At 36.5% G+C, this 72,089-nt stretch overlaps 1 protein-coding gene across 1 annotated transcript; it reads right to left on the minus strand.

Annotated features, from left to right (window-relative positions):
• Positions 1-15,142: 15,142 nt before the first annotated feature.
• LOC149538726 (gamma carbonic anhydrase-like 1, mitochondrial) lies at positions 15,143-59,153 on the minus strand. Its single transcript, XM_089800059.1, has 2 exons — positions 58,565-59,153; positions 15,143-15,749 (listed from the first exon to the last, which is right to left on the minus strand). The coding sequence occupies exons 1-2, from the start codon at positions 58,953-58,955 to the stop codon at positions 15,373-15,375; spliced, it is 768 nt and encodes a 255-aa protein (XP_089656185.1). The 5' UTR covers positions 58,956-59,153; the 3' UTR covers positions 15,143-15,372.
• Positions 59,154-72,089: the final 12,936 nt, after the last annotated feature.

Consider the following 72,089-nt stretch of genomic DNA (forward strand, 5'->3'; position numbering starts at 1 on the left):
AGGTTACAATACACACTCTTAGGTGTGACCTTGTTAGAGGATTTAATCACCCTGTTAGGAGTGGCCTAGTTAGAGGTCTTTAGAAAAATTCAACTGAACTGTCACCTTGTTAGAGGATTTACAAAATGGTTGTTAAACCAACTCTGTAAAGAGATTCTGGATTCATTGTTACAATGATTAGAAAGCAACAATGAAGTGACCTGAATGATATGCAACTTATCTTTTGCTGATTAAAGATCTCTGTTCTACTTTACTGGATCCTTACTAATCGAATACAACTTTGCAGCTCCTCCAAGATATCTAATCCTTCATCAGAATTTGCTCAATATTTGCTTATTCCATCCTCATCCATATATTTACACACATTCTCACTTCAATTCACAACTTGAATCATCTATATATATACCTTTCATATTATCAAGTCGGCTCAAATATAAGTTACAACAACTGAAAAAATCAGTTGGCTATACTTATTGCATGAAACAATTGAACTTAATATCAAAACAATAAAATCCTTCACTGGCCGACCCAACTCGGTAACCACTGCTCCAGAATGGCTTTCTAGTGTTAACCAAGTGAAGCTTGGTAAACACTGCAAACCCTGCAAAAATTCTTTGGATACTGAGTGAACTTGGTTAGCACTGACCTTCCTTTGCTGACCTTGTGAGCTCGGTAGAAGCTAACTTTTTGCCACATTATCTTTGATGACCGAGTGATCTCGGTAGACATTGACTTTTCTTTGTTAACCTTGGGAGCTCGGTTAACACTAATTTTTTTCTACAAAATCCTTTGATGCTCGAGTGAGCTCGGTAGACATTGACTTTTCTTTGTTAACCTTGGGAGCTCGGTTAACACTAACTTTCTACTAAAAAACCCTTTGATGCCCAAGTGAGCTCGATAGACATTGACTTTTCTTTGTTAACCTTGGGAGCTCGGTTAACACTAACTTTCTGCTACAAAATCTTTTGATGCCCAAGTGAGCTCGGTAGACATTGACTTTACTGTGTAATGTTCAGGAACGTTCGATAAACACTGTAAATTGCTTTGCTGATCATCTGAGCTCAGTAGACTCTGTCTGATGACTGATATGACATTTGTGTAACATCAAAGACAATACACAATTAACAATTGTATCCAACACCCGTGTCATTAGTTCCTTAAATACCTTATACAACTAAGGGAGCTTACTTTCAACCATTGCAATCAACTAAAAATCTTTTTTTGCATTCTCAACACCTATTTTCTTCAATTGAGCATTTAAAAAAGTAATTTAATTGAAATAATCAGTCATTTTTTTTCAAAATAAGATGGATCAAAATTCACCAATCTTTCTTCTATACTAAATGTGCTAGCAATAAATGCATCTTTATAATCTTTTTCTAAATTCTCTCACAACTCTATTGGATCATCAAAATCAATAAATCTTCTATTAAGATTGGGGCTTAAAGCTTCACCAATGATACCTTTAGCTTTCTCCAACTTGCACTTCCAAAACTCTTTTTTCTCTATCAATTTGGGTTTCTTTAATCTCCCTACTTACTACCCTCCATAAAGTTTTTTCTCTTAAAGCATTCTTGACTATAATCTTCCAATCTGCAAAACCACTTCCATCAAATATTGGCAATACCTCATTTGTGGAGCTCATGTTAGCCACTCAAAAACTTCAAACAAATATTACTCCAACAATGTAGAAGTCATGTAAGCAAATTACTTCAGCAATCTATTTCTAGTCGAACCTTTGCTCTGATACATTGTTAAAGCAACCCAGAAATAATATAAAATACCATAATAATAGTTGCGACAATATGAGAAAGTATGAAAAAAAATAGAACAAAATAGAGATATGTAATTAATAAATAGGATTATATTAATCTAACTTGCTTACAACCATTAGAACTTTCAAATAGCTTCTAACTATGTAATGCTTGTTTGTGCATAGTACATAATTATAGAGGTAATACAAAGATCTAGAAGTTTCTCTTCTAGAATATTCTACATCCTAGAATGTTCTACTCAAAATCTAGAATGGTCCATTGAAGGCTCTAGAACTCAGAATCGGGAATGTTCCATAGAAGACTAGAAATTTGCTTCCATCTACTCTAGAACATTCTAGACAATCTTAATCTTCCTAACAGAGCCAAACGGGCAACAAAGTTATAGGGCTAACCCAATAGCGATCCCAGTCGCTTAACTATCAATAACCACAGGAGAGGCGTCCACACAAGACAATGTCGCAAATGACCTACTACCAAATAGACCCTCCACAACAGAAGCACAAACCACACAAGCCCTAGTGGCAAAGCCATAACTCCATGCACCAGGCTCAAGCTACGACAAGGCAACAACCTCAACACCAAGAGGTTGTTGAGATGGAGCTTGAAGGCCCATGGAAAGAGAACCCCTAAATGAAAGAGGCATCAACATGAGCAAGAGTTTATATTGCAAAATGATAAGAGTTGCAGAAAAATAAAAATGTTTAAAGTAACATTATCAGTTATTCTTGTTTACATCATGTATTGTCTTTCACTAGCCAGCAGAAGCTTATGTAAAGCTAATGAAAAATATGAAACTTTTAACAAGAAACCAATGTTAAAATTGATACTCTAATTATGTGGAATGAAATTCATAGACTAATTATGAAGGAGTGAGTGTCAAAAATTAATTGTGGAAAAATAGGCTTGAGGAAACTACATAAAAAACCAAATCTAAAAGTGGTCAAAATAATAAGAGGTTAGTATTGGACAGATTCAAATAATTCAAAAAAAAAAAAAGTTTGCTAAATTATTTAAAGGATTCGGCATATGGAATTTCATAATATCTTGAAGAAGTATTATTAGTCCCTGCCTATATATAGGCAGGGAACTGTTATTCCCAGTTGCATTTGTAATTAATTTTTAGCAAAAAAATTAATCAAATTCTAAAGTTTAACACAATTTCATTTTTAAAATGTTTTAGTAACACCAATTTCTTTTTTCTATTAGCTCTTTTTAATTTAGCCTGGGGTTTTATTATTTTTTAAGTCAAAGAAATTACAAAAAAAAAAATTCTATACCTTTTTCTAGAAGCTTCTTGTAATTCCAATGGCAATTTTCCAGAAGCTTCCCAGAGCTCTGTCAATAGAGATAACAGTTTAACAATACGTTTGTGGAGCAGAATGGTTCAATAAACAAAGAGGCTTAAAGTAAGAAGCTCCCTTGCCTACAATAATCAGTGTCTTTTGTACCTGTTGGAGCATCGAAACAACAATCTAGATATCTTGCTCCAAAGCGCACAACTTTGGCACAAATGGAGGGAATTTGAGAGGCTCGTGCGGCCTTTCTTGAAACTTTAACAAAGGGTTGGATGACTTCAAGTTGGTAGAGCTCTTGGAAGTCACCCTTGTCAAAATCATCCTGATCGTACCTGAACCAAAGACCATGACCATGCTCTTTGTCTCTACAATTTGAACCTAAATGGGAAAGAGGATTGAATAATGGTAAATAGAATTTGACAACTCTCTTGCTAAGTTTAGAGATGGTAATGGCAAGATTAACCCAACTGAGATTGAGTATTACAATAATTTTATCAATGCTCTTTTTCATACATAGGGATTTTTTGTACTTGCTAATACGGTTGGAGCATTATAGCATTCCGGCTTTAATGCCCCTATTGATATTGTATTTATCTACAAAAGGTTGGCAAGGGTAGTTTGAATATGGAAGGTATCAAGTTGTTGTAACCTACAATTGTTATCTTATGTTGAACATAATATCTTCAAATTGTTTGGATCCTCTCAATTCCAAATCTCCAAATTGTAAGCACTTGTCAAAGTTAGGGTTGGGAATTCCCTTCACTTGTCTATCATTTTCATACCTTATCTGATTCCCAAAGCCCCATTTGGATCTTATCATGATTGCGCAGGAAGTGTTTGACATAATGTTGAATCTTTATCTGTATTGATTTTGGGTAGATTTAAACATAGAATGGCAGAACTTGGTTTGTCCACTTTGAACTCCCAACCCAACCCAATCACAGTCCAACACCTACTTGACTGCATGAAGAAAATAGAGAGTGACAATGCAGCCCTAAAGGACATTGTTGTTGACGCATCTTCGCTCTCTCTTAAGCTTTGTGATAGAGTGGTCAAGTTAGAAGCCGACAACATCATATTGAGAGATCATATTAGGAACCTAATGGCAGAACTCACAAATCTCAAATAGTCAACTGAATCGAATATCAAACATTTTGCAGATACCTTCATCTCTGAAACAATAATGTTGAAATCCAATATTGAGGCAGTTATAAAACAACTTGTTGGACTGGATAAAATCAAGGATCAGCATACCAAAATGGTTGCAGAAACGGAACAGAAGGTGAAATCATGGGCTTCACTTTGCATCAATACTGATACTACTACTCCAAGACTGAGCATAGACAAGATTGTTCAAGGTAAGATTGATGACGAGAGAGTGCGGCGGGCATGTGAGCTCAACTTGCGTGTTCGGGGTCTTTCACCCACTTCTAACTCCACTTCTGCTAGGCATGCCTTTCTCTCTGAGCAACTTGGCATCGCGGACATCAATTTGGATAGATGCTGGTTTGGTATACGGGACATCCTTTTTATCAGATTCTTCTCTTTTCCAGATAGGCTTCGTGCCCTTAGAGTGAAGAGAAGGTTGTTCTCTCTCCCCTCAAAAATTTATCTGGATGAAGATCTTACTAAGGCACAAGTTGCAGAACTTAAATAGGCTTGGGGTATTGTGGCAGAGGCTAGATGTGCTAGAAAATGGATTGTTATTCAGAATCTTAAGGCAGTGGTTTGTGATTCTCCTCCTACTAGTTGGGTAGAGAGGACAACCTCCAAATCGGCGTGACGGTTCCGACAGCAGTGTGACAAGAAGAGATCTTCTTCTCTTCTTGTCAACTGTTGGAATTGTAATGGCTCTTTATGGTCATTACCTGGTCTTTTTCAGGATGTGGTGGGGTCTTCAGATATTTTGGCCATTACTGAGACTCACGAGAGCCCTATGCGTCCTCTTCCAGGTTATCATGGTTATCAATGGTTGTCAGTGTGTAGGGATGAGGTTCAAACGTTTGGTGGGGTCCGTGGGTCTGGGGGTGTTGCTTGTTTGGTTCAAGATGATATTTTAAGGGTTACGTCGGTTGTTCACTCTGATACCTTTGCCAGATTTATGTGGGTCCGGATTGGTCGCCGAAAATATAGACAAAGAGATATTTTTATTGTTGTTTTTTATTTTCCTCTGACCTCTTCTCCCTATGCTATTCATGACCCGGAGGATGGTGATCCCTATTTTGACCTTCAGGAGAGTATTTCGCAGTTTGAGGCTTTAGGAGATATTGTTATTCTTGGTGATTTCAATGCTCGTACCAAGGATCGTCCGATCCCTTTACATGATCGTGGCTCTGATTCAAACTGCATTTTTGAGTTAGATCCGACCATTATGGGCCTGCAACACACTTCGGAGGATGTTCTTGGGCCGTTCTCTGTTTATGGTTGCCACCTCCTCTAGTTTTGTGAGTCTTCTGGGTTGTTGATCCTAAATGGTTTATCCTTCCTTCCTGGATCGGACCTCTTTACCTGTTGGCCACACTGTGGTGGTGCGAGTGTTGTTGACTATGTCATTTCCTCTCCTTTCATTTCTTCCATTCCAGTTTCACCATTTCGCGTCTTCTGCTAGCCGATCATGCTCTTCTTAGCATTTCTATTTGTGTTTCACTCCATCCTTCCCCACCCTTGCTCTACCTGACTAGTATTGTCTCCCTTCCTACTCGCTTCCATTACCCTGAGAGTGATGGTGAGCTCTTTACTTATCACCTTAGGCATCTTTTGTCACCCGCTAGTTTTGATGATTTGCTGGCTACCTCAGACATGTTTGATTCGCTTGCCTCTGCCGTATGGGATTCTGCTCTCCTTTATATTCCCCAACGTTCCCCTCTCCCTCTCACAGCTAACCGTCGGAATACCTATCCTATGAATAAATGGTTTGATGCTGACTACAAAGCTTTCCATCACTCTGTTCGTGTTGCCTTTGAGGCTCAGTTTCCTGCCTTTACCCATCTGCGTGTTTCTTATTTGTGTTTTCTTTGTCATAAGAAACATTCCTTTGCCTCTTTTCAGTGCAGAAACTTTTGCTCCATGCTTATCCAAAATCCCTAGATTTGCTGGCATACCCTTTTCCCTCGTTGCTCCCCCCCATCCTCTACTCTCGACTATCGTTCTCTGACCTCCCATATCACGACGCTTTATGACATTTCTAGGCAGCCTCCTCTCTACAACACTCCACCTCCCCATTGCCATTTGTTCACCTATTCTAGCATTATGGAGGCCATTAGATCTTTGAGATGCAGCAAAGTAGCTAATGAAGAGGGTTTTCAGGTAGAACTTTTCAAACTTGGTGCTTCAGTTCTTAGATCTTACCTTCCTACACTCTTTAATAGAGTAGTTTGCACTAGGTTTCCTGATTCTTGGTCTAGACATGTTGTTTACCCTATTCACAAGTCTGGTCCTGTTTCTAATCCAGGAAATTACAGAACTATTATGATTGGTCATACTTTTGCCAAACTCTATGCCACTGCTCTGAACACCATGTTATCCAGTGAGCTTGATAGACGGGGATGTAGGGTGAGAGGTCAGGCTAGTTGTTGAGAAAACTACCAGACTATGGATCATGTTTTCACATTGCGGGCTATCATTGAGGAGGCTAGACACCGCTCTCAAAAGGTCTATTGTTGTTTTGTGGACTTCGGTAAGGCTTTTGATTTTGTTCCTAGGTTGGCTTTATTTCAACGGCTTCAAGAGATTGGGATTTCAGTATGTTATAGACTGCTATTTTGAGACTTTATGAGAAAGTTACTGGTAGGCTCAAAACTCCGGAGGGCTTTTCTAATCTGATTCAAAGCACCATTGGCGTGAAGCAGGGTTGTCCTCTTTCCCCTACATTGTTTGGCTTGTATATTGATGAGTTGGAGGATTTCCTTATGAAATCATCTCAACCAGGAGATGGGTGTTATTTACATCAGGTTCCAATCTCCATTCTCCTCTTTGCTGATGATGTCATTCTCTTGGCCTCTTCTCCCGATAATTTATAGAGACTCCTTGATAGTCTTGCTTCTTTCTGTACTCAGCGACAGCTTGTGGTCAATTTATCTAAGACACGAGTTATGGTCTTTAACTGTTTAAAGACCTCTCATCTCCATTTCTTCTTCCAAGGGAAGGAGGTTGAGATTACTCCCTCTTACATGTATCTTGGTGTGAAGTTCTCAGGACCACATTTCAATTTGAGACCTACTATTCAGTCCAGAGTTAGTAAGGGTATGGGCTCCCTAGCTTTGCTGGAGAGACAATGCTTCAAGCATCATTTTCAGGATATTTCGTCCAAGTTGTCCCTTTTTGACTCCTTGGTTCGTCCGACAGTCCTCTATGGTTCTGTGGTTTGGGGACCTTCTCTTATTGCTTCTGATTGGGCTTCTATTGAGCGGGTCCAGACATTGTTGTTGCGTCATATCATTAGGTGTCATAGATTCACCCCTCACAGCATTGTTTTAGCGGAGTTTGCTGCTCATCCTCTCAAACTTGCCATTATTTTTTACTTGATTTGGTTTCTTCGTCGACTTCATGGTTTTATGGAGACAAGTGCTGACCGACATAGATACTCTTTTTTGGCATATTGTTCTTCGGTGGAGATTATGAGATCTGACACTTTTGCTAGATCAAGATGTTGGTATTCTCAGGCCACCTCTTTGTTGGGTTCGATCGAGATTGAGATTGATCGTCTTCCTCCCTATCAATTTTCACTGGATGCCCCGGCTCATCTTCTTCCCTCTCATCAGGAGTTGAATGAGCATGTCAGACAGGATATCTATAGGCAGTATATTACCACTACTTGCTGTCATCCCTTGGGCGGTTTGTGACCTACGATGGTCTTCTATGCTGAGCATTTTCTTGTTATTCAAGATGGTATTGTTGTTCACCCTACCTATCTTTACCGACATTGGAATCATGCATTACGATTCTCTTTGGGCTCTTTTAGGGTTGGTTCTCATTGTCTCAAGGCTCGGACTGATCACCATATGGATCAGGCTGATCGATTATGCCAATTATGCACTCTAATGGAGGTTGAGACCGAGTCTCACTTCATATTTCATTGTCCTCATTACTATGAGATCAGAGGGAGATTCTATTGCCTTTTCAAAGACTGCTCTTCTCTCTCCATGTTCTTCAGTTATATTGATCAACGGTGTTTAGCACTTTATCTTCAGGAGGCCACCCATCTTCGAGAGAATACCTTGCAGTCCTTTCATCAGAGACGAATTTCTGATCAGCTCATTACCACCTTTTTCTCTCCCTTGTCTCCTCCGCGAGGTTTGAAAAAGCCTTCCACTACTTCACATTCCAGATCTGTCAAACATTGTACCAGTCTCTACAGGCAGCATCAGTCCTATAGGGGTTCTTCACGGCATTCGAAGACTATGGATTGTCCATTGATGTACCTCTCTATTACGGATTTCTTTGTGACAATGAAGGACCCTTACTCCTTACCTTGTCTTTCTTTCTTCTTGTTGCTTTGTTCCTTTTCAGTCACCATTTCGTGCCTTTGCTTGGCTGGCTCTTCTGTTTGTATGCTCAGTCCCATAAACCGTTTTGGTTTTTCGTGGACATTAATAATTTTATCTTATCTTTATCTTATCTTATCTTCAAAATGGTATTCAACCATTTGTTATGTTATTGTACTTTGACCTTCCAAATACACTTGAAATCTCATACAATGGATGGATCAGTCCACAGATAGTGTATGCAATCTCTAACATTTCTATTCCATCTTTTTTCAACATTTAAATTGGTAAAACAAGTTCATTCAAAGTTGTAATTCGCATACATATAATGACTTGTTTTTTTCTGCAGAACAAACTTCGAAGCCTACGTGGATATTTGTTTCAAAGCCTTTGGTGACCTGGTAAAGTACTGGACTACAATGAATTGACCAATTTTTTTGTTCCATTAGGATATACCGTTGGTATATATCATCCCGCAAATTGCTCTGTGACTTTCAAAAATTGTCTCTAGGAATTCCTTATCTCAACCATATGGTGTTGCACACAATGTCATGTTGGCCCATGCAGCTACAACGAACCAGCATTGTTAAGGCCCGCGAGGCCATGTAAACAAGTTGGACCAAAGGTTGTGAGCATAATGTTGGGCTTACCCACTTGATCACAAGATTGAGTTACAATTGTTTGTTGTAAATTCATTCTAAAGCACACATCAGATTTGCAAAGAGTTATAGTTGTGCATATATATAACCTCTAATAAGACTCTTCAATGCTTCAAAAATATCCTTGCACTCCAGACAAAAAGTTTATGAAATGGAATATCGAGCAACATAATTATTTAGGGAAATCAAAGTGGGCGCAAAGAATGATTGTTATAGATTATAGGAACTGGATTTAAAGTTGAAAACCTTAGTTTATGGTTAAAAAACAAGTGTTTGATTTTTGTTCGTATATTCAAGGGAATATCACACCCTAGCTTTATAATAGAATTTATATATCTTGATTATTGTTCAAAACTATCCTCGCAGTTTACGAAATGGAATATCGAGTAACGTAATTATTTAGGGAAATCAAAGTAGGCACAAGGAATGATTGTTATAAATTGTAGGAATTGGAGTTAAAGTTGAGAATCTTAGTTTATGGTTAAATAACAAGTGTTTGATTTTGTTCATATATTCAAGGGAATATCAACCCTAGTTTTATAATAGAATTCATATATCATGATCATATAATATATTTTTTATTTTCATCTTTTAAAAATAATATGATTATTTTTATAAGAATTTTTTAGATATATAGTTTTGTAAGGTTATAACAATTTTATTAATAAAATTTTTAATTTTTTGATATCTTATAAACTTATTAGTTTATTTTGTGTGAGGATATAATATTGTTTCTAAGTTACAATGTGTCTATTCTTATTAGTTCATGCCTTTTCTCGTAGACTCTCTTAATTAATTAGTAAGAAAAAAAAAAGTCAAAATGCTTAAGTTTCAATTGTAATATTTTTAAAATGAATTTTTGAAACATTTTTTTTTCTTATTGGTCATTGATATGTTTTGCAAGGAATAATTATAACTTTTTGAACACAAAAATAGTGGGGGTGGAGAGTACAACAATAACAACATATTTATTGCATTATCAATTTGTCACATCAATATTACAATTGTACACGTGCAAGATTAGTTATATTTTCGGCTAACATATAAATACCAATGATGCATTTACATATGCATTGAAGACATGACAGTTGGGGCTTCCAATATACTTTTTAGGAGACAGTGTTTAGAGCCCAATGAATGGATATAAAATGTTTCAAATTATTACATCTATTAAAAGACAAATACATCTTATTTAAATTTTATTTTATTTTATTTTATTATAAATTTGATAATTTTATTTCATATGAAAGATTTAAGTATAGAATTTGATTTTTTTTAATTATAAAATTAGTTATTTTTTAAAATATTTAATTGTGTAATCTTTCAAAAAAATTGCAAGATTTTAATCCTATACATTTTAACTAATAATCTTCTAAAATTATGGTTCTTTTCAATTATATTTATGAATTTCTATTTTTTAATTTAATATTTTTCATTTATTATAGATTTAGTTTCTTGATAGAAATCACAATTAAATTTTATTGTACCTTTCTATAAAATTTAATGTTTTATATCGACGACGATCGCATGCACAAGATGATCAACCACATCCATTGATCATTTCTTACTATTTCCCTTTTTTTTCCTCTAAATGTGTGGTGCATTTACAACTACCACCTTCCAACCCTTACACAAGGTAAGGACTCAAGCTCTCTAAGAGATCTTGTTACAAACTAGATCTCATGGCTAAAGAGGGAAAAAGCCTTGTTTCAGAAGGATTCTTCCGGAGGGTATCTAGCAATTGTGAATTTGATGGATACAAGTAGGATTAAGGAAAAATGTGAGTGTGAGGATAATATGTTAGAACTTATGTTATAACGGATCAAGATAATTATTTGAGTGAGTATTGGAAAACTTTTGAAGATTTGCATTGGTCGAGCATTTATTGCAACTAAAAAGGATTTTGGAGAATGGGATTTTCTCATTTAGAGAAGATGAAGATGACATAATTTGGAATTTGGCCAATTGAGGTAATAAATTCGAAAGGTGAGTATAGAATCATGGTTGAAAAACAAGGATTTCAAAAGACTAATATTCCAACCTTCCTTTTTTGGAATAAGATATTTCTCCCCAAAGTTGGAATCTTTTCTTGAGCAACTCTTCAAGGAAAGATCTTAATACCAGAGTAGTCTTGAAAAATAAGGATTTCAAAAGACTGATATTCCAACCTACCTTTTTTGGAATAAGATCTTTCTCCCCAAAGTTGGGATCTTTTCTTGAGCAACTCTTCAAGGAAAGATCTTAAAGCGGAATGGTCTAGAAAAATAGATTTTCAAGGCCCATCAATTATTAATCATATTCTTTTTGGATGCCCATTTGCTCAAAAAATTATGTGGCTAGCATATTGCTAGGCTAGGTTGGTATTCAACCTTTACCGAGTATATCATAACCTTTTTGAAAGAATGACCAAAATTATATTCAAATAGTTTGTTTGGTAGTTTGTTCACAATATCCCATTCTTTGTTGATTTGGGAGTTATGGAAAGAGAACACATTATATTCCAAGGACATATACTTGAGTGGGATCAATGGGCCAATAAACTAGAAATGACTATTAGTTGAAACTGAGAATTCAAGAACAAGAGTCCAAATCAGAAAGGAAAAAATAATTCCAATTGAGATGATTAAATGAAAAAAGATTGGCTTGATCGTTTGATCTTTTGACACCTCATTTTTAAGGAAAATGAAACAATAGTAGTAAGAACATCATATGCTAATGTGTTTGGACACTTCCTAAGCAAGGTTGGATAAAGCTTAATTTTGATGAGGCTTCAAGAGGTAATATAGATAGAAGTCTTGGGCATTGGTTATGTTATTCAATCAAGAAATGGAAACGTCATAGTAGAATATGCTAGACCTTTGGAGATTGACACAAATAATGTTGCAAAATTCAAAGTGGTATTGGAGGTTTTAGAATTGTGTAAAGAGTTAACTTGTAATAATGTGAAAATTAAAGTTGATTTTGCTATAACCATATGCCCTTAAAATTGAACATACCTTAATTGACAATTGAGATCCCTTTTACATAAGACTTTAAAATTATTAAATTTCTTTACATATATATACATGTGTATGTATACATATACATATGTGTATGTATACCTATACATATATATACATGTGTATGTATACATATACATATGTATATGTATACCTATACACATATATACATATGTATACTCATACATATGTATACATATACATACACGTGTGAGTGTGTGCGTGCATGTGTGCACGCATGTGCGTGTGTGGGTGTGCGTGTGTGTGCGTGTGCGCGCGCGTGTGGGTGGGAATATGTGTGGGAGGAAGTGGTTTTTAGAAGGTGACATGAAGATGGTCTGCTTAATAATTGAAGTTTGAAAATTGACTAGTTTACAATGTTTTAAACTTAAATCTGAAAATTTGTGGATTTAGATCATGAAAGGACTAACTCAAGATACCTTTCAATGGGTTAATAGAGCTTCTTAAAGATGTATTTCTATTGTTTTATCAGATTAAATTGGCGCTCAATGGAGTGATGGTGTATCAAGCAAGAAGCTTGTTAGCAAAGTTTTAGCAGATAGCTTGGAAGACAATTGCTAGGAGCCTTCTTTATTCTTCGAAATTATACAAGTAGTTTTACTCTTTAATTTTTACAAGAGATGGAAATCCAATTTTGGAAGCATCTAATGCATGAAATGAAATTATACATGAAGTAGTTTTACTCGTTAATTTTTACAAAATATGGAAATCTGATTTTGGAAGCATCTAATGCATGAAATGATATCGTGAGTATTGGAAGAATTGGAGTAAGAAATAAGTGTCCTAGAAGCTATCCCAAAGGACACTTATTTTTTATGATTGTCATCAAAATAGATAGAGTCGTATTTTGCATTAACTAAAACCAAACTAAATTTAGTGTGAAAAGACGTAAGCAAAATGCGAGAGGCCCAATTCAAACTTAGTTGAAAAATAGAGGAGAAAGTCGCATAACTGAAGGCTGTCAGGAGTAATTTTGATTATCTTTTATGTGAATCTCAACATCCCTTCTTTTATTCCATATTTTCATTTTGGTTCAAATTTTCTGCAGAGGGTTTGTTTATTTAGAGATACAGCCACTCTTATAAATCAGCCATTCTCCATGTGCGGGCATCAAGTAGCAGAAAGGCAACTGACGTAGGATTTTGGAGGCACTAAAGCAGTGAAAAGGTGGAGTTTCGAGCAAACATCTTGTCCTCATCAACTTCTACGGCTTTGTTTATGGGATTAGAGCTGATTAAATACACTCAAAACTAATAATATGGAGTCCCCCATTCTATTCAAGGTTGAGAAACCTATAAGATAAGTAGCTTTTTTCTAGAGGTTGTGACTACTAAAAGGATGCAAGAAATTCTTGAAGATATGCATATCGTGTTCATTAAAATTATTATGGGTATTCTAGGGAGGGCATTTCATCATAACTAAACACAAATATAGGGTCAACACTGAGATTCCAATTATGTTGCTAGCCATTCATTTGGATGTAGGTTTGAATAAAATAACTGCGGATAAACTATGTGGAATATAAAGACTTCTTGGAGGATACGACCAGAATTCTCACGAACATTGATAAGAACCTCATGATTTTGAGACAAAAAGATTACATAGCAATCATAAACTGTCAGTCTCCCAAGAGAATATCAAAGATCACAGAGTACTTAAAAGCAGGAGATTTGGTATTAAAAAGAAGATTGATTTTTTCATGAAGCTTTATATGCTCAAACATAATGAAGGGCCAACTTAGGTTAGAGATTCCCACGAGGAAGAGGACTTTGTGATTGAGAATGAAGAGGAGCCAAGACTTCACAATACGGAAGTTGGGCTTTAAATAGCTTTGATTCACAAGAACCTCAACCTCAAGACATAGAAGACAAGGATCTAGACTGGGTGGTTGAAGAAGCTGCATTGAGAAGTCGGGTGGAATTGAGAAGAATTGTAGAACAGAGAGGCCAATCTAGTCTTCATGCACAGGATAACAGATGCTGCTGTTGGGGGCAAATTGGGAAGAGGTCGTGGTAGTGGTGGCCAAAGCTATGCAGCTATATCTTCTTCTAGGAATGCAAGATTAGGGAATTTAGGGATCATAATGTTTATTCTTTAGTTGAACGATAGTTGCAACTCTTTTCTGTTGTTTAGAGACTGATTTTATTAGCTTGGATCTTCTGTGTTTTGGACTCTCTGATCACTCATTTCAAAATGGGAGGGATTAGATATAATAGTTGCTTCTAGGTTTTAGTTTTCAGCGGACTTTTTGTCTTTGGATCTTTTCTTTTCTCCAGGTCAGGTTATAATTCTCAGACTTGTTTTGTTGTTGTTTTTTTAGCTCGTTTGTGTATATTCTGAACTATTTATTTAATATAATTCTGACAATAGCCTTTTATCAATCAAAAAAGAACAGACAAGATGTGCAATAATATATTTATCTTATAATGGAAATTCAAACTACATCCAGCAAGTAGGCTATAGTTCCAATATCCCACAAACTATAGTCTACAATGAACTCCAAATCAGGGCTTTGACATTAGTTGATTGTCAAAATAACATCCAGCATAGCTGTTGTAAAACAATTAATATTCGGTGAAGAAAACCACATGGAATAACCAATGAATGATAAGTAATACAAGTTCACATCCTTTTATGTAATTTTACTTGTGAAGAAAGCATATTTTTAAAATGTAATAAAGTATTGAAGAGATCATCAGCTATATTACATCAAATGCATTAGAGTTGTTTAGCGACATTATTAATTTTGTCAGCATCAATGGCCTATAATTAATATACCTTGACAGGGCTACTACAGTTTTTCATAAAAGCATTCAGCAGGCTATTGGTCAAAAACCCATAACTTGTGTTCACGTACTGAGCGACTAGGCTTAGTCATGGAATAGAGATGTTTGCAGTGTCCCCAGGTCATATCAACAAGATGTTTCACTCTATTTCCATAAAGATAAGTTGAACTCATACAGAATACCAAACGGGTCTCATTATTTATTGTGGTTTACAAAAACTTCCATGGAAAGATAAATTTTTGACATGTCTACTGAAAGTTCTGCGACTGAAGAAAAACAGAGATGTATTTAAAATAAATTCAATGAGCATATGAGCTACCCATCAATTATCAACATATGAAACCAAGCAATTACTCATAGAGGCATGGAAAGGGATTTTTTCAACTTTTCCACCTCCACATATACTGTGGAGTAGGGCAAAAATTCAGAGGCGTGATCTTGTGCAATATAACTAACAGCTTTTGCAATCTTAGGGATTTCTGTGACTTCATCAGGTGTTAGCATCCTTACAAACCTTGCAGGATTTCCAGCCCAAAGTTCACCCGAAGGAATACGGCGTCCTGGAGGAAGAACTGATCCAGCTTCCAAGATTGCATGTGTTTCTACCAAGGAACCTTCCATAAGAACACAACGTTGCCCTATAATGCTTTCAAATTCAATATGGCATGATCGCAACAGACTGTACGCCCCAATAGTAACAAACCTATCAATGAATGTCTCCGCAGGAAGGCCTGAATTTTCCTCCAGAAAACAAAACACAGTTTCTGTCAAATCAGGATACCATATGAATCCAAAATGAAGCAAATGAACAGTTAAAAAGATCTAAGAACTACATCCCACTTATTGTTATACCAAGAATCCTTAACAAGTATATGAGTCACCTGGTTCCAGGGAAACTTGCAAGAATACGAGTGTTCTAGTGAATAGACCTTCTATGTGAGCACATTCTCAAATAACAAATGTCTTTCATGTGTTTCAAACTGAATATGACACAATTGCAGAAAACAGTATGCCCTCATTGTAACAACCTACCCATAAATGTCTCTATAGGAAAGACACTATTGTTATTAAATTTGAAGGTAATCTATCTCAGGTGTGTCATTTGCATGGGTTGTTGAACTATTTTTTCGTCTTCTATTTTCTTTGAGCTAGGAATTTTTTAAGCTTTTGATTGGGAAGCAATATGTAGACCTTTTGTTCTGATTTGGAATCCATATTTTATTTATATGGTTCACTTCGATGCTGTGTATTCCCTGAACTATTTTACAGCTGTGGTTAGTTTTCTTTCCTATTTCAAGATCCCCAATACTAATTAACATAGATTAGTTCTTTCATGAATTTTCTCCTTTTCCAGGAGACAACAAAAATATATATTTTTGTTGTACAGTTCACCGAGCTAATAGCAGTTTCAAAGTTACGCTTGAGTTATTCCAGTAACTGCCAACACAAAATGCAACAGCAGGGGAACACACGTGATTACACATATCATGTAACAGATAGATATGTTTTCCTCTCTATTTATATATTATAGTAATATGGTAGAGAATAGCAACACAAGAAAAGCTATAAAACCTGACCAAGAAATTATACATATATAGTAGTTTCACCAATGGGGTATGTACAACACAACCATCTTATAGACTTATACCAGACAACACTAACCAATTACATCATTGCATACAATACTCAATCAACTAAAGAATAAAACAAAAGCATAAAGCAAAGATGACAAGGAAGAGCTCCTTACAAAGGAAGGGGCCAGTGCAAGAGAAGTGATTGGCATGATTCGTACGTAGATTGCTCAAGTTCTGATCCATAACTTTTGGATCACCACTTCTTCTCCTAGTCTTGATCAGTTTGTAATTGCGTAATGAATGGATATGCTGCTTATCCTTGCTCTATCTGCTGCTGTTATATAAAGTAGTTTTTATGTTGTAATTATTCAATTTTATGTGGAATAAGAGACGGATTTTTATTCTTCAGCAGCTCCATGGAATAAAACAAATGACTGCGGCAATAGGGATAGGGATAGGGAAAGGTCCATGGAAAAGGAGGCATTGATGCAAAAGAAGTGGTTCTGTAGAGTAGTTGTATTGCTCCAACTGAAACAGACCCATTGTTCCAACTCCAAACCACTCTCACCTCAATATACTTCACCGCACCTGCGCGCATGCACATGCTCAATCACCACTATTAGTTCCTTCTCCCTTGAGTGTACTAGACCCTCTGCATGACCTCATTAATATTTCCTTGTAGCTTTTGCTGGTTACTGTAAACCCGGTCTCATGCATCTGTCATTTCCTCAAACTGAGTTTGCAGAGTTACCACCTTCTCTAACACTACCACTTTCCTATCTTCTGCCCAGTGGGTTGAATTTATCACCAGAGCTGCTCCTTAAATATCTAATTTAAAAAAATTCTTTCTCTAGTTTGCTGTGCATCTCATCCAAAGTTCCGAGAATCGCCATGAAATCGCCTAAATTGCCGGTTCCGTGATTCGATTCAACCTAGGTGATTTTTCATGAGTCATGAATCGGATCAGCCAATTTTTTCTCATGAATCGCCAATTCATGCGATTCATGGAAAAAATCAGCCGAATCAGCTCCATGAATCAGCCGCACGGCAAGGCATAAAGTGGACTTATTTTTTAATCAAAACAAACATTTCTTTTGTTTTCTTTTTGGCCTTTCCTCTTTGTTTTAACCCTAAAGGGCCTTCTAATTGTTAAGCATGAGTAGAAAAGAGAAAAAGTGAGAGAGAAGAAGAGGAAAAAAAAACCATAAGTTTCCAACCAGCAAGAAGGAAGAGCACCAAAGAGATCAGAAATCCATCTAGGGAGGCCATAAGATTGCATTGGGAGCATTAAAGAGTCAATAACAGCTCCTTTTCCTATTGGTCCAGACGGAACGCGTGCTTGGATTGAAAAGATTTGTCCTGTATTTGGTGTTGAACCCCAAGGTTTGGAGGAAAGGGAGGAACGAATATGGGAAAGTTTAAAAGATTATCTTGATTTGGTAGACAGTAAATCTATCTTTTTCAACACTCCTCAACTCATTTGCAAGAGGTAAGTGTTGATTTTTTTTTTCGCACATTAATGTATTATGCATTTTTTGTTAAATTTTTTTAATTTTCATTTGCAAATCTTGAATGCTTTTTAGTTTTACTAAATTGCAAACTAAGGTTTTTTGTTTTATAGCTTTTGTTTATTAGTTTCAAACTTTGAGGTTTTACTTGAATTTTCTTATTGCAGTAGCCCTTTGCTTTCATTTTCCGCAATAGGTAAAAAAGATGAATGTTGGAAATATACTGAAAAGTTTCCTCAAAGAAATAAATTTCAAACGAAATGTATGTTTTGTAAAGAAATAAATTCTAGTGGTATTTATAGATTCAAATACCACATTGCTGCTATACCCAGACATGATATTACAATTTGCACTCAACAAACTATTGAGGCAAAACGCACTTGTTTAGTGGCATTAGAAAGATATGAACAAGAGAAATTGAATAAGAAAAGCCAGCTTGAAGGGTTAAGGGCTATTGGCTCCTATACTCCCATAGCTGCATCTGCTTTTGCTTTCGTAGGTTGTGCTAGAGAGGGTTCTTCCAAGCCTCCTTTTCATCCTAGTTCTAGTGCTCATGCTAGTGCTAGTCGGTCTTATACTGAAATTGAGTCCAACTCCAACCTATTGCGGCCTAGAGTGTGGAAAAACAAATTGGATAGTTACTTTGTGCCCCGCACTACGCTTGAGGGCATAGGTTTGAACAAAGACATTCATGATGCTACTAGAAAAGAGATTTGCAAATTTTGGTACTTTTGCAACATTCCATTTGTTGCAACCAGGTAATTGATTCTTTTTTCTTTGTTTTCTTTAAGGTTAAAGTAAAACTTTAATTATATCTACTTGTTTTATGATTCATTGATTAATCATAAATTCACTTTACAAGCTTACATAATGATTTGACATCTAAATTTCTAATCATAATCTATTTGTGATAGGGCTCCTTACTAGAAAAACATGATAGATGCAGTTGTTATTTGTGGTCCGGGGTTTAAAGCCCCAACTGAGGCTGAGTTGAGTGGATACCTCTTGGATGAAATGGTAGAAGATATGAAGGTTGAGCTTGAGGACCACCAAATTGAGTGAATCGAAAAGGGTTGCACCATCATGACTAATGGTTGGACAAATAGGAGGAATAGAACACTCCTTGATTTTCTTGTTTCCTATGCAGATGATTGATTATTCTACCTTCCTACATACATAGTGAATTGTAAATCGTGATTGAATATTTCAAATTTTGATTTGTTGATGATCCATGATAATTCATTGTTTTGTAGGATATACCATAGTCCTCAAATCCATTGATGATTCTGCTCATATAAAAAATGCCGCATACTTATATGAGGTTATTGAGGAAGTCATAGCAGAGGTGGGGGAACAACATGTGGTGCAAGTGGTGACGAATAATGCAGCAAGTTATTTTGTTGCAAGTAAACTTTTAACTTTTCAAGTTTTGAAAATAAATTTATTTCAATTTTGAACTTTTTCTAATTCTAAGTTTCCTAAGTTCTAACATGTTTGAATTTCTAATTAATTTAAAATTGTTGTATGTAAACTTTCGATGGAGAGGCACCCCACCATATTTTGGTCTCCTTGTGCAGCACACTGCCTTGACCTCATGTTGGAGGAGATTGGCAAGCTTGAGTAAGTCAAATCATGTGTCAAAAAGGCAAAAAATATATGCAAGTTTACCTATAATCATTCATTCGTCCATAGCACAATGAGGGACTACACTGGAGGCAAGGAGTTAGCTCGTCCAGGCATCACGAGCTTTGTCTCGAATTTCATCACACTGCAGTCCTTGTTGACATCAAGGGACGATTTGAGGAGCATGTTTGTTGGGCGAGAGTGGATTACATCTTCCTGTGTTACGACCACTACAAGGGTAGATGTGGTGAATTGCATCTTTGATGATGATGGTTTTTGGAAACCTGATAAAGAAATCCTTAAGGTAAATTTATTGCAATTTAACATTTAGTATTTAATATTTATTATTTAATATTTAATTGTTTAATGATTTAGTTTTACTTTTAGTTATATTATTTTATATTTAAGTTTTGACTCAAATGTTTTTCTTACATTATATGCAAGTCACTGAGCCCCTTGATGGTCTCCTACGAACTGCTGATGGGGAAAAGCCCTCTATGGGCTACATATATGAGAGCATGGATAGGGCCAAGGAGACCATTAGAGCCCAATATGCAGGAGTGCAGGAGAAGAATGCCCCTATTTGGATATCATTGATAGGAGATGGCAGAATCAGCTCCACCGACCCATCCATGCAACAGTTTACTTTTTGAATCCAACATTTCTTTCCCGTCCTGACTTCAAGGCGGATGAGGAGGTTCTCACTGGCTTATATACAGTGATCCAGAGGTTGAGTAGTGATGAGGATAGCGCAGCTGCAACCACTGAGCTCATCAAGTTCAATAATAAAGAAAGGCCACTTTTCTCTAGCAGGATGGCCATAGATGCTCGAACAACAATACAACTAGGTAAAAATTAAATAATATTCATGAATCTAAAGTTTGACTTTTAAGTCATGCATTTTAATTTTTGATTATGTAATTTTAAAATTGTAAATGAGACTAACTGTTTTTGTTTTCCCTTATTTCAGATAGATGGTAGCAAATGTTTGGGCCCACAACCCCAAAACTTCAAAAAATTGCCATCTATATTTTGAGTCAGCCAAGTAGCACTTTTGGATATGAGCGCAGTTGGTCCATGTCCGAAGACATCGACTCGAAGAGGAGAAATAGGTTGACTGTGCAGAGGTTGAATGATCTTGTCTTTGTTCATTACAACCTTCGTCTTACGATCAGACAGATTTTGAGCACTGACTCCTCTCCGATCATTTTGGAGGAGATTGATCTAGAATTAGAGCGCTCACTGAGGCTGTGGATCCAATCTTCACTGAGGAAGACCATGAGTGGGTTGACCAAATGAATAGAGAGGCTGAGGTTGAAGCCATGGCAGAGGAGGCAGCTAGAGCATGTTCAAGCACTGGTAAACGCACACGCACGCACAGACACAGGCCGTAGTGATGTTGTTTGCAAGCCCATCTTACATGCGGGGGCTATGGCTCGGCAATACTCTAAGACCTACCTTAGACGCCTTTCTAGTAGGCAAGCTAGATACTCAAAGCCTGAGGCTGAGGCTACGACCGAACTTGAGGATGATGATGAGGCTTGAGCCGGAGCCTTGTTTTTTCATTTTGTTTACAGATATTGATAGACATACGTTTCATGGATCTTCATCTTAGATTCTTACATACATTTATGATTTGATGTCTTATGAATCTTCATCTTACATACATTCTATGATTTGAATCATTATATTTCTATTTACTTTAGCTACAGCCCACAATTTACATTTTACATGTAACATAGTTACGTATGTGATGGATTTATCGTTTATATTCCATGTTTATGTATGTTAACTTCTATTTGATGATGTTATAGTGTGTTTAAGTTATATTCAATAAAGGGTGCATGAAATAAGTTTTAAATTTTTTAAATCTCTAAATTTAAAGAGTTTTGTAATGACCCTTACTATTAAGGCCACTAAAACCCTCAAACTGAACTGAGACAATTTGTCAAACACTTGGCATGTAACTGAATAGAGCTGCGAATAGGGCTAATTGTTGTGCAACGAAACCACAAAGTACAATGCCAATATCGAAATGTAATGTAATGAACAATAACAGTACCAATAACAATATTCAGAATATGGAAACTCTCAGATTTGATACTTTCAGAATATAAGGACTGTGGTGTCTAATACATATGCATATGAATATAGATTGATGTCAACATATAAACCTTCATATTCAATCCTATTAATGCATGCAACTCTGATTACAACTGATTATAATGGACTGAGCTGTGCATCTACATTAATGACTGATTTTACAATATCAGATTTAGGGGACTGTCACAACTATGCACTTCTAATACATCAAACCCTTGACAATGCAATGCTATGACATGACAATAACCCAGTTCAGATTATATGATAGATGACTGGTTTACAACAGCAACTAATAACTGGAGATAACCAACAATGCAATGACAGTGCTGACTGTTCAACTATTTGTATGCAACACCTTTGACAATCAAAAACCTCAATATGTGCACCTGGTATTGCTGCTGGAGATGTCTGATGTAAACCGCTGCCAAAAACACTAAATCCTCCACAAACGAACCCCCAAATTGCTGCTGCTGATTCTACCGGCAAGGCCGTACCCAGGCCAGCATGTACGGCCCCTATATAAAAATAATGCTGGGGTTTTGGGACCCCCAAATGCAAGGAATATGGGCGCCTAGGGTTAGGTAGTAACCCTACCAAACCATAAAAAATAACTCCAAGGGGTTGAGAAGATATGAGCAATTATGTGGTTCCAAACCCTGATTTGACAATTCTGAAAATGCACAAATTTTGTCTTCAAACCCCTGCCAAACGCTTCACCAATGCTAGGGTAAATCTGAAACCCTTATTCCAACCAAAATAAACCCTTCAAACAATTTCTCAATGAAGTTCCAATGAGATGGCCGAATACCAACTCCAATTATGCAACCCTTCAGTAGATATTTCACTACCTTAGTTATGCCAATCTAGGGGAGTGATTCGTTCCCAAAGATCGAATAGTATTTGCAGACCCAAGAGACTACAAATTGCTCCACAATGGAAGAAGTAGAAGAAATCTCAAATCCAAGCATGTGCAAATGAGAGGCCCAGCCCTCTATTTATTCACTTTTTCTAAGAAGTTGCTAGAACTTCTAGAAACATCCTTTATAAAACCTCATTATGATGCACTTTTTATAATAAAGTAATTTTATAAAATAAAAAGTGCAACTCAACTTAAAATTATAACATGTAGGCCCCGAATAACACATAATAATGAAATATAACCTCTTAACACTTCTTCAAGAGCAAAATATGACCATCTGATCCGCAGAATTGACTCTCTCTCCACACCATTTGCCTACGAGAGTCGAGGATAGGCAAAACCGGCACGCTACACGAGGTCAGCCAAAAATGGGGACATTACAAGTTTTTTTAAATTTGCCGATTCACGATTTGATTCGACCTTGCCAATTCCGATCCGATTCTGATTCTCATTACTTTGATCTCATCTCTTTCCTTCAAAGCCTTGTCCATTTATTGTGCTAGTTGTTCAACTTCAGACATGTACCTTCTTCGCTGCAAAATATTAGTAGTCCAAATTTCAACTCATCGCGTATAATTATTTAAGTCTTTCATAGGAATAGATGTAGAGGAGTGTTAAACATAGCCATAAGCCATTCCTCAAACATCACTATACGGTGTGTCAGCCAACCTTAACTTTCATAGGTGTGAAAATTCTGTAGTGCAATCCTTGCTTATAAATTTCCAAACCCTCAACACCCTCATGGAAGCATGGGTGTTAAATCAACTTCCTGGAGATGAGTCCAGTTGATGGACCTTAAGTGTCAGAAGCTAATAAAACTACGAGTTGCTCCCAGAAGATTGTAAATCACAACTTAATTTGTTACAGATAATACACTTTTAAATATAATAATGAGGTGTTTGTTTATTTTGCTAGACTTCCCCAATATCTACCTCTGCCTTAAATGTCAGTGTAATGTTCTTCACGAGACAGTGAAGTGTGTCATACTTATCCCTGTTCTTAATCATAGCAAATACATGTTTGCATATAATAAATCAACCCCTATTGACTCTTGGGACCTTCTGCACTGTATATGCATATGAAGAATCATCATCCAAAATATTTTTAGCTTTTGCTCATGCAGTCAACCATCCTCTTCAATATCACTCTGGTGCTCCTCCACATATCACAGCATCATCCAAAATATTTTTAGCTTTTGCTCATGCAGTCAACCATCCTCTTCAATATCACTCTAGTGCTCCTCCACATATCACAGTCAAATCATCCTTCACTAGTGATTCTTCTACAAGGTCGCCTGACTGCTGAATTAAATTTTGATTTGGATACATCCCTCTCTTTGAAGAATATGATCTTTAAATAGGAGCCTGATTTGGACCAGCCCCAAATTAGTTAACCAATCACCAATGTACTTATCAACTGTAATAGTGCTATCAGGATTCAACGGTGTAGCGTCACCCCTGTGAACATCACCTAGTTGCAATGAGTGCTAAGTGTTCCATTCATTCTCATGAGAGATGGGTCCATATGAACCACTATTCGTGAAACATGGGTAAATGAGTTTGACTGAAAAATTGCACGGTTGAATCCTGACAGCAATATCACAAAATAACTTGCTGTGGCAACTCCTACTTATTAACATTTGACACCTGTTATGCTCAGTGAATCCTCTGCTAAAGGGGGCAATGTAAGAGGAACTAAGTTTTAAGTTATGGAACAGAGTTCAAACCATACCTTGTAGGTGTCCGCACTCTAGCTGCTATAAGGGCCTCACTGCACACATCATCTGACAGCACCATATCCTTGGCTGTAGCCTTTGTTTTATTATTAATTATCTTTTTCTCTTCGACCACTTTAGACTTCTTGAACAAGATACACAAGTCCATTCACAGATATATTGTAGTTAATCACTCAATGATAGCAGTCATCCTTCTCCAACTCAACATCCTGTGAAAAGATAACATTGAGAAACAAGTCAAATGTAGATTGTCTCATATAGAACCCATTGTATTCCAATAACAAGATATCATGTATTTTGCTTGTCAACTCTCCCCTAATATAGATTTTATGATCCCACTACTCACACTTATCTAGTTGGTCATCCAGGTGGTATGTCATGTGACAATCTCACTCCTGCAAGCTGACAACTGATCATGTCAAGTATGCTTCAGCACGCTTCATTAATGAAGAGTTCCATAATTATAACTTTATTTCCCTTGCCACGCATGCTAGCTGTAATGTCCCCTTTCTGAAATGGGAACTAATAATAATAATAATAAAATTAAAATATAAAAAAATTAATACATAAATAAGGAATAATAAAACATAATATAATATAAATCAAGAGATACGCAATGAAGAGCTGTGACTGCCTCAAAATACGATATAAAGGGGAGGAGAATCATTTTTAAGCAGATAGGGAAGAAAATACAAGTGACTTGAAGAAATGTAAATAAGTAATTATATTTAAAAGATAGGAATTAAGGATGAACAGTTGTGACTCACTCAAAGGGCAAATAATTAAAAGACATGATTCCTTCCTCATACGGAAAGATATGTAAGGGGCAAGGATTCATTTGAAATGGACATCCAAAGAGGATCAAAGCAATAAAAAGGAAACAAGTGTCTGCTCTGTAATCAGAAGAACAGATCTAATTGTAAAATGATGTGTCCCTTTCAAAGGGTAGGAATAATAAAGAGCTGGCTTCTTTCAAGGGTCCTAATGGTGAAAGGTTCTTGGCGAAGTGCATTTAAGATAAAAGGGTGTGACCTTTGCCTCACAACGAGGATATAAAGTGAAAAGGGCCATTTGAAGAAAGGTCAATAGGAAACGGAATTGGAAACTTAATCTCTTTTTTCAATCCATAAGGATCAATATTTAATAAGAAAAGAACAAGACATTCAATCAATCAGAATAAGAGATACATATCTGAATAGAAACAGCAGATCACAGTGCTATAGGACTAACAGCAGACTTATTACTGATATAATGCATAATTTTTGGATGACTATGAATGGTCTCTCATTTGTTAGGAAGAAGAATATCACACATTATAGCCACTTAAGAGGATAGATTGGTGTTGTGTAGGGAAAGGCAAATCCTCACAATGTAGGTGAATCCCAAGATGTGGTATGGACAGAATCCGAAGCCTTGAGAAAACCTACTTATACGAGTAAATTCCCATCCTCCTAACGGTTAATGTTTAGGAGAGAAGTAAGGAATTGGGACTTAAGTATGTTACTGGTCAGATGTACTGTGAATCATTTATTGTTTCTTAATTCAATTCGATTTAAATGCACAGTGATGTATGTTAATCATTGGGAATTAGCAGATTTGTAGTGGGAACATTTTAAATTGCCACTTCCAAGCAAAATCAAAACCCTAGTTGGGCATTTTAAGGGAAATCAAGTAAAGTCTCAATTGGGGAATTACAAATCATAATTCACATTCAAGTTAAGCTTTGCCAAGTTTCCACTATCAAATCATAATTCACATTCATAATAAGGCACAAGACATGTAATGATGTCAAAGTAATGCAGCAGAAGCTAAATTATGGATTGGTCTCTATGTTCATTCTATCATTGCTTGAGGACAGGCAATTTTGGGGAGGGAAGGACTGGCATGCCCTCCTACACTGCACCACAATACAATTGCCTACGTGACCAATTCCAAATGGAAAGATGAACAACTCTTATTCGTTGATCCCAACAAATCCTGAAGAGGAGTTTCCTGTGAATATTGGTAGCTTATTACATTTCTGCTATGCATAATGATTGCAAAAATCCAGGGAGCCAAAATATACACCAGTATTTGAATGTCAGGCACAAACACTACCACACCATCGTGGAATGTAATTATCTGTTCAAAAAAAAAGCCTCTTGGGAATGTATCACAGTTAATACATTTTCCATATGACAAGGTTAGAGATTAACATGTGGAGGAATAAATGGCGGTTAATTAAGTATTAGAAGGTGCGGTGATTGAAGAACAATCCAATGGAGAGAGGAGAGATGCAATCATATGAAGTCTGGAATTAATTTGTTAGAGATAATGGCAAGATGCAATTCAGGAAATTAGTATAATGAACAATGCTCAAGGCTTACAGCATACTGTATATATAATACTGGCTGATTTTTTAATAAACAGCAATGAACTGATTATAGAAAAGAATTGTTCTGTTCAGATAACAAGCAGCGATCATAATAATCATCCTTAAGAATAAGGATTAAGGGGACAATGATTAATTAAGTCTAATTGGTGATAGTGGGATTACTGGCCAATTATATGTCAAGCGGTGTGTTTAGTGTAATGTAAGGAGACAATTAGGAATGGTCATTGCGTGTCTTTTGGGTTGTAACCTATCATTCCAATTGATATGATATAAGAAGTCAGTCAATCCTGCTTCAGCGATCGTCATTGGAGGAACAAGGTTTTCACAAAATGCTTGGTATTCATCAAACCAGGAAAGAAATTGCCAATATTTATCCGCCGGCAATTGTAACAACAAATTGGAAAGCCAGAACACATATAAATCGAAAACAGATTTATAGAATAATACAACTGAATGCTATTGAATAAGGGACTGATGTATGGTCTCGTATATGTACTATAGCTTTAAATCAGTTCATACCAGCATTCCCCTGCCTGTCAGGGACGGGGATGTCGAGACGGGTTTTTGAGACGGGCTGACAAAAGGCCTAAGTTTGGGGAAGGTGGCAAGGGGTTGAGTCATTGACGGTGGAGTGGGTATAAAAACATCAACTTGATTTGATGCAATTTCCCCATCAATTTCTTCTTTTTTTTTTAATTCAAAACTGAAAGTCTGGGGGTGGCAGCCCTGAGTGGGTCAAGTCACGACACACCTTGCAGCGTCCTGGGGTCACGCCGAGCTGCAGCATATTGGCCCTCGTGTGGCCTATGGATTTTTCATTTTCAAAGCATTTTTCTCCCAAAATTGATGTGTTCGAACTCCCTTGGAAATACGACATTTACTGTTTTTGCATGCAAATTTGAGCTTGTTGAACTGCAAATCTGAGCTTGCTGACCTCTCCTGAGGGACATCGTGTTGTTTTGTCTTCCCCAGACAGTGAGGTGGCAGTTGAGCAGCGGTGGGAACATGTGTTGTCCCCATCCCCATGTACTTATTCCTGAAACATGGTCCAAGGGCCGGAATGTCCCCATGTTTCATTGGCTTATACTTTATAGTAGAAAAATCAGATATTTCAAATATATGCATACATACATTTGTATGTGTGTACTGTTGAAGTTTGTTGCTGCAATAGAGATCTTCATCTGTGATTTTTATGCAATAGAAATATGTTTGTTATGACCGTTATGGTCATCTGCAGCTAAAAGAGATATTTGTGATCATATTTAAGTTGATATTATCAAAAGACGTGTCATACGTCATGTAAAAAGGCATGCGTATGTAAATGTCAAGTGTTGAATATGTGGAGATATGAAGGTTCTTATTTTTGGGAGCCAGAGAGACCTTCATGTGAAATATGAAGAGTCATATGCAATCTAAATATGTGATTGCTTGGTATATTGTAAACAAGTCAAGTGAAAGCCTTGTACTATGAAAATTTCTTGATCAATAAAAGAAATGTTTTACTAGTGTGGCTGGGTTTTTTCCCTTCAAGTTGAAGGGTTTTCCTAGGCTAAATGTATTGAGTCTTTTTTGTTTTATTTATGCTCTTTTATAGCTATTTTTCTCTATTTCTAAGCCACAACAATATATATATATATATATATATATATATATATATATAATCTATTTGAAGTTAATACACTCCTAGCCTATTCCTCAATCACTCGTTACCACCCCTTAGGAGGATAGGTTGGTGTTGTGAAGGGAGAGGCAGAATAAACCCTCACAAGGTAGGTGACTACCAAGATAGAAATGGATGAGGTCCTAAAGACTTAAGGGAGCCTACATACAGATTGGTGTCAAGCACTATACCACAACTCCCCATCCTCCTTATGGTTGATGATTAGGAGAGAAGTAAGAAATTGGAGCTTAAAATTGTTATATATATATGAAGTCAATACACTCTTGGTCTATTCCTCAATCACTCCTAGCCTATTCCTTAATCACTTGCTATTGCCCCTCAAGAGGATGGGTTAGTGTTGTGTAGAGAAAGGCCGAGAAAATTCTCACAAGGTAGTTGACTCCCAAGATGGGATATGAATGGAGTCTTGAACTCTTGAGGAAACTTAATTGTAGATTGGTATACAATGCCCTACCACAAGTAAATCCTTATTCTCCTCAAAGTTGATGCATGGAGAGAGTAAGGAATGGGAGATAAGTTTGTGACATGTCAAATGTGTTATGAATCCTTATTGTTTATTAGTTTAATCCATAGTTACACCGCCCTAGGGGACAAGGGGACAAATGGGCCTCAATTTGGGGACGGCAGGGGAACAGCGATGGGGGACCGGGGGATTGTATATACCATACATATGGTATTTAAAATTGCTAGTGATGAAAAGATGTATTGCAATATAAGATATAAAGATGTAAAAGAGTAAATACTTGAACATTGCATTGAATTGGAACATTGAACATGGAACATAAATAGTAAAATCAGCAAATAGTTAACACCAGGACGTCCCCCCCATCCTCAACGAAGGTAGTGGAATATGGTGGTGCCACTAGGGACAAGGGAACAGAGTCCCCAGGTCCTCGGTGCGTTGGGCAGGGTGGGGGGGGGGGGGGCGTCTCCGTATTACTATGGTTTAATCCTATGTTTGTTGGGGACACATCCTCCCCCCCCCCCAAAACACCAAGTTTCAAAAAAGAGGACGTCCCAGGGATAAGGAGATAGGTATGGGACGTCGCCCTGCTGTACCCACTTTGCCAAAATGTCGAGGAGATGTCTTGAAAACTCGGGGATGGCAAAAACAATAAAGGGGGGTCGTACGGTTGTCCTCGAGAGAGTTGGGCATGCCATAGACGTTCCTTAATTGTCCCCCTTGGTTTGCACAACAAAAACAAAAACAAAAAATAGTTTTAAAAGCGTCTTTTTTTGGCATTGACTTGGATAAGATGACCACATTATGCTATTGTTGACATTTGTTTTGGATCGCATGTGAAGCTTGAGCTTATAGAAGCAGCTGAGGTTTTCATTTTGCAAGAAGAGGAGGTGATTTGCTTGATTCCAAGAGCTTGTGCAACGGTTTGAGCTTACTCTATTATGCACCAAGTAAGTGTGAAAATCTTTAAGCTTCCATTTTCCATTTTTTAAATAAATTTGCAGTTTGAAAGAGTCTAATTGTTTTTTTTCCATTGTTTCAGCATTGCATATTAAAATCTCAATACAAAGCACAATGAGCACCAATGGAAGGCACTAGTAGTAGTGGTGGTGATTAGTTAAATGTGGATGGGGATGATATTGTTAGTAGTGGGACTCGGAAAGAAGCTGATCCTAAAACTGATTTGTTTAAACGTCATTCCACCATCATGAAGAATTATGCAAAGGGTCCTTTCAATAAGAAAAAACCTCTTCTCCAATTTGTCAAAGCTAGGCTACAAGATAAAAAGAATGCAGGAGGGACTAGGGTATGGGATTGTCATGTTTGTCATGATGATTTTTGGGGCAGGTATACAAGGGTGAAGACACACCTTTTAGGTGTGTCATGCCATGGAGTCAAAACTTGTCCTGACTTGACTAATGAGGAGAGATTAGAGTGCCAAAGATTGCACTTAGAGGCTGAAATGGCAGGGGGCGAGGGTGCAAAATTTGACAGTGACATCACCCCCTATTCACTCGCAATCATCTAGGCATATAACATCCGCCATTGGTACTAGTGGCGGCCCTACTAAGACTAGAGGAGAAAGGAAGATGGGTAGTGTTGAGAAGAGCTCAATGGAAAGTTTGTTCAAAGCACAAGCTAAGGAAGCTTGTGAGGCATCCATTGGTAGAATTTTTGTTGGTAATGGTATGTCATTTAATGTAGCTCGTTCCACTTTTTTTTTTTAAATGGTAAAAGATATATTGAATATGAATCCCTCATTTGTACCCCCTAGTGAACATAAGGTACGAACCACCATCCTAGATAGTGAGTACTCTAAGGTTGTTTTGTTGTTTGAGGATATGAAATGTACTTGGGTTAAGACAGGTTGCTCTATTGTGATGGATGGGTAGATCGATGTTAGACATCAGCCACTCATCAATATCATTGTCACATCCCCTACATGGTGTCATTATGGTAGGGAGGAAACTAGCACAGTTTTTTTGGTTTGGTTGCTTCTTTGCTTGTGCTTTCCTTTTGAGATGTTACTTATGTGCATGTATCCTATGAGGATGTTACTCTACTTCATTACAATGTTATTTATCATGGTTTAGAGTAGCGTTGTTTATGGGAGCTATCTAGATCTTCTTTATGCTTCTGATGCTCTCAAGCATTTGTTCCTTGAGTTTGGTGGTCCGGTACTCCCTGGTGTGGAGGTTCTAACCTTATTTGCTTCCTAGTTTAGCCTTTTAACCTTGCTTTTGGTCTTGGGTGACAGTAGAACAGCATATCATACGATATTGGTAAAGTATCACATAACAATTATGCGAAATATCATATATACTGGGGAAGTATCGTATTGCAGTTATATGTAATATCGTACGATACTGGAAAAGTATCACACCATAATTATGAGAAGTATTGCACTACAATTGTAAGAAGTGTATTGCTTCTTTAAGAGCTTGGGTCATATATAAAATAAATCTTAAGTATAAGAAAGAAGAGGAAGAAGAGTATGCCACATGATATATTTTATATATACAATGATTCATTTGAGATGAGTTTTAGCTCTGTAAGAGTTGAGATTAAAAATTCCAGGATTTTGAAGTTGGCAAGATTTCAAACTTGTCTTATTTCAGGAGTTCAGGATTCAAACTTAGCCTAATTTCAAGATGGCTATTCACGAATTCGTTCATGCTCTATGCATTTGGTAAATCAACTTGTTTGGTTTAACCATTTAGGAATCTGCGTTTTGGATTTAAAATGAACATTGTAACCTTGTTAGTGTATTGATGCAATGAACCTTGTATGTTTAACTCATGTAGATGGAATTGAATGCGTTGTTAGTGATGAACGCTTGGGGATCTTTGGTTGTTGGTTTTAGTCTTCTGTAGCAATTTTTGTGATCTTATGTTTGTAGATGTTTATACCTATGCTTTATCTTTAAAAATATATATATGTTCATCTTTGTTTATCCTTGTTTCCAAGGATCTCCACACGAGGCATTACATTGCTAGTTCCTCAATTGCAGAGAGGAAGTGGTCCACATATTCATTATCCACTCTGCTAAGAGGAATAGACTTACCTCTAAACGAGCGAAGAAGCTAGTGGCAGTGCATCATACTCTTCAACGTGCGGATCGTCAAACTCCAAAGTAGAGGCAGACTCCAACTTTGCGGTGGGATGTTGATAAGGATGTGACTCAGATAGATAAGGATGAGATAGCACCAAGATTGATTGGGGTTCCATTGGATGAGACTACGCTCCCTATGGAGCATGCTAGTGAGGATATTATTAGAATATTATAATGGTTCTTTAATGGTCATCTTAGTTAGTCTTTAGTGTATTGCGTATCTTCTATTTTCATCTTTAGTTCACGATTGTTTCTTTTAGAGACATCGTCTTTGTAAATCTATATAAGGAGCTTTCATCTCCTTTGTTTAATACAACGATAACATTGATTTACCATAACATGGTATCAAAGTAGGTCAATGGGATTTCATATAATTTGGCTTTAGCCTCTTTTGATCTGGAATTTGTTCAACCCATAGGTGAACAGGAAAGAAACATGTAATTAATGCAAAATACTATTCATTTATCAAATGTTTTCTGTACACAACAATGATATTCCATACAATGATAATGATGTCAAAATACATAAGTGTTCACGACATTTATAATGTCCAAAACGGTGCTAATGAAATGACACAACTGTGTCTGCACCGGTAACTGTCTAACTACCCATTTTGCCGAACATCATCCCCCCCTCCCCCCAAAAAAGAAAAGTCATCTCTTGGCGACTCAAAAAGTAACAAAATTAGGAGATAACATACAAACATAGAAACAAGATGGACTAGGGAGGAGGTTGCATCCCTAAAGTGTTTTGTTGCCGGCGCAACTCATAAACTTGATTAGTGTGGATGTGTAAATCCTTCTGCATCCGTGTGTTAACTTCCATTGCGTCCTTCAGGAGAAGTGCTACCTCCATGCCCTAGGCCTAGGCTGTCTGCAGTCCTTAGTCGGTCACTTGCAATCTTTGTTTAGCCTTCTCCTTATCTTGCAAAAGTGCTCCTCGCTCAGCTACCCATGTTGCCTGCTGGCTATCCAATTCAGCAACTAACTTCTCTCGAGTTTCTATCTCGACTGCTATAGACCTCACTGTTGCAATCCTCTTTGCTTCCCTATCCGCCTCAGCATGCTTATAAGCATAATAGACGCCTTTATATGCCCCCACTATCTCGTGTGTCAACTTCTCCATAGTAGTATTCCACGGTCCCAACTTAGGCTTTGTAGCACAATCAGCCAGCACCCCCAGTGTTTCCACTGTTGGCCATCCCCTAGCCTCAAAGCAGTAGCGAAAACGCTTAGGACAGACCCCTCGAATATAGGCTCGGGTCAAATGTAACTCCTTACAAGTCAAATCCTGATATCCAATGATTCGTCCTCTCTCCATCACAACCTCCATGGCTCTGATGTATGCCTTGCATCTATCCTCATCCGACCCATAATCCTCTTTTCCCACATCGTCGATAACCCACTCCATATCGGTATCCATCTCTGCCTCTCCCACAGTAGCCACGTCCACATTCGGTGCCGCCTCCTCTCCGGGCGCATCCTCAAAGTGGGTACTCCCACCTCCTATGGCTCTAATATGGCAGCTACTCCTGGGGATACTTTTCCATGCCTCGGGGACTGAATGGAGGGACTGACCTCTGCAGGAAAGAATCAAAACTGTTGTCGCAGGAATGCACTGGCTTTGTCCATCACCTCAACCTTCGCCGATTGTGCTGCTTGTGGTTGTGTTGCTTGTGGTTGTGTTGTCGAGGTCACTTCCATACTCTCAATCTCTGGTTGAGTTGGCTATGAGGTGTGAACTGGCGGAGTCAATAAAAACGAAGAAATGGTGACAACAACGTCAAATTTGATCACATCTAGTCAAACCTGAGGTTCGGGCTCCGGCATGTGCATCTCTACTAACTCTGTTGTTGGCGCTACTGGTGCAACTGAGTCTAGTGAAACATTTTGTGGAGTCATAACATCTGTTGTGGCCATTGGTGGAGTCATGATAACTGGCGCATGCCTCTGGCCAAACAAAGGAATAAGTGAGGTAGTGGCTGTCAAGTGTGCCGAAGTTGGCAACTGGGGAGGGGGGAAAAATGTGGACCCTCCGACTACCACATCCCTCCCAACTTCTATCGAGGTACTCTCTTCCTCAGGTCGGCCCCACTACTCTCTATGGTTTCCTCCCTTCCACTGTCTGTGTCCCCGTATGCCTCCAACCCCTGCAATACCCTCTTCTAACCGGTCATGGTTCCACCCGTATCTAAATGCCTCTAGTAGAATACTAGAGGTTCTCTTGGCACCAATTTCCCCTTTGGTGGAACTTCAAAGTCATCTATTGGAACCTGATGAAGGGTTGCTTCCAAAAACAAGTCGATGGCATGATGTGGCATAAAAAATGTTCGATGCTGTAATGTCATAAACTCCTCCATCTTGTTTGCGAGGACCGTGGCCCAATCATACACACTATCATTCATGATGTCGTTCACGAATGTAATCTGAGGCAAGGTGATATCTAAGGCCCTACTTGCCCTCGTCAACCTGCTTCTAATTACATCCATAATACATCTCCAATGGCCCTCTCGAATGAAATCTCTCTGTAGTCCTCGACTCTTGGCACCTTTCACCAAAGACTCCATTTCCTCTAGTGTGAAATCGCGGCCCACCAATTTTACCCAATATTCCTTGCATTCCTGCGGCAACTTGTGATTCTTGGTCCCCACTTTGCGACCTCCTTGGCCAAGAATGCCAAAAATCCTACTGAAATATCACGGTTTGAAAGAGTTTGTCATACGCTACTTCTTTTACAAAAATGTAGTGGTTCTACTATTCTTGTTGTAAGTTTCTATCATAGTTCTTAGGATCAACTCAAACAATTGAATAGAGAATACCGAGAGTTATATTGCCCAATGTACTTGCACCCGTATCAGAATTTGTTTGATTAAATCTATATCTATAATCCCTTACCACCATCTCTGGCACTCACTGTCATTCAACCCTTCAAACTGAACTGTGAGGTGTGACAGATCGGCCTTCACCTTTTATTTCTTGTTGCTGGATGCTATCGGTCCTGCAACTCAGACTCCAAAAGCCAACACTCGCATTCTTTTCCATACCATTTCCCTTCAACTGGTCTTTCTACTGCCTTCTCTTCCCTGCTGAATGCATACTAACTGACTAACTATCCCTTGCTTTGTCTTTATAATACAAAACAAAAATGGTAAGTTTATTGCCAATTTTTGCAGAATGCTTCCGTCTTCCTGGCAGCTGAGTTTCCTTCTCTTTCCTTGTGCAATGTTTCTCTACCCGTCTCCACAAATACCATCTTGTTTGCTCTTCTCCGCCAATTATGAACCCTTCTCTTCTTCACGCGAAATGGCTCATTATATATCCTTGAGTACTTCTCCGCAGTCGCTCCTCAAGTTCCTATCTAGCCTTGTAGTCTCCGCAAAAGTTGTGACTTTGCCCTTTCCTGCTTTGCTTCACTCCCCCGCTTTACTTCTTTCCTTTGCTAGTCCATAGAATTTCCTTGCTCTTTGCCTTTGACCCTGGAGGACGATTTATAACGGCAATTGTCAGTGGGATGTTGTTTATGTTTCATCCTCTGTCAACCTCCGCAGGGGTTTCTTTCTATTGTGAGCGACACCAATGGCCCGCAGCTACATATGCCCGTGGGACACTTAGTGTCTGCAGCCATATGTGTCCGTGGGACACAAGTGTCCACAAGACACTTAGTGTCCACGGCCACATGTTTCCGCGGGACTCCTAGTACCCACGGGACAATGCAATTTTTTTTTAATTGTTTTTTTTTTTCCTCTTTTTTTTTTAATCACCTAAGTCTGATTTGCAATGATCCCTTACTTCGCCTTTCTGTTGTTCCTGGTAAATTTTTAACTTCGATCCATTGATGGCGTCAGGAATTTCGCCCCCGTCTAAGGTCCATAGTTTTATGAATCCAATGTCATCGACTTCTCTCACTTTATACGGTCCGAGCCATTTAACCTTGAATTTCCCTAGTTTTATCTCTTTGCGGCCATTATACCGAAGCACAAGTTGGCCTGGCTAAAACCTTGTTCTTTTCAAATGTTTGTCGTGCCATGCCTTTCGACGGGTTTGTGCCACCTCTGTTGCCCATTGTGTTGTTAATCTGCATTCATCCAATTTGTTCAATTGATATAGGCATTCACGTAACCTCTCCATATCTCTGAATCTATTGTCAATTGCAATTCACAGACTTGGGACCATAAATTCGGCTAGTACCATGGCTTCTTGGCCAAACATCAACTGGAATGGTGTCTGTCCAGTTGTGACTTTTAATGTGGTATGGTAGGCCCACAGCGCCAAAGGCAACTTTTCCTCCCAGTTTGCCTGTTCAACACAATGGCCACCAGAATTTTATTTGTGGCTTGCGTCTGGCCATTGGCTCGTGGGTAGTAGGGACTTGACAATGAATGAAAAATCTTGAATTCTGTTGTCAATAATCTAATGACGTGATTGACAAAGTGACCCCCTTTGTCACTTGTCAACTGAATAGGTATGTCATACCGTGTGATAATTTGTTCATACAAGAACTTAGCCATACTGATTGCAGAGTTATCGGGTAGTGCCCTTGCTTCTACCCATTTTGTTAAATACTTCGTAGCCACCACTATATATCAGCAACATCGGGCCCTACTCGCCCTCAATGGACCCACGAAGTCTAGTCCCCAACATTCAAACAACTCTTGGGCATGAGACGGATTTAATGGCATGAAGTCCCTCTTAAGTGGTTTCCCGGCACTCTGACATGTATCACAACTCAACACCCATTCTCATGCATCGTTGTAAAGTGTGGGCCACCATAACCCAACAAGCAGAACCTGTTGTGCTGTTGTGTCAAGTCTCGTGTGGCCGCCTGCCAGACCTTTGTGCGCTTCCCTTAGAACACTATGCACTTCTTCCATTACACATCGCCGTAGCACTTGATCATGACCATCTTGTACAGGAGACCATTTATTAGTTGTAAAGTTGGAAAGTCTGGCTCCTTAAAACTAGCTTCAGTCATTCGCCTAGCGGCATCTCCCTCGAAAATTGAGATGTCAATAGATATTCCCCGATAAACTTGTACCATCCTGAAAGAACGGCGATTCTAAATAAGTGTACATCCGAAAAATCATCATTGGCCCCTTCCAATGGCTCTTTGGACCTGATTCGGGAAAGCTGGTCTGCAATGACATGACTCTTCCCAAGTCACACAATGATGGTGAAGGTGAATTCCTGAAGTAGCAACAACCATCTACTAATCCTGCCTTGGTTAATTGGTTTGTTCACCAAGTACATCAATGCCTGGTGGTCCACGTAGAAAGTAAATGGTGTAGCCAATAGGTAATGTCTAAACTTTTGTACCGAGTACACCATCCTGAGAGCCACCCTTTCAATGATGATGTAATTCTTCTCGGATTTTGACAGTAGCCGACTTGCGAAATACACTGGGTGATCCAAGCCATGGTTGCCAATTTGCGCCAAACGTTGCACCAATGGCGAAGTTTGAAGCATCCACATGGACGTGGAACTCCTTGTCCCAATTTGGATACGCCAATATGGGCGCCCCCCCAATAATCTGTTCTTCAGTTCTGTGAAGGCGGTCTCTTGGTTGGAAGTCCAGAGGTATGGTTCTCCTTTCCGTGTCAACTTGTCCAAGGGCAGAGCAATTCAGGCATAGTTCTTTATAAACCGTCTATAGTACTCAATATGCCCGATAAAAGACTTGACTCTAGATACCTTTGTTGGGGCTTCTATTTCCACTATCACCCTCACTATATTGAGGTCAGTCTTCAATCCCAACTTGCAAACAATGTGCCCAAGTAGTTTTCCTTGAGGAACCATGAACCGACTTTTTTTTGGATTCAATGTCAGCCTTGCCCGCCGACACCTCTCCATACATTCCTGGAGTGCCTTGAAGTGGTTGTCCTGTCAACTGAAAATGGACCTATCATCCAAAAATGCTCGGAAGTTGCCTACTGACATTTTGTCAAATATGTGCAAAATGATCCTCTGAAACATGGCAGGTGTATTACACAATCCGAAGGGCATTCGGTTGTATGCATACACTCCATCCTCCACCATAAAAGTAGTTTTCAATTTGTCTTCTTCAGCAATAAAGATTTGGTTATAGCCAAAGAATCCATCCATGAAGGAATACATCTCGTGTCTGGCCACTTCTTCTAGAATTGTGTCGGTGAATAGAATTGGGAAGGGATCTTTTATTGTGACCGCGTTGAGGCACCAGAAGTCCACACATATCTGGATTTGGATCCCATCCTTCATGGATATCACAGTTGGTGACACCCACTCACTTGTTTGAACTTTGAAAATTATGTTGGCTTCAAGCATTCGTTGTATTTCCTCATCTACACAAGCTGTGTAGTTCTTATTCATTCTGTACAAGTGCTTTTGCACAAGTATGGCTCTGGGTACCAACTATATGCGGTGGACACAAATCTCTGGTGGGACCCTTTTAAATCCTTGTAAGTCCATGCAAATACATCTTTGTACTCCATAAAGATTTTGAATGTCGCAACCTTCAAGACTGGGTTCCAATCGTCTCTGACAAGTATGTTCCTCAGATTCTTTGCGTCACCAAGATTAGTAGCCTCTACTGACGGCTCTTCGTATTTTATCTCTTTTCCTTCAAAGTAATGGGCGAGACTCTCATTGATCTCCGCGTTTCCTTCTATGTATTCTATGAACTCTAGTGGAAATACCTCCTCATCTTTTGGCTCCTCGATGCCAAGCATGTACGTGTGGAAGAGTTCATAGTCTTCCATCTGCCTATGGAAAAATCCATTCAATGAACTGGTCTTGTCTCCTCAACACTCCACCAATTTTAAAACACCTTTGTCATTCGGATCCATTCTTCCCTCATCTATCTGATGCTCTCTATCTAACTCGGACTCTGACGACAATGCCATTTCTTCACGTACCATTTGAGTTCGGAGATCAATAGCAAACTTCCGCCATCCACTTTCCATTGACAAGATATTCTTCTTCTAGTTGTGATTTACTTTCGCCGCCACCAGCCATCCTCTTCCAAAAATGGCGTTATAACCCTTTTTCTTCAAGGAAATCACTACGAAATCCAGCACAAATGGCTGCGTCCCAATAGTTACTTGTTGAGCCACCAAGGTCCCTACAGGCTTTATCCCCTATTGGTCAACACCGAGCAAGTTGAATGTGGGCAAGCACAGGATAGGCTTGCCCAATTTCTTCCACGTCTCTTTGGGAAGAACATTCACCCCGGACCCACCATCCATGATAGTGTCCATCAAGATGGTTCCGAGGATTCCCATCTCGACCATCGTCGGATGACGGTCGTTGCTTATTGTCAGCAACATGGGATCTGTGGCCGACCCTCCTAGTACCATTGGTTGTTCCTTCGTCTCCAACGAGTTTGCGCATTCAATAATGTCATCATTACTTGCGATACTATTTGTAATAGGTCTTGAAGTCTAATGGGCACCTCCTTTTATAGCATTTGATTGAGCAAGTTGTTCTCTCCCTCTAATCGTCCATAAATAGTATCTTTCCTATCTGTCGTAGCCTTCATTGCCCTTTCTATGTCTTCCCGTGCCTCCCACAGTCTTTGCTTCTCCGTGCGAGGGTCAGGATCTGTGGCCTACTTAGCTTGGTTGCGGGTGACAACAAAAACTTTTTCCTCGTCAATTTTAATGGGGTTTACTTGTTTCGAGCAATTCGCATCTTCGTGGTCCCCTAGACCACACCATTGGCATAATTTTTGAGGAGTGTCATTCTTCGAATACTCTCTAGCGAAGTGGCCCCATTGGTTACATGCCCAGCATTGAATTATGGACCTTCCCTTGGAATCATATTGTATTTGAAACCTGTTGTCATTCTCACTCCATCCTCCTCGGTGTTTCTTCCGATAGCCGCCAGATGTGGCATTATTGTTGCCCTAGGTCTCATTGTTAGTGCCAAAAGTGGATGGTTGTTCCTATGTGAATAATATCTATTAGCTTCTAGTCTTCATGTTGAACGTACATTCCTTTATAGAATGGCCCAAGACCTAACAGATATTGCACATTGCCTTTTTAGGGCACACTCCGTTTAAATGACCTTTCTCTTTGTAATCTGTACACCAAATTTCTCCTTCCTCCATGCGGCCAATTCCCTTCATGGACTTGAATTCTTTCCTCATTCGCTCCAAGTCTTTTTGGAGGGCTTGTACTTTATTTCTAGGCTCCTCCTCACTGTCTGTACTACTTCCCTTGTCAAAGGATTCATCACTCTCGGAGGAGGATGAGGATTTACTTCTCTTCTTCTTTTTCTTTGTTGTTTTGCTCTCACTTTCTAGATTCAAGGCATGGTCGTAGGCATCTATGTATGATGTGAGCAGAACTATCTTCATTTTCCTTCTCAATGCCCCACGGAGACCTTCTACAAACCAACGTTTCTTAAGTTCATCCACGGGTTGAGTACCCATTCGGCTAAGATGATTGTAGGCTCCAACAATGTCCTTCCCTTGTTTATAGTTGTAGATTTCTGCCACAACCTCGTCGTCGTCCCATAACAATCGAAATTCTGCTTGGAATTTTTTCTTTAGATCATCCCATGTAGAGATTTTTGCCTTGTCCATGTCGGAGAACCAATCCACCGCCACTCCCTGTAGGCTAGCTAGAAACTAGTTCAACCATTCATCTGCATCTGTGACCCAGTTGGCAGTCCATATCGTTTCACATGTACAGCAATGTCGTACAAGGTCTTCCTTCCCGTCACCTGTGAACTATGATAGTTTTTGCTTTTGAGACATTGTGCTTCTTGCCCTTTGATTACCACTAGATCGTGTCATTGAACTATTAGAAGTTGGTTCCAGCGAGTTACTCTAACCATCGTGCAGTGTCGCTCCAACACTTCCTTGTGCCCTAGTGTCTTCTATTGGCCTCACCTCCTCTCCTACTTCTTCACAAATTCCCTCTCGTAGTGGTGTACAAGATGAATGTAAAAATTGCTCCTTTGTCTCCTCAATCACTATTAATCTGTCGTGTTTCCTCGAACAACTCTTCATTGCTTCGTCCCCACTGTTCCAGCGAACTATGGCACCCTTTGTTGGTTCCTGTGAACCTCGTTACGATCACCACACTAAGTGATTCCTCCGGCTGCCCCTCAGTCCGTTCCCCAGCAAATTGTCTTATTCTCCATCGACATTCAACTTCCCCACGCACAGTTTGTAATTCGTCAATTTCTTCCCTCAAATTCCTATTCTTATTTAAAAGATTGGGCATTTGACATATATCATTATAAAACAAAACAAAACAAAACAAAACACTCTTTTATTTATTTAATCTATACACATCATGTGTCAACTCAAGTGACAGTTAAAGACTCAAGTGCTCTTGGTTCCACGGCTCAAAAGCTCATGGTTCCGTTTTGCGACGTCGTGCATCTCTTTCATAGAAATTCTTGAGGGTCTCCTGATGGCATTCCTCACATTCTACTTCCTCCCTGCGTCTCTTTTGTGCCACATAGGCTTGTGCGATCAAACAAGGGAGTTGGTCTAAACATTTGTTCATGGTTGGGCTTGCATGCATAGCATCCCACACATTGTCTGGCATAACCCTGTTCTCTGCAGCTTCTCTCCATACGAAAGTTTCAAGGCCTACGCGGTACAGAATGTGAAACTTCTGTGCTGCCTTGTGCTCTCTAAAATTTTTGTTTCACCGTCCTCATTCATCTTCCAATTGTCTTGTACTATTATTCCCATTTATCTTCGTCCTTCCATACTACTCTGAATTCGAACTGGCAACGGCGCGAAATGTTTAGCCCGTAGGTGAACAGGAAAGAAACATATAATCAACGCAAAATACTATTCATTTATCAAATGCTTTCCATACACAACAATGATATTCCATACAATGATAATGATGCCAAAACACATTTTTCACAACATTTATAATGTCTGAAATGGTGCTAATGAAACGACACAACCGTGTCTGCACTGGTAACTATCTAACCACCCATTTTGCCGGACAATAGAATGTTTTCCAAAAATTTGCTTTTCAATTTTTAGAAATAAAAATCATTAGAGGTATTTTATGAAACTTTTGTGGTTCATCTTTGAGAATGTTTGCTGGAAATCACAAGCTTGGTTAATGGTTATGATCTCGCAATTTCTTGGTTGTAGCAAAAGTCTCTGACTTTTTAGGTTTCAATGTACTTGCATGTTTGTTGCATGCACTTGCATGTGCTTGCATTTTGCTTGCATGTATTGGTTTACCATGCAAAGTCTTGCGCTTTGTCGCCCTTAAAAACTCTAATGGGTTTTCATAACTTTTTCGCTTTAAAAATTTTTGATGGGTTTAAATTTTTCCCTTAGAAAAATTCTTATGGGTTTCTATAGTTTTTCTCTCGAAAAATTTTTGATCCTGTAATTCGTAAAGTATTTAATAAAAAAAGCAAGTTTTGAAAGGCCCTTGAAACCCTTTACAGTGCAAGAGATAAAAACATTAAAAGACCAAGCTAATGAAAAATAGAGCAGAAAAAGGACAGCGACCAAAAAGTCTAGCGAGAAAGGCCATCAACAAAAGGATTCCTTTGTGGGTTTATAATTTTTTCCTCAAATTTTATTCGGTGGGTTTTACCGTTTTCCTAAAAAAAAATGAAGCTTTGTATTGTTTGGTTTTGATTGATTTTTCACCTTAAAAATTGTGTTCGGTTTTCCTGATTTTTCTCCTAAAAAATCATGTCTTTTTGCAGTTTGTTTTGAGGCATCATGTTCATCTACAAAGTTTGGAGGGTTTGCTTGCTTTTCCCCAAAATCGTGCTAGCTGTTCTCAGAGTTTGTCTCTATCTCAAGGGAAGAGGAGCTTTGTTATCCAACATCAAGTTGGAGTTTTGTGATGATTTCTAGTTAGATGTTTTGTTGATTCTAGGAGGGTTAGTGGCAGAGTCAGTGACCAGCAATTGTCTCTTGTTGCAAAGCATTCTGAAGAAGGGGCCACCCTCTTCTATTCTTTTATGGCTGAATTTTGGCTTCTTGATCATTTAAGTTTCGCAGATCTAGGGAGGATCTCAACAACAGCAAAATGTTTTGAAGAATTTGTGATCAGAAGATAATAGTTAGACAATGACCATTAAGGGAGGGTATTAGAATATTATAATGTTTCTTTAATGGTCATCTTAGCTGATCTTTAGTTTATTAGGTAGTTTCTATTTTCGTCTATAGTTCCCGATTGTTTCTTTTAGAGACATCCTCTTTGTAAACCTATATAAGGAGCTTTCATTTCCTTTGTTTAATACAACGACAACATTGATTTACCATAACAATTTTGATGTTATGGTGGTAGAAGAAGAACAGGAGCAGTAGTTTGCTTCATTTTTCTTAGTTTCTATATTTTGTTTTTTATGTTAACTTGAACATGATGATGAAACTTTCTAGCAGCCCTCTAGCCTTTGGGCGTATTTAGATTTCCATATTTCTGTGATATTGTTCACTGCTAAACTTATATTTTTATTCACATATTGGTATGCATATTGACAATCAGGTACTGAACCAGTTATTATTTCCCAGATGCCATTCAATGGTGTATGTTAAGGTTCTATAATGTTTAAATGGCATGCTTTGTCCTTAGTTTCATATGGATGACTTGCATATTTGCAAATTTCAGTGTATATTTTAAATTTTCCAAAGAAATCATTAAAAATTGGCCTTGCAGTTTGAGCAGGGATGCCTTAACCAGAGGATTTAGTGTAAATTTATTCTTGCCAGCTAAGGTTATTGCTGCGAAATCTAGCGGCTAGCTTGATTCCTTCTCTGAATCCAAAGAACCCATCCAATAGTGAACAGATTTAACCACAAAGTTTGGGTCCTCCATTGGCCACCAGTGATTGAAACAGCTGTGAGAAGTGACTCAATTTCTCACCTTTGTTGCTATCTGGATCAATTCAACAAAACACTGTTCCTGAGACTTTACCACTTCTATATGGAATCCTTGAATCTAATTTGTCTTGAATTAATCACAGAATTAATTTTCTCAATTGCTGCTAAATTTTATTCTTTTTCAACCCCAATTGCCAATTAATAAAAATATTCAATTCAATATTGCTAATACACTTGTTCTGTGCTTAGCAATTTATACAAAATTGTTTCAATAACTGTAATAGCTGTTTCTTTGCTGAGAACATATTTGAAAGGGTTCACTCCGCTCACAAGCCTCCTATATAAGCACAGTTAAAAATATAGTTTTATGAAAACAATTGGAATAATTGTATTGTCAGATTAAGAAATTTTAGAAGCAAGAAATACATGATATATATTTCTTCGAACATTATTAGGCATCATATAATCTCTATCACAAGACCATTGTAAAAAGGTGAACTGGACATTATGGGAGAAAAATAACCAGCCATCAGACTCATATTGTAGAGCTCTGCTTATGAGCAGCGCATAGAAATCCCAAACAAATGGCAAAGACCTTGAGTGCAGTTCACCAACTACGTACATAGAGTGAATATATGTTGCATTTACATATTCTAATAAATAAAATTGAACATATAATCTGATAAGTAAGAAAGCCTGATTCAATGACAGGTTATTTATATGCAGATAAATTGGGACATGTGATACAATCAAGGTTGCACCGTGAAAGGTGTACTTGGAGAGTCTGGAGACTGGTACAGGTACCCGTATGGCTTTTTTTTCTAAAAAAGGAGACAGGTACTTTGAGATGCCATTTATATAATGTAATAATTTATAAAAATTCTAAAAATATATTAACATTGACATTGAAGTTTAAGTACACATGACAAATGTCATGCAGCATTGTGCCAAAGTTTCAAACTGATTACATATTGAAATTAGCTTGATAAGCAGCAAGCTGGTACACAAACAAAAAACAAAAATCTTATATCTATTGTCTACACTTCTACCCCGTGATCATCCATGGAAAGCTCCTCGGCTAGCATTCCTTCAAAAATTCAGAATCTGATACTTATGGAAGTACAATAATCATTGTGTCAAATTTTCCTACGGTCAAACTTCTTGCTTTTTGTTTTATTTGTGTGGGAGATGGTGCCTTCTGCATGGGAGATGACGAGAGCTTCAGGAGACCATGGTTGAAAATCTCCTACAATTGGAGAGGTTTCCGGCATAGATGTACTACTGGCAGAGTACTCACCAAGTTGCAAATACTCTCCAAGATTTCTGGCCCAGCAAGTTTATATGACTTTTACTAACACAAAAAACTTGTCGAATTTTTGGCAAAAACTTGTTGAATACTTACTGAGTTTTTGCCAGAAACTTGGTTGCAGTTTCTAACGGCACTTAAAGTATAAAAAATGGCCCAAATTAATTTCATTTCTCATTTCTTCACTTGTATTTTGCTGAGAGAGGAAAAATAATCTTCCAAGCACTTGTATTCCAAACACTTGCAAACTGATTTCCATTGATTTGAAATGGATTTGAAGCGCATTTGAGGTGGTTTTTGAAGAGGACGACATCAAAGATTTGGAGAGGCAAGCTATGGAGGACGGGCTGAATTTGATTTCACATTGTATGACATTGATTTGAATGAGGAGTCATTGCTCATGCCAGGAGAAATTAGAGGCAGAGCTACATCCAGGATAGAGAACAAGCCACAAACTGAGTCAGAAACACCAGGTGAGGAGGCACAATCATGCAGAATGCAGACTTCTAGGACTATACCCTCTAGTTCTAATTCTCCCTTAATTTTTACTAGAACTGAGAAGAGGAAGATGTAATGATGTATTTACTTTTAGTTTGCCATAAAGTATGTACTATTTTTCTTCCAGCCATGCATTCCTCACGAGAATGCAATTTTGTACCCACTTTGTGTTTAAATATATCTATAGACTAAATTTGTTTCCTTTGTGTTCTCATTTATTAACTCATTGGATGTATCTTCTCATTGAATTTCGCAAAAGAAAAATGCATTTCTAATTAGATTCGAGCAATTTTTTAAGTTCCAAAATTTTTGTCATGTTTTGCTGAAAACTGGCCAAGTTTTTCCTGCTTTTTTTTCAGGCCTTGGCAAGTTTTTTGGCTTTGGCGAGTTTTCCAATTATGGTCTCTGGTACTGGAGACGCATCTCAGGGGGTTGGAGATTAGTTTCCATGCAAATTAGGATATGATGTATCCTTTCAAGTTGATATAATTATGTCTATATAGTTTACTGGATCTGTAATTCGGCAATAAAGCTGCTACTAGATGCCACATGGAAGCATAGAATGGCACATTAGCCATGGCAGTCCTGAAGGATGTCAAATCAGCAGAACATGTTGTCTAATGATTGAACAGAGCGGAATAGAAATTGAATGCTGCCTGTAAGCAATCATACAAAGTCTAGATGGGTGTTGTATAAGAGAGCTTGGGAGCATAGAATCATACATTTCTCCTTGAATAAGAATTTTAAAAACCTTTAATTCATTTTTACTTATTTTTTGATAATATAATTTGTTGAGTTTATGAAAGTATTTTGTTAGTTCTTTCCACTCGCATTTTTCCACTTGAAAGACTCTTCTCATGGACAAGACAAAGTTTCAGTGAATATATTATTGCAACAAAAAACAATACAGACCAGAATAGGACTCAAGCATCTTAGAAAGTGGAACTGAAAGGCCAAAAAGTGAACCAGTCTTCCCCCACTTCGTGTTTCATTAAGCTTCTGTGGGACCAAAGGCCTCAATAAGAAGGAAGATGTGATTCATAAGGCTCCAGAAGAATCAATCCTTGAATTTTAAATTTTCAGAAAAATGACAAACACAGCAGGGACATTTCTACACCTTTCAGGTCGCACCTGGAAAAACGAGATCTGACTCGTAGATTTGACTTCTGACAGGTGGAAACTCGAAAATTAAAATAAAACAATGTCCTTTCCACTTTCAACTTCTTGAGGATTCTTCTACAGCTGCAAAAATGCTCAAATTTTACCAAATTACCAAAAACTACAAATAGAGATTGAGAATCTGTGATTAAGTATGAGTTGAATTGAGTATTTTATTCAGGAGAACTAGAAATCTCGGTTATTCATAAACTGTAGAAGCATAACAGGGCAGTAAAGGAATAGTTATTGTTGCATCCACTTTTTCTACTTGTTCCTTCAATTAGTTGCATCCAGTATAGATGAGCAATTGTTTTTCCCCTCAAGGTTTGCAGTGTAAGATTCTAAGATATTTTTAATGAATCATTTGTTTCTAGCATGTTTATATCTAATTTTCCAAACACATTCATGCCTCTAATTCTATCAATTTTTGAAGCAAGTATATTTAATATTTCTGGTTCTTTGGTTGAACTGTTTTGGGAGTATACAAATCAATTTATTTCAAAAATCCAAGAATAATGTGTTGCATTTTAATTATTTTCATGGTATGTCAAAACACCAAACCAAATCTTCAAAACAGTAAAGTTTTTTAAATAAGTCTTTTTTTATTTTTAGTATAAAGAAATTCTCGTAACAGTTTAAGAGAACTTTGCACATTGTTTGTTTTTGGCTTTGTCTTTAAAATCCAAATCAAAATGCTAAAAAACACCTCTCATCTCTTGCACTGCCAATAGCATCAAAAGGTTGGCTCAAGTCCATAGGTTACTTTTACAAAATACAAGTGAAAAAAATGGAATGGAAGCCTTCAACGTCAATTTGTGAAAGTTGAGCTTCAAAATAGCACCTCACGATAATCCAGATCCGACTGGTGTTGCGTATGTTACCCATGATTCTTTAGGAACCTTCACTGAGGGTGAATCTCTCCTACAAGCTCACAAAACAAAACAACAAAGTTGAATGGGAAGCAGTTATTGCAAAATTATCGATGGCTTCTCCAAAAAGATGTATATAACAGTAGTAAAGACGTCAGTTAATGTGATAAATGGTCTGTAAAGATTCAATGCCTTATTGAAAAATCAGTTCCATTCTAGAGGACATTTTTTAATTATGCCAAAGCTTTGATGGGTAGCATTTTCCCATTGTTTCAGTGAACAAAATAAAAATGAAAAACCTCTTGCCAATGGCAGGGTAAAGCAATAACATTTTACATTGTTGGAAAATGCCAATATTACAGATTCAGAAACCCTTAATGAGACTCTAGATTATGATAGGCCTTCAAAATTAAGTACTCTCTGGTGGCATCTCCTTCATGGTGGTTGCAATTGTTTAGCAATATGTGGCTCATTGGGATAGGGTTGTTGAAAGTGTCAAATGGCTTCGCTATAATTTGAATGGCTCAAGGTTCCTGCAAGTTGTAAGCGGATTTGATACCCCAGGTAGAGCTTAGGTCTAGTAGAGGCATGTTAAACAATGTGTCTGATCAATGAAGAGAATGCCTTGTGGCTCTGACTAGGCTCATTGTGGATTTCACCCTTCCTTAAACAATGTGTTAATACTAGTCCTTTGTGTGTTTGCAATCTTCTTTTTCTGCTTTGTTTTCCTGCTGCCTTTCAGCAGTTGCTCGGGTAGACATTTAAAAATTTGTTTTGAATGTATATTTGATTTTAGTTTGTATATAGGTGCCCAATTATAGGCTCCCATTAACTAGTCTAAATGACATACAAGTCTTCACAAAAAAAAATTATCATGTTAGCTTTCTAATCAACAAATTAAACAGTTTAGCCCTGCACTAATTCAATTGGCATCCACACTAATTGCTCAATTAATTAAACAAATTAAACAGTTCAACCCTGCATTGAATTAAATTGGGCATCCACACTAATTGCTCAATTAATTGAACAAATTTAACAGTTGTGCGCTGAATTGAATTCAATTGGGCATCCATACTTCACTCAATTAACTTACTGGTTAACCAATCAAACAACGAATTCAGTAGAAGGGAATAAATTTCCACAATCCAAAAAATTCAAATTTATGGAATGCTTTTATATGAATTGAAACTTCAATTAATTACTCAGTATACCAATCAATTCATTAGTTAATTTGATGAATTAATATGACTAATTATAGCCACTAGCCTCAGTTTAAAAACATTGCTTGGACAAGTTGACTTGGAAAAGACATCATGCCAGGAAGCTATATCGACACAACTTTCATGGCAGAGACTACATTAGACTACTATGATGATGTTATTCTTTGGCCTTAAAAAAAATCATTGGACTAAGTTTAAGCACTATTATCACAAAATGTTTAATTGGACCATCATCTTGAATAGAAACTGTGTACTTTAAAAGTTACCAAATCAGGATTTTCATGGTAGATGGATACCAGTATACAGGTGTTAGTTAACTTATTATTGTGTCAAAAAAAACCTTGGATTGCCTATCCTTATTGTATAAATTAGGCAAATGGCCACATGATGGCTAAGCATACAATCACTCATTACCTGCCAAGTTAAATGATTGAAATGCCGTCATTGCATCACTGGAGGGGTAAAAGTCAACGTGCCAATTTTCAATCTAACAAACTGCTTCAACTACTGTTCGGTTTTCAGTTTGTGGTGGTAAATAACAGCTGAATCATTGGAATTCATTCCTACAACAAGGACTGAACTTGAGAGTGACCAAGCTGTGTCCTCGTGCCCCAGCTTTTATTTTACATGTTCTAAGAAATTCTCTGCTCTCTGGTCAAACATCAGTTAAATACTTTGAAAATTTTATGTTCAAACTTCAGTTTCATGAATAAGTTTTGGTTGCTTCAGAATGTAATTGAAGGAATCGTTACTGAACTTTTCCTGTCAAATGATTTATGGTATGTTATGCATCCATTCAGAGATAGTGGATAAAATATCCTCATTGCAGATCCATAGCTATAATTAGTAAATGATGAATGACTTAAATTGAACTGTGAGAGGGAACCTACACTGGGGATATATTTGACCATGAGATGCTTGTGGCATAATGCTCCAACGTCTTTTCTTTAAGGAAACCAGACTCCAATTATATTGTGTTTTTCTTCATGGAGCACACACTGGAAAGATGGCTGAACATGTTGATGTAATGTACCCTTTTATTAAATACTAATTTTTTTTAAATATATATAAAACAAATAAATAATGAAATATAATTACAAGTTAGTTAAGTTAATGAAAGGTCAAGGGGCATGTAGTGAAGAGTTGTGACTTCCTCAACATAAGATATAAAAGAGAGAAGATTTCATTTGAAAGCAGGTGTAAATGGAGGAAGGGAAAATGGAAAATGAAATATGGAATAATCAGGTTGGAATTGGAGAAGAATTTAGAAATAAACCTATATTAGAAATTAAGAGCAGCAATTAAGACTAGCTAAGGAGCAACCAGAAAGTGGAAGAGACAAACACTCTTGATAAGATATATCAAGAAGTTGTATAGTGCATTTGAGGGGGGGAACACTATTTGCAAATCTGCAAAGGAAAAAATAAAAGGGAACATCATCAAGGAAAGGTTGAAGGCATAATTGTAAGAAGATTTTATACCAGACTTGTATGGAGATTTGCAGATATAAAGGAGGAGTATATGCAGATATAAAAGAATATATTATGCAAATTAAGAAGGAAAGTCTATGCAGACTTAAATGACAAGTATAAAGAGAAGACATAATTTGATGGTGTGAATCAAGAAACAATTAATAGAGAAGGAAGAATAAGGAAGTGACTCCTTCAAAAGGCAAAGGGTTGTAATGACAAAGGGTTATTACTCTTTCAAAAGGTCTTACTTTGAAAGGTTTTGACTCTTTCAAAGGGCATAAAGGATTAAGGGTTGTGACTCTCCCATCATGAAGATATAAATAGGAGGCAAAGTCATCCAGTGAACGCATGGAATAAGGGATCGCCATAAGGAAGGTAATCATAATTAGTTTTGTTCTCATATATAAGACCATTCTAATCTACATAAAGTGGAACATAGGAATCAAGGAAGGATTAATGGAAGAAGAAGAAGGAGAAGAAAATAAGGAAGTAACTTCCTGTTACTATTTTAGACCAGGAATGAAAATAACCAACAAACATCAGAATAGAAGCAATAATGAACACTAAGACACAACAATTTATCGTAGGAAAACCCTCCAACTTGAGGAGACAAAACCCAGCCACACATAAAATCACTTTTTATTGAATAATCTTTAGTCTGAAATACTATATGCCCAACACAAGGCTCAAAACTGAAGTAATATTCAGAGCCACAAGATGTCAATATCTATCACATATAAATTACTCCTGAAGAATATATAAAATTGTCTCGACCCTTTCATTATCTTGTCATTACAAAGTCAAGACCCCTCATTGTCTTGATCTTTCATTGTCTTGACCCTTCAATAACCATTGTTTTGACCTTTCTCCTCAAATTTCTCCCTCGCAGAGAAAAATGCATTAAAAAAAATCTTTATGACGATGTAACTGCCTCTGAAGCTCCAAGCACTTGCTTCAACACAAATCTTCATACCTTTCCCTACTATCAGCACCAGCAGTAGCAACCAATCCTCTAGAAGCATCACAAGTCATGTCTCCCACGGAACCATTATGCGCCTTCCAATGACTACAGTTTACAAATCCCTTAAGCTCATTTCGGGTACTGTTAGCTCTCATTTCAGTGCTCAGACTGCAGAAATGAATATTCCTTTCCCAATAAGAATTAATGATAATTAAACCACTAACAACAAAGCAACCAATCATAACTCTATTCGTCATGCTCACAATTTGACAAATTACTAATTTAGTACAGTAACAAATCTTCCTTCCCAAAAAAACTGTCATTTGTCAACAAACATCAAATTCCTTATAGCGGGAATGTTCAGACTTATGCCAGTGAACAACAATCAAGCATACATCTTCCCCAAAATATTTGCAGGGCCCTCTATATTCACAAATTTCTCTGAGAACTACAGAAGTTGTTTTCAGATATTCACATTCACAAACTCCTCACACCAAATGTTATACAGCTGAATAAGCTTAACCAAACTATCACTGTCCTGTCAACAGAATAATCACGCAATGATCACATTTATCATAACCGAGTAGGCACAAACTGATCCATACGATCTTCACACAGAATGTCTGAAGAAGATCAACCCTTTGAAACAGCAATAACATATCAAACCACAATTTCCTCATAAAACCCATAAACTTCAGCACTTGCAGAAACAAGACTCGATGCTCTACCAAGGTCACTGGCAGTAACACTTGCCATTTTGAATTCCACCCAGAAAGTGAAGTCACATGATGCTTGAATCAGTCTATTTTAATGAATCATCGCAATCAAGTGAATTCAATCACCCATGAGCCTCAATGTCATCATGTGAACACAGACAATTTTAACCAATGAACACATCATTGCAAGCTAATAATTGACACGGCCACAATGGTGACGTATTTTTCAATCACAATAAACATGCAATCCTTTATGACTGATGGTTAAAGGAAATGTATCAATTCATATTCAAAACATACAAAGCAACAAATTTTAAGACCTCCGCAATAAAACGATGGACATGATGGCATCGATGCTGGTAATATAAACAAAAACGCATGAACAAGAATGATGTTTATGAAGTAAGCCAAACGATGGAACCAACACGAACATGCCTACAAAAACACAAGACAAGATGCAGATCAACAGAAAAAGAAAACAAGCAAAACATTACTGTATTTATTCACATCAAATGGACAGCGCTGACAAATGAGAATGGACTGCGATAAGAAATTGATGCAAACTACTGATAACACACTCCATGTCGGCTGCAATATTTTATCTTCTTGGGATGGCTACTAAAGAATACAAGAAAACATGGTTAGCTTAATCATATTATTGAGAGAAAAAAACATTTGGTATAAGGGACGCATATGCAACTAATTTAATCCAAGCACAAGTTATACAAGTGCTAAAAGACATGGTTTTAACAGGTAAAAGGTAATACTTTAAATTAGAAGATGAAAATTAGGAAACTAAATCAAGAGCAAATCCACATACTTCAAAAGTGCTTATACTTATCTCCTAAGTCACCAAGGTTTGCCCTGGACCCCCAGACCAGCCTAGGTTCAAACTGGTCCGTGGTTCAGAAGTGGTTCATTGGGTGGTCCAGGCAGGGTTCGATTTTTTCCCTGCTGGTTCGAACTTCTTGGAACCCAATTCGAACCCAAACGGACCATGACAAAAAGCGGCAAACCAAGGTTGAACTGTGTGATTTCTAGGTCCCAAGGATGGCAAAAAAGTGTTTTTTTTTGCAAAATTTAATAACTTTTTGGCATCTGCAACCCTTATAGTTTGTTATGAAATGTTTTTGGTGGCCTCTCATTGTCATTTTTTGTTCCAAACAGGTTATTTTGTCTTAAGCAAGAGAAAATCAGTGGTTGAGCAAGAGTTTGGTTGTTCAAGGTGTTCAAAGATTGATTTGTGGGTATTCTTCAAGTGTTTGTGCCTCATTCTTACACACTTGCAAGCTTACAATTTCTGGAAAAGGTAAGTTGTTGTTCAATTTGCTTTTGTTTTTTGTTCTAGTTTTTTTATTTTTCCATTTCTCTTTCATTCTTCATAAGATCTTTCCATTTTTTTCAGAATTTTTCATATAAATTAGAAAATGAACATGTATAGAAATTCTTGCCATAGCAAAAGGAACTGAAATGGCATCTACCTCTTTATTAGTAGGCAATGTCGAACAAAGATTAGAACCCCACTCTAATTCTCCTCTATGGAAGAATGTAGATATTATGAAGCTCCTTCTAAGAGGTGGTGCATTCCGTTGGAGTTGTCAAGGTTGTGGTATTTCTTTCTATTCTGTGGTAGGTCGTTTGTGTGGATACATTGGAAGAGGAGTCTAGAAATGCCCCAGCAAAAAAGGTGTCCCAAGAAATGCAACCATGTTAAAATATATTGAAGAGAATGAAGAAGCAAAAGAGAGAAGGATGTAGTGCAACCAAATTCAATAGCAATAAAAGTAAGAAAAGAGCAAATGGAATGCACCCCCCCCCCCCAGATGTTATGGTACAAGACCACCCCTTTTTTAGCACTGTCGCAGGCACTGACACTGAAACTATACCCAGGGACACACAAAAGAAAGGGACCACTAGAAACTGCTTTTAAAAATAAGAGTCGGGAAATTGTTGACATCAAGGAGGGAAGATGCTTGTATGCAAATGGGTTGTCCTTTATTGTTCACTCTCCATTTTGAAAAGAGATGTTGAGTGCTGCCAATGAAGCTCCAAGAGGGTATTATGGCCCTGGGTTTGAGAGAGTATGCACCACCTTGTTGTATCAAGAGGTCCAACTAATTGAAGATCAATTGACGCCCATAAAGGACTCATGGGTTGAGACAAGGGTGACAATTGTTTCAAATGGATGGAAGGATTTGAGGAACTGTCCCTTGATCAATGTGCTTGCAGTATCCTCCAAAGAGGCAATGTTTCTAAAAGCAGTGGATTGTGAGGGGCAAGTAAAAGATGGATCATTTATTGTTAATATCCTAATTGAGGCCATTGAACAAGTGGATGCTAGAAATGTTGTCCAAGACGTAACAAACAACGCAAAGAATTGTAGAGCTTTTGGTTTGTTGGTTGCAGAGCGAGATTAGCATATCTTTTGGACACATTGTGTGGTCCATTCACTCAATCTTATGCTACAAAGATTGGGAACCAAATTAAGTGGATCAAAATAGTATATGAAGAGGCTAAGAACATCCAGATGTTTGTCACAGACCACCACATAACTCAATAACTTGTTTGTCACAAACCACCACATGACTCAATAACTTTTCAGAACCTACTCAAAATTGGAGCTTCTCAAGGTAAAGGAACTTGAACTCAAGTTAGTAATTTAATTTTTAATATTTGACAATTTTAAATTTTCATATTTTGCTTGTTCAATGTATATGCTTTTCTAAAATATGTTCTAATAGTTGTTTTTTTGCTCTAATTTGTGTCACAGGTTGTTGAGACCCATTTTGCATCAAACATAATCGTCTTGAGATGACTTGTGCAAGTGAAAGAGGCACTACGAGGTATGGTAATCAGCCACAATTGGGGTGTATGGAAGCAAGAGGAACACTGATAGGGCAAATAAAATAAAGCAAAGGGTATTGGATGACTCATGTTGGGAACGTGTGGAATATCTCCTTAAGTTCATTGATCCCATTATGAGCATGCTTAAGTACACTGACATGGATAGGTCTTGCCTTGGAGAGAGATATGACAGCATAGAGTCAATGCTTGAGAAGATCAAGCAAATTATAAATGACAAGGAGCAAGATCTGCAAGAGACCTTCTTCAAACAATTGTAAGTAATTATTGTTGAAAGATGGAACAAAATGACCACTCCGCTACATTTACTTGCCTATGCCTTGACACCCAAATACTATAACTCTTAGTATTGTGATCTACCAAAAAGGTTGCCACCCTATAGATATATAAAAGTGTCTAACGGGTACCAGGCAGCATTTTGAAGACTCTTTCTTGATGATGATATGAGAGATGTAATCACGGATGAGTTTTTAGAGTTTGTGAATGCTAGAGGTCTAAGTAATGATGCTCTTCCTCATCGATTCAAGAAGGATGCTCATAGTTGGCGGTACCTCCATGACTAAAGATTCCAAACATTGCAGCCCCTTGCAATCAAATTTATATCACAGTAAGTTATATTTTTAAAAAAATTAGCTCACTTTATCTTCAAAAGAATCATGACTAGAAAGTAATTTTTAAAATTTTGAAAGATTGAATTAATTCTTTTTTAATTGTTTACCGTGTATGGTCTTCATAGGTTGGTGGTTCTTCTGCATCAGAAAGAAATTGGAGCACCTATTCTTTCATCCACTTGGCAGAATAGATTGCAATCAAAAAAAGTAGAGAACCCGGTATTTGTGCATTGCAACTTGCGCCTTCTTTTGCGCAAGAGTAAAGAATACAAAGAAGGGGAGACAAAGAAGTGGGATGTAGGTGCAACAGTTGTGTACTCGGATGCTTCCATTGCTCGGCTTACACTAGATGATTTTGAAGAATTTGATGCCAATACCATTGTTGTTGCTGCTGATCACATTGGCCTTAGGTCTATTGTTGAGTCAACTAATGTCGGACAAGAAGAAGATGAAGAAGATGAATATGAAGACTAAAGAACTTAGAATATTAATAGATTTTTATTTGATTAGTTGACCAATGAACATGAAATTTGATGCTATGATCTATTTAATGTTTTGAATCTTTGAAGTTGAACTTCTTACTTGAACTATATGATCATATGATCACTATGATTACAAGTTTATGGTGTTTTTGTTGTTTAAATGTGTTTATGCTACTATGCTACAATCTAATATTAACTCTTGCTTCATAAATATGTATATATATAATTTTTACATGTTTTTGTACTAACGAACCTAAACCCCTTTCCAAAATTTTAACGAACTTGCAAACCAGTTCTCGAACTTCGAACTTAAAACAGTACTCGAACCGGTAACTTAGCTTATCTCTCAAATTCACCATTAACTAATCCCATTGCACAATGCTCCACCTAATTAGTACCAACGAACAGCTAAAGATGTGACCTTTTATTTGTTGTTATTCAACCTGGCTCTAATATTATGTTGATGTTTTAGACCACAATGGAAATAAGCAGAAAAACATCATAACAGAAGCAATATTGAACACTAAGACAACAATTTGAAAACCCTCCAACTTGCAGATAAAAAACTCAGCCACACAATTAAATCACTTTTTATTGAATTATCAAAAGTCTGAAATACAAATATGCCCAAACACAAGGCTCAAACTAAAGTAATATTCAAAATCACGAGATGCCAATACATCACATATGAATTACTCTTGAAGAATATATAAATTGCCTTGACCCTTCATTATCTTGCTGTTACAAAGTGAAGTCCCGTTCGTTATCTTGACCTTTCATTGTCTTGACTCTTCAACATCCATGCACAGTCTCTTCATTAGCCAATGCTGAAGACTTGTCATGATCTTCAAGAATCAAAAGGTATGGCTCTTCATATGAAAGATCGTTCATAAATGAAGACTCTTCACAGCCTCATCATATTAAAGGATTAGATAACGCAGCTGAGAATTGCATAGCAAATATCTCAAATATAATGCTGATGCAATCACAGGTACGCAGATATCTCTTGCAGCTATCAAACTTTAACAACTTCCAAAGGTGATGAAGGTTTGTGACCTTTTGGAAGGGTGGTAATTGTCAAAGGGTGTAAACATTGCAAGGGTCATATGTGGTGAAGAGATGCGACTCTTCCTCACATTGAAAGTCATATAGAGAAGGTTTCATTTGAGGAGGGCATCGAAGGGAAATTGGGGCATTATATATTATTCTCAAAAGCCAGAATAGAAAGTGATGACTCAATTCTATGAAAGATGGTGACCTTTCACCAATTATGTATAAAGGAGAAATCATTCCAAATATTCAAAGATCATTTATCTATCAACACCCAATCATCACTCCTCGATCTATGAATTTCACATTCAATCATTCATCATTCACTAACATATCAAATCATAATATCAAGAGAAATCATTCTATCATTCATAACACGTCAGTTGGGAATCAAGCAAACAGACCTGCAATAAATTCAACCAGTCTACATTCATTCAATCATTGGCAATGAGAAAGAAACATAAAAGATAAGAAGACCAAATAATTCAGACTATTAGGTTTCTGGGTATGAATATCATTTGATGCATATATTAATTTACAAAACATTCTTTATGATTATTCATACCTGATCTGTGTACATTTTAGGGATATAAGTTACAATAATTGATTTTATATCTAAAAATTCCTACATACTTATATACATCTGTGTATCATTGATTTGATATACATTTTATAGTAGTGATAGATATATTGATGATACACTAACTTAATATAAAAGTATGTAAAAGATGTTATGTTCCGGACTGCTGAAGTCAATAATGGCAAGGAAAGTGAAGCAGCTACTGTTGGGAGAATGGTGATGAGGTCACTATCTAAGCACAACACCTCATAGTTGTAACCGGAGAGTACCTATGGGGCCAAAGGTGGACAAAGTGGACTGCCTTTGGGCTTGGGAAGAACAAGATTTTGGGTTACCCTATTGTAAATGATACCAATAGTCGTTACCATGGTATAGGTGTTCAATCATTTGAAGCCAAGTTAGGAAAGGTGAGAAGGAGAATGGTCATAGAACCCTACACTAGGTATACCACCTCATATGTATGGCACACGCTACATGAGCCCAACAGAGATGGTTTGTCCCCTCTTAAGCCTAGGGTAGGAGGTTTCTGGATCACCTCATTAAATCACTCTATCTTATCACTTCTATGGTTGGGTCGTCTTAATTTTGAATATAGCAATCTATTGATGAGACCATATTTGTTTAGTTCTAATAGAGAGAACTAACTATGAATTATGATTTTAAATAAACCCTATCTGTGGTGTGGGGAAGCCTACTTGTTTTGACAAAAATTGTGATCTGGTGTGATCTTTGTTTTATTATAGCGTTATATATATGAATTGTAGAGTAGCAGATCCCCAATGCCCGAAATGAAAGGCGCAGAGAAAGTTGAAACAGCATATGGGTAAGTGCAATGCCAACCCAGATAGTGAGAGGGAAAGAAGAGAGCACCTGTTGGCGAAGACGGGGCAGCGTGAAGAACGCACTTTTCCTGAACATTGGAGCAGAAGCCCACAAAAACTTTGTTGAGGTCACCGCGGAGAACGGAGCCATACCAGATGGAGGAGGAGTCCTGCACCTCCACTTGCCCACAGACCACCGCATTGGGCGCCACGTACGCATCCACTGCGATGTCGGGCACCCACGGCCCCAGCGGCACTGCCTTCCTCTGCCCCCTGTAGTCCCATTTCACCCGGCGCTCTGCTATTCCTCCTGCGCTCTCTGCTGCCTCCGAGCTTGCTAACGCCGTTTCCCCCCTCCACTGCTGATGACGATACGGCGAACGAGAAGTCGCCAGCATTTGCGTGATCGCAGTTCTCGCTAAACGCATATGCTTTGCCATGCTTGTGCCCCGGCTTCAATTTCCCAATTTGCCTTGCAGAAGAGAACCCCTTGGTTTTGACGACAAACTTCGCTTTGAGAAGAAAATGATAATTTTCAAGTTTCAGTTTAACAAGGTGAATCAATCCCAAAATATGATTTCCCTAGCACTTACATCCGAGAGGTGCAATGGGTATGCCGAATAGTTGGATGGATAGATAAAAAATTAATGTCTCCGAGGCTAAATATAGCTTATGGGACAGCAAGACAATTCAAATAGACGCTAAGCGTCATATTTATAGTATTGTAGAGTATGGCAATAAAGGGTTGAGATGGAGGAATAAACTTTTTAATTTGAAGGAATGTAAAATGTATTAGAACAACATTTTTTATATCGTTTCATCTTTTAGAGGTTGAACCATCTTTAAACTGTATTAAAATTAATTGGAATTGTACATAGAACTTATGAATGTGAAGAAACATAGACAATTACATTTTGCCTTAATGTTTGTGGTTGAATGCGAGTAGATAAGTTATAGCTCTTACCAAGTGCAAAATTACTTCTTTGTGTCATTAGAACTTTAGCATCAATGCCTTTACAAAAAAGTTACAACAAGCTCTAAATTGGAAAACTCACTAGAACGAAATGGAATTCTTTAACTTCAAGAGTTTTGAGACTGTAAAGCATCTTCATAAGCCCTCATGAAATGTTGTTCAATTTCACTAAAAAAATCATGCATACATTACAAGACAACACATTTTTTCATTATTGGTTTTTCCATGAGAATTCTTGAGATAATAAATAAAATTTCTACAATACTAGTTTGAATGCAATTATAAAGTTGTCATAAATGTCTTGTAATGTGTTGTGAACAAATGGATCATTGATATCTTGTGCAAGGTTAAACAATATCAACCAAAACCCTAACAAAAGCATAAGCATGTTATAACTAAATGCTACATATAGACAAGGACGCAAAGTGTCAAAGTTCCTGCCTAAGTATAGTTTTTGTATATGATAAATAGCAATTTAGATAATGTTTTATACATTGGATATGCAATAGGATAAAGCATGTTGTGCACTTTTTCATTGTATTTCAATCATAGTTTACATTCAATCATGTTATACAACTTCATAGAACAAAAGTATGTTTTATAGCATATCAATGCATATACATTATTTCATTATACATATATGACATAGAGAGTGTACTTGGATATGAGACTCGAGCATATACATTGTTTGTTTGCACACTTTACTTTATATTGACTAGTATCTTTTGTAACTACTATTATTTATAGCTTGATATATCTTTATAGCTATCCATGATACCTGCAAATTTCATTTTGTGCATGTTAGTATATTGTAATTGTCTCATAATAACTTTCTTTTTATATTTTAAATAAATGTTAATTTGTGAGTAGTCATATTTACCTTTTGTTGTGAGAAATTGTTCAATCTGCATTTGTCACAACATGATTGATGGCATTGTTCTGGTTTAATGTGAATTGGCCTTTCATGGTGAAATATCGAAGGATGAAGATGAAATTTGACTTGTCTTGTGTGTAGTCGTCAACTTTTGTGTCTTTCAAGCTTGGTAGTAATTGTTCAACAATGCACTTGTCTATTGAACAGTGGATGATTTGTTTGTTTTCAGTTGTGATGATAGTCTTTAGGTATAATGAATATACATATGGAACCTCTTGATTACATCTGTTGCAGCGAGCTGTTTTGTCTTCTAGCTTTCCACAATCCTCAAATTTTAAGTTGCATTGGGAACAAACTGCATGAAATGGATTTGCAAATGAATTGGCTACTTTGAGAACTCCATTAACTTGCAAGATATGTTTTGATATTAATATAGCTTATGTATGAATTAATTAGTAGTTAAAGTGCTGAATTATCCAAGTTTTCTTACCTGTACTGTTGTTTGTAGCAATGTATTCAAGGCATCCAATGTTTTCTTATCTTTTAGTGTATAGATATATGTAGCAATCCCTGTGCGAAATGTTTTGTCCATGTCGTTCCATCGTACAATGTTTCTAAACAACATTGCAGGAGTCTCACCTCTTTGTAATTGGATTGCTATTTGCATGGATTCTTCTTGGAATGCAGAATTGATTTGGAGCTAGTCATTGACGAGAGATTTTTATTTTCTACTTTTAGAACTTTGTATTCAATTGAAACATGACTACTGTAAATGTTGCATAAAAAAAAGGGGTGTTTAGTGTGTTTTTTACCTGTACTTTGTCATCATCATTGTTTCCATCTTTTATGTCAACAACATATTGGGAGTCAGTTTGTCGTTCTGCAACTACTAGTGCACCTATTGTACCAATGGCATAGGTACTTGTGCTTGTGAGTAGCTGTTTGATTGTGGAGCTTGGTATGAATTTGTATTCTTGGCAAAGTCGCAGTATAGTTTCAATTGTGCTTGAATCTTGGAGCTTCAAGATGCAATCTGAATCTCCACGGTCAAAGGTTGTTTTGTGTCCTAGTTGAAATCCTGACACTATAATGGATGTTCCTTGAACTATCTTGTGTTTGTACTCTTGTACTAAGTTCCCTGTCACATTTAAAGTTATTGTCATTTCTCCTTTAGAGTCTGTCAAGTCTGCACATAGCACCTCTCATGTTTTGTTTTCTCTATCCAATGTTGCTATATATACGACAAGTATGTCTCCTTCAAAAGTGTTTCCTTCTTTTCTTGCATTCAAGTCCTCAATTGATATTGCATTGGGGTTTCCTAGTTTTGACCTACACAAAGTATTATGGTGTTAGTCTAGTATTGTAGTGGTTTGATACTTAACATTTCTTCAAATACTAGAAATTCATGTATTGATTTGTCATTTTTCATGTGGGAATTCATGTTATTGGAGATGAAAAAAGTTCAGTACCTTTTTGTTGTTTTCTCTTGCTTGACATGTGTTCCCTTTCCTGTTCTTTTTCTTCCTTCCATTATTGTGTTGCACAAAAATGTAGAACATTGAAATATATACTATTATATTAGAGTTATTGTTTTTGATACATAAAACTCTTAGGTGTAAGATGTATTTGCATTCCTGTATGTGTTCTTCTATTTAATTTCGTATTTGGTTGTCTCTGTATTAGCAATCTAGAGTGGAGTATGGAACCTTATGAATGTAGCAAGGTGATCAGTCCAGTATGCTTTTGCTTTGTAACAACAACATATATTACTTGAGTTTGTCCATATGTGATCAATTGATGGATTGTATACAGTTTGTGTTTTTTCTTTTATGTAATTCATGTTGTGGTATTGCATAAATTTTTGAAGATTTTCTTTCCTAGCATTTCTTGTTGACATATCAATATTGAAATCGCCTACAATGTATAGATTAGTCATTGGTTTGACATATGCGGTGACTTGTTGAATAATAGTGGCATATTCTTCAATGGGTGTGTTAGGTCTTGCATAAACATTACATATATTTAGTTCATTGCTTTTGATCAAAGTTGTTATTGTAATAGATTCTATATTTGTTGTGTTATATTGCTTTATCTTTGAAATGACTAGGGTTTTGTTGGCTAGTGTCATTATACCATATATGTGGTAGGCATTGAAGTTGTTGAAATGTTGGAATTCATCATTTATTTTAGGGATTTGCATGTGTGCTTCTTGAATGCAGATGATGTCAGATGACATTAAATCATAGTCATTAGTAATATCATTTATGTGAGGCTTTAAACTACGTGTGTCTAGTGTGCATAATAGCATGGATGGTGTGTTATGACAACATGTATCATCATTCTAAAATTGCCATTTTGCACTTGATTCTAAGCGAGACATTTCGAGATGTATTCTCTCTTTGATTTTAAAATTTTTTGGTGTTAGAGGTTTTAAAAGGAATAATGAGTCAATTGTTTTAGTTCGTGATAGTGCTGTGTATGTTAATCCATGTTGTCTAACGCCTGTGGGGTCAAAAGCCATTGCCTCCATTGTAAGCCCTTGTGACCTATGTATTGTTCTTGCACATGCTATCTGTATAGGGAATTATTTTCGTACAATAATTTTGTTTTTCACCGATGCCTTTTCGATAGGTCGAATAATGCATAGTATTAGTACCCAATCATTTTCAATTTTTCCTATATAGCATTGTACGAGTTTCTTGCGTTGTTGCTGTCCAATTGTATTGTCGTTAAATCTTATCCAAACTATGTCAAAATCATTATATTTTGTGTATGCTTTGAATATTCCATCTGATCCATTTACTAGACCATCTTTTGTGTTGTAGTTTCCTACATATAGTTCTACCAGAATATTTGGTTTGAGATGAATTTGATGTGGGAGTGAAATTATTTGTGTCTGTAGGCTTAATGCATTGTTATTTTCATCATGTTCATCAATGGCATTGAGGATAGTCATTTCACCAAGAACTATTGCAAGCATTTTTGTATTATGAGCATTGACAACGATTCTTCTATAGAAAAGGAATGGCAATGTTGGGTCCAATGGGGGTTTTCTCATGCATTGTTCATTGATATAGTGCAAATCTTCATTTGTTTGCATGCCTATTCATATTTTGTTGAGAACATTAATGAATTTTTCATCATTTTGCCTTACTGTACGTGTTAACGAATAACATTTAACGTTGTCTATCCAAAAATTTTAAGGCATGAATTCTGACATAGTTGCTTTATTTTCAAATACGACTGCGTTAAGTACTGGTTGTGCTTGGTACAAGTCTCCACAAAAAATTATATCGACGTTTCCAAAGTGTACGGTAGGTATTTGCATTATCTCATGCAATCGTTTGTTAATGTAACGTAGGATTGTTGCACCAACTAATGATATCTCATCAATGAGAAGTACACGTAACTGATCATAGTGCTTTGACATTGCATCTAGTATGTCACTATTGAGTGGCAAGAAGTCAGATGTGATAAAAGGTATTGGAATGCTGAATGTAATGTGACTCCACCTACATTGTGTGCCACTTTTTCTGTGTAAGCCGTTATTAGGCCCTTTGGTTTGTTGGGATCATTATCAATATACTTATTGTAGATCTGAAGGAGAGCTTGGTATATAACTTTTGCAGTGAAAGTCTCACTGCAAGGGGGTCAGCAATCCAGAGACACAGTTCAAAAAGTGGAAAACAAATTCTTTGATTGTGGGTGCTCTCGATTTAGAAATCTATATATACGTTGTAATCTATCCTACGAGGTTTTGATTGTAGATTTTGTAGTCAAGAACACAATACAATTAGTAAGTTTGCATCTCTGAGATCTATTCAAGCACATTGTTTCCTTGACTTTTTTTTCTTAGCAATCATTACTTTGAACATAAAAACTTATGCCAATAGAGATCTTATGAAATAGTGAATGGATCTTAAAGAAATAATACAGAAGGAAAGAAGCAGATTTTGGAAACTTGTAACTTTTAAATTTCTATATTCTAATCAAACATATAACTTTACTTACTATTTTGTTCTTCACTCGACTGCCATGCTTGTGTATTTGATCCTTGTCGATTTCCTGCTTTACAATCAAAGTGTCACATTAGGAAAAGCATAATCAAACCTTCACAACATTACATGTAATTAATTAGGTCACTAGTTCTTATCCTACATGTGAACAATAATCTATTGTGTCACATAATCACTATGCACACATTAAACATAGTAGATCAAACTTTTACTAGTTCTTAGTCAACTTTGCCAAAAAATGATTAGCTAAACAAAGCTATCTGCATGCTTGCAACAATCATAGTTCAAAACAACTTCTAATATATTACAAAGTGAGATGGAGATTACTAGATACATATTGTAATAAATTTTTTGAACCCTTAAGGGATACTTCACTAAGAAGCAAATGTCATTTAAGTAACTAGGTACATATTATACTATGTCATAGTGAAAAATATTATAGCTTTTACATGCAAGTTGCAAACTTTTGTTCATAGTAAGTATAAGCTTATAAATCATCACTATATTCTTGTGGCAGTTATAATCTTCTACTCATTAGTTCATTAATAAAGACGTCATCTCCCAATATCTACTACAAGATGAATGGGAAGTGGCTCGAAATTATTCTCAAATACAAACAGAAAATGACATGAGTAATGGTGCTTTATGGTCTTAGCTACCAAAGCTCTTGTATCATTATCATACCATTGCCCAAGAATTTCTGTGTTGTCATGTCTTATAATCCATTCAAGTGAAAACATTGGATATGTTACCACAAGGTTTATTATGGATAAAAGTGTTTCGTCTTCAGTAACCATGTTGAATGGTGATAGTTCATAAAATAGTGTCTTGCATGCTCGATTGAAAATGGCTATCAACTCTTGTGCAGTGTGATTTCTAGGAGGGAAACGTCTTATGATATCTTCACAATGAAATATGATATGAGCTTCCCTATATTGCCGCACTCGATGTTTTAAGTAAATCAATTCACCATTAGTCATGGATGGGGGAAAAATATGAATTTGATTAGTGTGTGGTATTGGCTGAATGTCTCCCCATCCATCATATCTGAACATGACAACATGGTTATCATAGAAATATTTTTCCAATATTTTTCTTTGGCATTCGTCTGGAAGTTCTAGAATTTTTCCAAGAATACTAGATTCTAGACTTTCAGAGAGGTGACCTGTATCATAATCTAATGAAACAAATGTATCAAGAGAATCCATTGTTGTGTAATACGGAGATGAAATACCTGTTTGCAATGAACAAAATTTCTTAGCATTTAGTGAGCATCAATTAGTTCTAAGATATATCTTCCACTTATTGTAATTCTTTTGTCGATATACTTTTCATTGCAATAATCATACCAATATCATTAATATAAATGATTCCATACATACTATTCTATAAATGTGCAACGGATAAGTATCAATTACAATGTTCAATTTTGCTTTAATGGATTCTACTATTCATTATATGTTAATAGTATACTATTGAATAAATATGCAACAGATGACTATAAATTACACTGTTTAATTTTGCATCAATAAATTCCACTACTCATTGCATCTTAATAGTATAATTAGTATTCAAGTTGTAAAGTTTTCTATAGTAACTATAGTATCATAAGTTGACAACCAATTATATTCATGGCAAAGCTAGAAGAGACATTATTGTAATAATCTTTTTATCCAAATATTGATACAATATTCATATTACTTGTATACACTTGTTCATTCATAGCATAAAGTACCTAAATAGACCACTTAGTCTCTGCAGTATTCTCCATACTTTGTAGATACATGTAACAATAGGCAAAGGAGAATCGTCTTTCTGCTATTTTTCACACTTCATATGTAACCATAGGACAATGACTACCTGATAATTGAACTTTGACATTAGTACTTCCAATTTATGAGCAAAAGTTCATTTGTAGTACCACTAGACAATCAAACAATTCATGAAGAGCTTGTAGTTGAAGGAGTTGGAGCAGTCAAATCTATAGTTAGAGTAGTTGGATTTGATTCAGTTGGGAGTTGTCTGTCATTTGAACGTTGTTGTTCACATGGAACACTAGTTTCCTTGTAGATTTGTGTACAAAGACATGACTGCATTGTACAAATTTGTTACTGTTGTCACAAGATGTTCACCCAAATGAGCAGTGTGTGCATTTAGTGCATGAACTAGAACAAGATCACATTCATTAGTAATAGCCAGACACACAACACTATAAATGCACAATGCAACCTCACACTCTTCAACTGCTTTATGGGAAAAGAGGCTGCCAGCAATAGATGCATGTTGCATTGCTCGATATGCACAAATTGCTTCATGGTATCCCGTTGGTGGCACAAAGTACTCGCGTACATAAGCATGTGCTAGTTTCTCAACAATTTTTGCTTCTTGTACGAAGTCCATACAATTCGACAAGAATCGTGAAACAATATCAACATAGAAGATTTTTCTTGAAGCATTTTTCAGAAAGTCCTCGCCTGTCAATATCCTTAGAGATTGTTCGACACATGAACAGTCAAATATGAAGACATATCGCATTGTGGTTGATTCAATTGGTCCTATAATCGGACAGTCCCACAACGGCCTTGGAATGTAGACTTGGTTATCCATTTTCAAGTTGTAAAGTCTGTTATCAACTTTCCAATTGTCAGATTCTATAGTCTTTTAAATTTTTTAAGCTAGTTATATTTGCCATTAGTACAATTCTCCTAGTTGCAAAAGTGTTTGCTCAAGATTTTGAAAAATATGTCACAAGTATTGTCTACAGCACAAGTATTGTTGATCGAAAAGAAAAACCAACAAGATGCACAATAATACTCATTTTGTGCTATTTTCTTTTGTTTTATTTATTATAGCAATCGATTAACATTCAAGATAGTAGTACATGAAAGTCCATAGTGTGCCCCAATATCTTGTGGGCATGCAGCTACCTATACATATTTAAAAGATAAAATGTCAAGCTCTAATCCAAAGTCAGGTTGTTTATAGTAATGATTGCTTCAAAAATGAGGTCATCAATCAGATTTGTTTTATGTTCTAAAACAACAATTTATATTTTTTATATTTCCTTCAATTTAGGAGCTAATTTTTTAAAGCAAATTTATATGTAATGCCCATGGGACCACTCCCCATTAAATGCTCTTAAAAAAGCTCAGTGGCACCCGCTCTATTTTTAAGCAAGCGGGTGCCCATGGGACCCCAACCTAAGAGATATTTAGCACAAGTTGATGAGAAATGAGTTTATATATTACATATAGTTTAAATAATATGTATAATATTAGATAGGATATATATTTTTAATTTTTGAGATCAAATTATTAGCTAAAATGAATAGTATATCTTTATTACTACATGATTATATTTAACTGATAGATGAGTGATTGAAGAGAATACCAAGTTAACGTATAAATTATTGTACAATATTAAATCAATTCATATCATATATGTTATTGATTAATAATTTAAACATGATATAAATATATAATATGAAAATAATCAATAAAACTAAAAGTAATTTTGTCATAAATCTTATTATAAATTATTAAATGTAGAATATAAAAGTTACATTTGGAATTTAATTTTTAATTTTTTTTAAAAAACAATATCGAACTTAATGTAATGCATTGTAAAATCACAATATTTAAATTAATAGATTTTTAATCAAGAAATTTAAGATTTTTAAAATTTTAATACATAAGTTAATTTCAAAGTTAATTATTTAAAAAAATTTATATAATATTTACTAAATCTATATATAAAAAAATACAACTCTTAATAGCAATAGTATATTTTAATTAAAAAATATTGATCTACTGAGGAATTTGCTTAGATTCGCTAAATCTACACTTTCCTGCAATCCATTTTTTCCATTGTGATCGTGAATTGTTTGTGGTTCTACCCTGAATTTAAATAGAACATTTCGGTAATTGTCATGTATTAAAAGCTAAACTAAGTTCTATTCTAAACGATTCTTTACATTTCGTGTAGAAACCACTCAATGTTCCTCAAAGATTTACCAAGTTTAATCCTTAATCGACATTTTTAAAAAATAGATTCAACAAGATTCAATAGATAACATCTCTGTTTTTAAGCAAATTACAATCAAAACAAAATTAATTGGAAAACAAAATTCAAGAAATAAAAGTATGGTAAGTTTTATATTGTAGCGGTGAGTTTTAATTCTATTGCCAAAGCTATTCTTAGGTCTTTGACATATCAAAGACTAATACGGTAGATGTTCTTATCTAACACAAATATTTATATTTTTTGGTTTAAGTCTTCCTAATATGAGTCATTGATTGTCATTGTTGCACATTAAGAAAGTCAGTTGTATTATTTAGAGAGTTGCTAGTTAATCTCATATTCAAAGTCACATCGCATTAGTAAAAGTCAATGCCATACATTAAAATATTGTCTTCGGCACAGCTTAGCATTGCTATGATCATCATCTATTATTCCTCTGTGAATGGATGTTATTTGACTTGTCATACATTATCATCCTCCAATGAAGGTATTCATAGAAAAATCAAAGAAATTCATTTAGAATTCGGTCATTGGTCAGTGATTACATTCATAACTGATCAAAATTATTACATGTTCAAACAATTGGTTGATTTATTATTCATACACATTTATATTTATCATTATAATCTATTGACAATCGTAACAGGTTTAGCATTAAATACTCAATGCGAAAGTGGGGACATTACAAATACATTCTATTCAATTTCTCTGGTCATCGAGCTAGGCACATATAATCATGAAGTTGAATCAGAAATAAAACATGGAATCAGACTTGAAAAGAGAATCAACATTCAAAACCGGTTCAAACAACACTTCATACTCAGTCAACAACAAATATCCAATCAACAATTAATATCAAGATATTTCATTGGTCTGAGTACTATTATCTCCAAGGCATACCCTAATATTAAGGAGAGTGATATGATGCAATATCCAATGACTAATATCAACACATCTTATAAGGAAGAGTGTTTATATCAAGGATATATTATATACAAAATATATTATTGAAGCCCTGGAACTGTTTATACTTATCCAAGAACATAAAGTTCACGATAATGATAAAAGGTGGGAATTGAGAATTATATTACTCTATATGACTTATGGACATTAATGGAAGTCCGGAAACAAGAACCATGAGCACAAAGATGAAAATAATGATTAGTGATCTATTCCTCACAAAAACATTGAATAATATGTTTGAAACAAACATAGTAGATTTTGGATCAGACCGTCATTGAACATAGTCACTATAAAAGAACATAGTCACTATAAAAGTTATTCTATCAAACAAGAAAATAGAAGATCCCTCAAGCTCTGTACAAGACCAATCAACATCAATCACTTAAAGGAAGATATCAGGCACATCGATCAATATATATAATTCAGATCCTTGTCTTTAAATTCCAATATGGATGTATTGTTTGTATATGATTCTATGAATGAGTGCATAGCTGGTTTACATATAAAAATATCCACCAGGATATATGGTTATGGATGCTGAGCCCAAGCACAAATGAAGCTTTAATTTTTGGAATTGATTTAATTCATACATAAATGGTAAAGGAAAAATTTAGTTTCATCATGTTTTAGTCCCAACTTCTCATGAGCACATTATTATAGTATCTAAATCCACATTCCAATCAGAACATCATCTCCTAATTTGAATTTAATTGCTCAAAAGTCAATTATGTTGCAAACATGTGTGTGTGTATTTTCAGATTATCAAAATCATTAAGGTCCTCATATTATAGCATCCATATGTTAGTACACTCATATAATCAAGACATTAAAGGAAGCATTAAAGGAGAAAGAACCAGATTTAAATGATTATCAAAATCATTAAGGTCCTCATATTATAGCATCCATGGTCATGGGTCCCTATTGATTTATATGGATTCATCTAGAGTCCTCTTAGAATTCCACTGGGTCCAGATAGCAGAATCCTCAGGGAATCTGTTTTCCTGGGAAGGACGTGGATGAATTGCAAGAGGAATTAGGCGCAGACCTGTATTGGTAATGAAATTCAGGCCAAATAGGGAGAATGCAATAACTTAGATGATAGCTAATATGCTAAGGAAGACATCAAAGAAGGAATAAGCTCCTCAGTGACATACTTTTTACAGGCTACTGTGAAGAATCCTTACCATTCAGATTCCACACAGTTAATTTGTTTATTTTTTCTAAAAATGAAGAAAACTGACCAGTCAAAGCTAATGGAAGGCACTGTAAATAGGAAAGTAACTGTTGCAATTATGAGCAAAAGCAACTGCTCACATTATTTACGTGTACTGTGCTATCGTTAGTGACTGTCTTTTTCACATTCAAAATATTTTTAGTAGCTATATCTAATACATTTTCTATCTTTCATTATTTATTTAATTTAAACACAATTATTCATTGGTTTTAAAACTTCTTGAGTATTTTGCAAACAAGAAACTCCATAGCTTTAGAGAATTTTAAGAAAATTTTAAAACCTATGGTTGCTTTACTTTCTAATGTGTAGCTTGATTTAGTCATGTAAAAGAAAATATTATTACTTTGTTTTCCTCCTTTGAATCCACCGTCAAGATCAAAGCTTCCAAAAGGCTAGATATTTTCATGGAAAAATAATCCTTAAGAATAAGTCATCGTTTTTGGAATCCATTATCAAATTGATACTTGATCATAGTATTTTCTTTCCTAGCTTGAACAAGGCATTCTTATAATGAGGGTTTTCAGTTCTGTGGAGAAGAGTATTACACTTTTAGTTATATTTGTATGTATTTTAGTTTTTTTTTAAAGCTTTTCAATATTATTTTTGTATTAGTTGTTTTAGAATTTGTAAAGCATTAAAAGATTAAAAAGTAGTTATTTTAAAGAGATATTTCATATTTTATAAATTTTTGAAGAATTATTTATTCACAATTGTCAATATTTATCTGTAGTTGTGCATAAATGATCAATTAAGAACAAAGAAAAGTTTAAAAATGCATAGCATGGTACGTGTGAAACTTATTTATAGGCCTTAATACTTCCCCCCCCTCCCCCCCCTAAAATTCTTTAAAGATAAGAAATTGGTAGATTAGGTGCTCATATAGTGCACCTATTAGCACATTCATACAGAGACAAAAGAAAAAGAAAGATAAAAGAAGCATCCAAGTGTAGAATATTAGCTAAACACTACCCAATCGGAAACCTTCATGAATATATAATATAATTTTACAAAAAAATTCAAAGTGGTGAAATTAAAACAAAAATTAAGTTATGATGAAAAGGAATCCGTTTTAATGAAAAACTAAAAGCAAGTTTACTTTCTGAACATGAATATATCTTGAGGTAAAAATTAAAGAGAGGTTTTCGACAGCAGATACAACTGGTCAAATAAGATTCATAATAGAGTCAATTCTAGATTTATCAAAAGATTAAAAAAACATCCAAGTGTAAAGCATATGCCAAACACTAACAAAACGGAAGCATAATACACCTAACATTATGTAAAAATTACTGATACCCATACAATTACTCACCACAAGTATATTTGAACCCTATAAACCCTTTGCTAAACAAACTCCCCAAAGCCTTATACACCTAAAAATTTCCAACCTCAAAACAAAGAACCTCCACTCAATCTATACTTCAAGCTTTTCCCAACTATCAAAGAAACAAAAGCAATAACTAAATTTATTTTGAAAGCAAAAAAAGTTATGGA

This window comes from Cupressus sempervirens, chromosome 9, assembly GCF_028749045.1.
Source record: "Cupressus sempervirens isolate cs-2001-9-10 chromosome 9, ASM2874904v1, whole genome shotgun sequence".
In the NCBI taxonomy this organism is placed as follows: Eukaryota; Viridiplantae; Streptophyta; class Pinopsida; order Cupressales; family Cupressaceae; genus Cupressus; species Cupressus sempervirens.

What these genes read in the sequence shown, in the direction of transcription:
- LOC149538726 (XM_089800059.1), bottom strand. Translation starts at nt 58,955, where the DNA reads ATGGCAAAGCATATGCGTTTAGCGAGAACTGCGATCACGCAAATGCTG. An exon ending in TGCCCCGTCTTCGCCAACAG is followed by an intron (nt 15,750 to 58,564) that starts GTGCTCTCTTCT and finishes AGGAAAATTCAG; the next exon opens with GCCTTCCTGCGGAGACATTC.